The 72089-nt window shown below is 33.4% G+C and overlaps 1 protein-coding gene and 1 long non-coding RNA gene across 2 annotated transcripts; one reads left to right on the forward strand and one right to left on the reverse strand.

Moving 5' to 3' along the window:
• Positions 1 to 11131: 11131 nt before the first annotated feature.
• LOC124356204 lies at positions 11132 to 15751 on the forward strand. The gene is made up of 3 exons (XR_006921829.1): positions 11132 to 11279; positions 12509 to 12510; positions 15457 to 15751. It is a non-coding gene; the product is annotated as an uncharacterized LOC124356204 (long non-coding RNA).
• A 32716-nt stretch (positions 15752 to 48467) lies between these two features.
• On the reverse strand, positions 48468 to 50021 carry LOC124355538 (cell wall protein IFF6-like). The gene has a single exon (XM_046806701.1). The coding sequence runs from the start codon at positions 50019 to 50021 to the stop codon at positions 48468 to 48470; it is 1554 nt and encodes a 517-aa protein (XP_046662657.1).
• Between the last annotated feature and the right edge of the window lie 22068 nt (positions 50022 to 72089).

Below are 72089 nucleotides of genomic sequence, written 5' to 3' on the forward strand. Positions count from 1 at the left end.
AATACTATCCACTTGAAGAATGAGCGGTTGCATTCTAGAAACGTCATGAAAATATCTTAATTATCAAATCACATCTGTAGCACATATAAAAATAAAATACATAGAAATAAATATTTGTATGTATAAGAATAACTTATGTGATAGATAGATGTGCTGATAAATAGGTCACATTAGTGTGTTATCTAATGGGTGGTATATTTATAGTTCGGAGTTATCACATTGAATGGGATAGTGGCAATACAATAGGTCATTCACAGCGCAAAAGTTCACACAATGTTGAAATGTTTGGAAAAGATATAAATAGCCAGTGATAGACGTCAATGGCCTTGAATATTTGTGACGTACAATAATTTAGAACTGTACTTTAAACCAGTAATTATGTAGTAAGCAGAAAACATTCGTAGATCATTGTTTTAGTTTAATTTATGTGCATTTTTAATTCGCTAACCACTTAGATACCATGATCAGCTGGTATAAAGCATAAAGTATATTCTTTCGCATCTTTGGAAAATAAAAGTAGTCTATATGTTCGATTTCCAAAATTAAATTATTTTATTTAGTACATAAATATAAATTGTAGCAACTCTGAAAAATTTAGTTCTCTCATTTCATTCTCAATTATCAATAACAATCAGGTGAACTTTAGAACTTCTATAAACAGGAAATACACGTAATTTCCTCAATCATTTTTCCACTTAAAAGTCGGCGGTAACAAATGACCTTGAGTCCCCCCATAAAACGATGTTAAACCTCTTGCAGTTTTACACTTTTATTATTCGTGGAATTATGGGATATCTCTGTTTAAAGATAAAATTAGTGTACAATCAAAAGCCTTTTAGTTTTCTCGACATTTTTATCAGTTATTCTGAAAAAATCTAATTTTGTTGCACTTCATCGTTTAAATATTCAAAAAGTATGTACTCTAAAAAGAGTTTTGATACGTATTTATATGTTTAGAATCTCCCATAATTCTACGATCAAAAAATAAGGGCGGAGAACTCCATGTGATTGATCATTGTTCTTAAGTGGTAAAACTCAAGGTGAAGTATTAAGTTGACATCAAACCCCTCACTAGAGCCTCCGTCATTATTATTTAGTCATTATTATCACTTTTCATGGTAATAGACTAGTCATTAATCTACGACCAACCACATGAACAATATTAAACATTTAAGTTTTATTTTCTGATGTATTAAAACACTGTTGTTATCAGATTGTGATATTTTAGCAAACAGGATTTGATCTTTATTCTTTCCAATTCCAAATAATGTACCGACAAGCACTTGAAGTTACACTCGTCTTCCATTGGAATTAATATCTAAATTTAATTATAACCCTATTTACAATTGTATAGAGTCTGTCTAATTTAATTATATTATTCTTTTAATGCATTCCACTGTAGTTGAAACTGTATCATTCTTATAAGGCAGCTTATAATTCAACAGTTTAATCAATTTACTTTTAAATATGTTCTATAACTTTGTATTAGATACATTTTAAATATCATAAAATGTTATGTTCTTCACCATATTAATCCAACCACGTAAGCTATAAAAGCTTCGCACGATGTTTTCCATTTTGAAACATTTACTTTATACAAGCTGTTAAAAATATATTCTTACTTTATAGGCTCTCTTTTCTTATCGTAAATACTTTGTGTTTTAGTAATGAAAAACAAAAACAAAAAAATAATTCTGTAGGTTTTATTTTGAAACCTTCTGTTTATAAAGAAATAATCATAATTTATGTGGGTTTTAATGGTGGTTTCTTTGAAAGCGGAAGCCCTCAGAAGTGAAATCTACATAAATTATTAAATTGTTTTATTTACAATAAAAAATACGCCTATATCTACTGTATTGCTTTGACAACGTTCTCTAATTATGATATCAACGTATGGAACATCCAACTGTGCAAAATATTCATAATCTACCTTGTATGCAATATAATTTCATACTAACCAAAGAAGCATTTTATGATGGGTATAGTATAATTTTGCTAATTATTTTATTAAGGATCAGCAGGTCCTTTTTTCAAATCCTGTAGTTGCCCGCCTTTCTGTTTATGCGATAACTCTAGATAGAAAGGACCTTTAAGGAACCTAATTAGTACTTAGGTTCTTTTTGCTCCAAGGATAATTTCTATTGTTTTTGGAAGCAAAAGGTGAAAGTGCAGGAATGCTACAAACCAATTTTGTTAATGATCCACAACTACAACTACAACTACCACTGTTAGTCATCCTAATAACTGTATGATATCTCTATAGGCATAACCTGAAACTTTCCACAACTAAATAAGCGTAAGAAACATTTATACCTAGCAATCGTTAATTTTCACTAATCCGGGAAAAAAAGTTCGAGACAGTTCAGACCGTTTTGTCGGATTATTAAATACTCGTTGTATTGGATTATTTTTGCAGATTTCTATGGTATTCATAATTAATTGCGTATAACAAAAAATAGGAAATTCTGCCTGATTAATTGATCACGTAGGTCAAAATTACGACCATTCCAAGTATCTCGGTTCAACACGAGGCCCCGCTAATGATCTCGCCGCGGTTATCTCCGACTTTTATCTCTGGTTTGGCATGAGTGGAAATACGAGTAATTTAATTAATGAAAACTAATCACTCCTATATCAATTTATTGTTCTTATTCTAACGTATAAACTGAATTAAAATATGATTCAATACTTTTCCAAATTATTTTGTAGTTATTTTTGTTAGATGGAGTTTGAATAGAGACGACCTCCTGTGAGAATGTCCTTTTTTGGTGGTTGCCAACGCAGTGTAGCGGGTACAGCGGTTATCGAGAGATAACCGAATCAAGCAATGTCGGGTCAAAATCAAGCTCCTGCTTGGATGGGTGACCGCTGAGCGATCCTGTCCTTGCAAGCAGCCCGCCTGCCCGGCCATTGGTGGTGGTTCGGAAGTCACCTTCAAGCTGTTAGTCCCCATGTTAAGTGTTAGAGAGGGCTTCTTAGCCCTAACTTTGCCTGATAAAATAAGAATTTCTGTACTTTTTATATTCGGCCATACTTAAATCTTCGACTTACAAAACGTAACAGTGTTTACAACGGAGAAGCAAACACTAATAAGTAAAAGATGGATTGATTCTACGTACAAGATCCTAAAATATACGTACTGAATGGGTTGATTTATTGACCAACCTTAGGAAAGTTTCCAGTACAGAACTTATCCCTATTTCCTACACGTTTTCATAGCATAGTTTAGCAACATCTATTAGAAGGTTCTCAAAACTTTTGCTCTATATTTCAATTTTTTGTATCTTGTTATGTACAAGGTGATGATTTTAACTCATTTGTGCCCAACGTATACCCTTGGGAACCATCAGGTCGACTAGATAGCACTCTGCGCTGTCCAGATGTAGTAAGAACTTTGGCTTTTATTATTTTTGTGTTTAAAAGTTGCTGAGTACATTTTATTTGCCATCTCATCAAGTCTACAGGAACGGTTTCGGAAGAATTTGAACTGAACCTATTGTTCGTAGAAGGGTATGTTTATTTTAATTACAACTGATTAACAAGGACCTAACAGGTCCTTATTAAAACTGTGGCGTTATCAGCCCGTTCGACGGTAGACAGTTGGTAGATGTGCTCTAGAGACTTTACATTTGGTGCATGGATTCCTCTTGCTCCAAAGAAAAGCTCTATTGATTTTACGCTCAAAAAGTAAAAGGGCAGTATGTATATTTGTCTGTTCTTATGTGCGCTGCCTCTTTCATTCCGTTTATTAAATACAACATTATTAAATCCATAGTTACACTTTAACTAAAGTAATGTACAGCTGCTATGTACGAATTTTCTTCTGACTTAACATTTCACACTCTCTGCCCTTAATTTATATTTATTTATATGAGATGTTACACAAACACGAAAAAAACGAGCGTGGAAAAACTGTCACGATTTTTAGTCGAGGTAACGTTTTCGCTTGAAGTTTGTTATTGACGATGGAAGGTTTAAAGGATAACAGGATTTTTGACATATGCCATCATAATAGGATATAAAGGGTGTAACATGACGTTTCGAGGATTGGAATCTATCCTCTTCGTCAGGTAGGGGTGTATTAAAATATACAAATAAAGAACATGTGTTCCTTATTTTCTCAATATTCTTATGTCTTTATTATCTAATCTTTATTTTTTGTATGTATTAATACCTCCCCCACCTGATGAAGAGGATGGATTCCAATCCTCGAAACGTTGTGTTGTGCCTTTAATAACCTACAACGAGGTAACTTAAAATAAAATGTATTTGAAATATAATAAAATGTACAGACTACATGTGTTGCGCCACGTGAAGACTTTTCGTATGTTCCAATCTGTTTCCCATTAATATACAATATTAGCTTTCAAAAAGTGTTGAAGGAGAGTGGTAAAGAAGAAACTGAGAAACCTAAGAAGTTAACATTTTTTCGCAATACAGAACAAAAGTTAAAGATATCCACTTGTCCGATTGACGTAGTCTTTCATCAATATTTAAAAACTATCCATATGTTGTTTTGTGTATATGTGTTATCAATTTGGAGTACAAGCCAAAAGCCCCATGCCTCAGTATCCTTCTTTGGCAGAAACAGATTAAACTTTATTTGAGTCCGTTGTACCTAGAAACACCCCAGGTGGTTTATTACATTTGCGACTCAGAAACTACCCTCGAAATTCCAATACACAAATTTTTCCATTGATCCCCTTTATTCTATTAATTGGATTTTATCGTTTAGTATACACACCTAATATAAATTAAATTTAAAGAAACTCTGTGTTTCAATATTGAAATACATATCGTATACATTCATTATATATCCGAAATTTCACTCCAAAGTTATTTTTTATGAGGCTAGTGACTAACAAAATCCAATTAGGAGAATGGTGTTTTGGTGTAAAATACTAAGACAATACTAAAATAAGATGCTAACTTTGGGAAATAGTCATGTATTTTAAAATATAAAAAACTGTTATTGCATATCTTAAATGATCAGTTTTCTGACAATATGTCTGCGATGTTTACGTGAAAGTGTTTTTTATAAATAACCGCAAAAGGCGTAGATTGAAAATTATGAACATAAGCCATACTTATCAATATTTATTACTGAAAAAATTATTTGTTGAGAAGTACAAAATGGTAGCTTGTTAAATACTTTAATATTATATGTTATTAAAATCCACCTCTCTAAGATTTTAGAAGAAAATAACACTGCATAACAAAATTAAATGATATTTAATCTATTACGCACGAAAAAGAAAAATACTTTGAAATTTTAACAAGCCAGTCTAGGCCTACAAACGAAATTATGAGCAATCATACTTTATTAAGTTAATCATTAGTTAATATGAATTAGGTCGCAAAACTTCCCAAAAAGCATAAGCCTGCTAAAAAACGATATTATGTAAATTCACATGTTAACGTAAGCACTTTTTTGAATTCGCATAAGCTTCTAAGTATGTTTTACAAAAAAAAAAAAAAATAAAATAAATGCTAAACAGTTTCTGTCTTTATAAACCGTAATCAAGTTCATCGCCTTTTAATTATAATATTCTAATTTTTGTGCATTAATAAACTTATTTTTTCGATTTTTCACACATGAAGAAGAAGATAGATTTGATTTCTCGAAACGTTGTGTTCTATCTATGAAACAAATAACGGTGAGCAACCCCCGAAAACCTGTTATCTTTTCATGCCTCTGTTGTTCCAATATTTTGCCTTGCATAATAAGCAATCTAGTTGGCAAGGTGTTCTAGAATGTATTGTACAGAAGACCGTGTGTTACAGCTAGTACTTACGTAGACACAGGCGGCGGGGGACAGAGGATACTACAGCGTCTAAGTGTGCGCTGCTCCTCTACATTGCGTTGGGCAACGCTATTGTTCTATACATAGCCAAAGGTCGATTATCATAAGTCATAGTTCCGCATCGTCTATGTAGCAATACGTTATCTCTGCCACATTTCCACACCACGGCACGTGTCGATCCCGTTACGTTAGACAGCTCGGCGGCACCCGAGTCTTGTATACTACACATACTTCATACAGTTAACTTACATAGTACCAGAAAGTTCAATGAAATGTGGATAGGTTGAATAATTTTATGAAATCATTTAACTCAAACTCAAGGGACGTAAACAGTTTTGCCCTTCCTAAACTCATGATTTGTAACATTATATTTGTTCTTCCAGTTTAATTAGAGTGGTATGTAGCAACAGGCAGGCATATCACTGTAAACGTGGGTTGAGTTGGTGGTTGTAAGGGGATAAGTAAGGTGGTGACATTTTTGGGCGTCATGTTTGTAGGGAGCAAAACACTGACGTTGTTCGACTTGGGTTTGTCGGTTGTAAGGAACAAAACAGTGACGTTGTTGGGCTTGGTTTTGTCAGTTGTAAGGAACAAAACAGTGACGTTGTTGGGCTTAGGTTTGTCGGTTGTAGGGAACAAAACAGTGACGTTGTTGGGCTTGGGTTTGTCAGTTGTAAGGAACAAAACAGTGACGTTGTTGGGCTTAGATTTGTCGGTTGTAGGGAACAAAACAGTGACGTTGTTGGGCTTGGGTTTGTCAGTTGTAGGGAACAAAACAGAGATGTTGTTGGGCTTGGGTATGTCAGTTATAGAAACAAAACAGTGACGTTGTTGGGCTTGGGTTTGTCAGTTGTAAGGAACAAAACAGTGACGTTGTTGGGCTTGGGTTTGTCAGTTGTAAGGAACAAAACAGTGACGTTGTTGGGCTTGGGTTTGTCAGTTGTACGGAACAAAACAGTGATGTTGTTGGGCTTGGGTATGTCAGTTATAGGGAATGAAACAGTGACGTGGTTAGGATTGGGGTTATTTCGGTTGTTAGGATCAAAAGAGTAACGTTGTTGGGCGTATGTGTGAAGTATGTTAGGAATAAGGCAGTGACGGTTTTGGGTGTGGGTTTGTCGATTTTATGATAAAACAGTGACGTTGTTTAGCTTGGGTTTATCGGTTGTAGGGAAAAAACAGTGAAGAAACAGTTTAGAATTATGATTTGTACAAAAGAAATAATATCCTAGATTTTTAAAAATAATACCTGGTTTATCGTTATTTGTCATTTCAGTAGAAGATGGCACTGGCTTATTTTATCTTTATATTTCAACGAAAATTAATTATATTACAATATTAACATAAAACACGTGTACAGTTTAGAGTACACGAAATTGATAGAATTTTAGAATTTTCTAATTTAATTTAAATTAGAAAATGTGAATATTTAAAATAATTTATTTCAGGTACCTATAAAAATCAAATAATGGAGTTTGAATTACAAACATTTTAAAGTAAATGAACGATCATGCATATTAAATATGTCATTTTAAAAGGATTATTCATTGTAATATATTATTAAACTGTTGAAAAATAATTTCTCTGGTGTCCGTTTGAGATATTTAAAAATGCGAAATGTGACATTTAAATCACTAAAACTAATAAATAGATAATTATTGTCCTGTAGGAGTGAAAACTGCGGTCTTAATAAAACAATCTTGGGATCTCGAGTCATAGAGTGAACTTTCTTGCCACTGCTACATTGATAGATAACGGCTATCATTCATCCAGATTACTATGGATTACTAGATTATAACAACAAATAATCTTGGTATCTCGAATCATAGAGTGAACTTTCTTGCCACTGCTACATTGATAGATAACGGCTATCATTCATCCAGATTACTATGGATTACTAGATTATAACAACAAATAATCTTGGTATCTCGAATCATAGAGTGAACTTTCTTGCCACTGCTACATTGATAGATAACGGCTATCATTCATCCAGATTACTATGGATTACTAGATTATAACAACAAATAATCTTTTTTTATTAATACATGTACACTCTATGAATGAATGGCTTACTTACAAGAATTCGCTCCAAGTTCATACAATTACCAATCTGTTTTGGTACCAACACTACAACAACGAATGTTGAAATGGGTATCTGACACGCATTTTTCTAGGTTAAAATAATAAAAAAATACATATCAATAATAATAAATGTACACTTAATGATCTAGTAGTATAGGTTAAAACAATAGTTAGTCTCTTTTAGAAGTAATAAATATACTTACACTTCATAATCCAGTGAATTGAATACACACATTTCTTTAATATATACTTAATTTCACTAATAATATTAATTATCAAATTGAATAAGACAAGAAACTCTCTCGACTGCCCAATTACAGCGATAGAGATCATATATTATTTAGAGACAACTTGTGGTCAAACTGTCACTATAATTCAATGCTGCATATCCAATGTTTTACGAGCAATTCAATTAGGAACCATGGACTAATAGACTGTCACAGCAGACTTAATTATTTTTGTAACATGTATCTTTCAGTGTTTACTTTTACATTTTCAGTGTAAAACATGTTTGAATGATGAAGTACGTACAATGCCTTTCAATTCTGAGCTTGATTTGAATTTTCGTATAAACAGTAAAAGATATGGAAATCTTTACTAGATACAGGAGTACGCTCTATGTATCACTGAGTAAGCCTACAAAGAACTTTTCCCATTTTTATGAGGTTTTGTAAAGGACTTTCCACTATTAAGGCTCCAATTACAGAAACATCGTTTTTGTCCTAGGCCTTTGCGACAAAAATGTTCGATATTAATTTTGGGTTAGGCTTATGATACCAATGCCAAATTTTCAAATATAATAACATAAAATATATTACTGTCAGAACATTACAAAACACCCCACGTCGAAAACCTAATAAACGTGCATCAACCCAACTGATACCTCATCCATCCTTGGTAATTTACACAGTTTTAGTACCGATTGCCCAGTCGTAAGCGATAATTTCGTCAGCACTATAAATTGCTTGGGATATGAAAATCGTTCAAAACTAGGTTTTAACACCTTGGATGTTGGAGAACTTTTAATCGATTGTGGCAACTTGTTTATGACTCGAACTCCTGACTGCGAGGGCAAATATTCGTAAACACTATGACTAAGCTCTATGACTTCCAGTTCGATAAATATCTCTGCCTCTTGTCTCATACATGCCTGAGCCTATGCTGGGAGTGATGATGGCCGAGCGGTCTAAGTCGTTGGACTTTGGATCTGAGTTAGAGATAGCGCAGGTTCAAATCCTGTCTGTGACCGTTGCAATTTTTATCAGTACCATCGACCTTGCACTGTATCGACTCTTCTCCTTATTCTGTTTGATAAGATCCTCGCACAGGCCAGTAGCCCATGAGGACGGACAGAATAAAGCTTAAAAGGGGATCGGTCTCTCTTTTTTTTAAAGGTAGAAAGGCATGTCTCGACCACTTGTCATGGCAAATTTATACATGCAAGTTTTTCTTAAAATGTAGAGACTCGGAAGAGTCCACAGTTGCAGTTCTTTAAAAGGTTTACTAAACCATTCTCTGAACTACAAATTTATGATTGAGTGCATTGCTTGGTTTTTGTGTTTTGGATGCTCTGAAGAACTGGCAGTTTTCAGTAATTATCCACAACCTCAGACCGTAGGTAAGGTGTAAGGGGGGGGGGGGTAGATCAGGATATGTAATACGCCAGTATAAAAAAATGTAGGGTTGTATTTGGCTAAGGACCTCAAAGCAAAAATGCCCGAGGACAGTTTAGAGTAACCATGATCAATGAGTATTACAGCTCAATCTCACAAAAACAAAATTCTACAGGGTCTGACCAGAAATTCTGAGAGAGGTATCAAATATTATAATTTCATTTGCAAAGATCTTGTACGGAAAACGCTGGAGTTCGAAATCCGATTGTCCAATTCAAATTTTAAACTGATAGCGCCGTAACATAAATTCTCAGTAGTCAGTATTAGTTTAGTATAATTTTAGAAATTGGTTTTAGTGTTAAACAGCTGCATTGAGATGCGGTAAAATAACAGATTTTGACCCTACAACGCATAGTTAAGGACAAGAGTTAGAACAGGATTCGGTGCCAGTTGTGACATACAGTACGTAAGCTATATTAGCAGTCGGCTTTCTCCTAACCTACAATCGTACATTCTGCCATCATAATGATCAGACAGTCTGCAAATCTCGGATTGCAGATTTTAATTGAGGTTTGCCCACTTTCCCCACAGTTTTAGCCCCCGATCTATTCCCATACTGTGACCTGGATAATCGCTCCGCACGAACTCGAGTCGAGGCGGTAGAAAGTCTTCGAGCGCAGCGCTGCCGCCGCATCGTGCAGATGTTACCGCGCAGGCGGGTTATCTCACACATTGTTATCTCCTGCGAGAAACCCAAAAAATATTAAAAACGTAAATCATCTGAATGCGTCTTTGTGAAGTCCTCATTTCACTATGAACTTCAAGTAAATACACAATAATAGACCTTTTAACACTTTTTCATAAAATGTACAAAACAACTATATTGGACAACCCGGCCGATCCTTCAAAATTAGATTTAATGAATATATAATATAAAAGCATTGAAGACATCATCAAATTCAAAATATTCTGACCATTTAAATTACATCGGCCATACATACACAAATATAGAAAACAATGTTGAAATTTTATACACATGCAAAAAAACGTCATCTATTGTTAACTTTGGAACATTTTGAAATTTACAAAGTGCCATAATTAATCGTAATGTATTATTAAATGGCGATTTTCTAACAAAGGATGTATTAGTCAATAGAGTTTTAAATATATAAATTAATTACATACAACATTAAATGCAAAAACTGTTTTAAATTCAGAAACTAAGGTAGTTAAAAGCATATGACAATTTGGTTTCAATTATTTATTTACTTTATTACCTTAACCTACAAGTACCTGATCATGGATTCGTTAAATTCGAAATGTACATTGTACAAAATAAAATCTATCAAAAAGTGTTAAAATGTCTATAATTGTATATTTATAGCAAACAATTTTCTAGGCTACATCTTTAATAATAACTTCAAGTAATAACAGTTAATGTTAGTTCGGGATAATAATCATCTGGTCATGTGAAAAAACATCCGTAGCCAACTACGATGATTTTAAGACTTTGGAATGTGGGCTTTGAAAATTTCATCGTCCAAGGTCGGGAAGCAACAATGAAATAAAATAGGTTTTTTGCAATCTCCAATATATGTTGCATAGCAACTACAATTTATTTACATCTAAATTTTACACTCATCTCTCATCAAGGCCACATTGAAATGTTCACACCCTTATTCAGCTTTGGAGTTTCCTCCTTGCGGGTCTCCCAGTCAAATGCCAGAAACTCGTCAACAGCGTTTGAAGATAAGCGGAGTTTAAAGCCTTGGGCCTTCAGGTATTTTTAGATGAATTTGGCAATATGTTTATAAAATGGACGCCTGCCAGTGAAGGCATGATACTATCTCTGCCTCTTGTCTCACATTCATGTATTTCGTCCTCGGATTAAGGCACATTTAGACTAACAAAACAATGCAGTTTCTAAAATGTAGAGCAATGGAAAAGTCAAAAGTTGATCATTTTTGAAAACTGTCCGCACGACTCTGAAGTTGTATGTATTGATTGACATTGTGCTTTTCTCTCTAGTTTCAAAACAATCAAAAATTATGTTTACACAAGCTCCCCACAATGCGATTGTATACAAAAGGTGGGGGATACAACAAGCCATAATAAAAGATAGTGGATGTCATCATCGCTCAATTCAGAGACGATGCATGATTTTTTCGTGTATTTTCCACAATAAATAAGGACAAGACCTTGCGAAGCTAAATTTTGGAACCGTATTTGTGAGTATTTTTCCCCTTAATTGAGTCTCTACAACCTCTGATAAGAGTTACTGGATGGAGAGATGACACGATTTTAAGAAGGTCCTGTCGATTCCTTAAAGAGGAATACATATTACTCGCTAAATTGGAGGTTTACGACTGAAGCCTTGTACATCTAAATGCTTTACAATTTCATATGTACATCGTATTTGAAATTATTTTCATTATTTTTGACTAAAATTACATTCAGGATAAAGTTCACTAAATCGAAAAAGAACTAGTCTATGCACATTAGAGACCCAGACGATGATTCTCAGAGCAGCCGACTTTCAAGGCTGTAAGTGCACTTGGGTGAACTCTTGAAGTCGGTGAGGGTCCGAAATAAAAGTAAAGTAAAAGATGAATTAATTTATAAGGTAAAGTTAGGGCTAAGAATAACTCTCTAACCTGGTAACCAACGGCTAAAGGTGACTTCCGAACCACCACCAATGGCCGGGCAGGCGGGCTGCTTGCAAGGACAGGATCGCTCAGCAGTCACCCATCCAAACAGCAGCCACGCTCGACGTTGCTTGATTCGGTTATCTTGCGATAACCGCTGTACCCGCTACACTGCGCCATTGGCACAATACTTAAGAGCCGATGGATCTGTCGACAGAGTACATGTGTGAGGGCGAGAACTAATATTTGTATTTATCTATATACAAATACTTACCGATAGATCTGTCGTACTCATGGCTTGTGTAAGTGCGCAGGCTGACTAATTACTACACGTTGCAGCATAACAGGCTCTCGTGTCTTTGAGACGTCTGGTAATTAATGGTCTCTGTAACGACGAGATACAATATTGTGTGTATTGAGGCGGATATACACTTAGAAAAAGCCTTGCGGAGGTATTTCCTTTTCAAAAGAATAAATAAACTCACTATACTAGATTCAATGAAGACTATAAGTGGACTCGTATAATACCTCCTCCGTATATAATGGCCGTCTTTCAGTCAGCAATTTCAATACAAGTAACCTTGCTTTTGAAAAGATTGTTAGATAAGTATAAAATGTGTAATAAATTACTCGTAAAATAAAAATTACCTATCCACCTATGTCAATAATTATCTGATATATATAAAAATCTTGAGTCACGATGTATGTTGCCAATAAACTCCAAAACGACTGAACCAATTTCAATCAAATTTCACATGTATCCGTAATTTAGTCTAACTTAGAAGATAGGATAGTTATTATCTGAATTATTCGCTTATGTCGTGAATATAAACGAATAAAATGAAGAAAAGTTTTCAAAGCGCCTGCACATTATAACCTGCAATTACGAGATAGATACGTATATTAAACAGTGAAACACTATTTGAAGGCGCTAAGTTATGATGTATAATTGTCTAAACTAAATTTTTGGTTGAACTTAAAGGTTTGAGTGGTAGACCACTTTGTAATAAAATACATTATGCATGTACAATACATTTTTGACATATTTTCTTGATCGTGACATCAAGGTAAAATCTACATCGGGGTTGGAAATATAATTTACTTCAACCAGAAATGCTCATACGCGGGCAAAACTTACGAAAAGCGTGCGAAGCCGCGGGAAACAGCTAGTATTTTTTATATAGAACTACTTAGTTACATCAAGCAACAGAATTATGGAAGTAATTATGTAAGATCGTTCCCTCTTAGGAAGATTCAAATTAAAAGGATCCTTTTATTCTATAAAATTCTTGTGGATTGTAATGAAGTTACCAGTAGTAACTGAGAAGTTCATCAATAGATAGTTTTTGGGACTTAAACCGGGTGAAGATACTGTAAAATTAGAAGATTGGGTGTGAACACGACTTAAAAACTTCACTCCCTTCTCGGGCCTTAATTCCGGAAAGTTATACTCGTATTTTATTGTAGCGGGAACAGTTGAGTGGGTAAGGGATGAAGAAATAAGGGTACCAGTTGTCACTCTTATTATTCTGTTTAGTAGTGCAGCAACTTTTGTCAAAAGGAAATTGGAGATTGTTTAATCAGGCCGAAGCACAAAAACCTTTACTCAATGGAGACTAGGTACAGAGCGTAAATATATATTAATTTAAATAAAAATTGAATCTCAAAAAATACTTGCTCTTACGGAATGATATATGCCGTAACCCTTAGAATTTACCTTTCCTGATGTCTTTTCTGGATGTCTCTTGAAAGAGAGAGATAGGTACTCTGTACCTAATGTTCTGTGGATGCTTTTATTGTTTAAGCGATTAAACCAGATGTTATGATGCAGTTGGCTAATATGTTGTTGAGATGGAAACAGCCTACTTAGGTTTTGAAAAAGAATAAGGAATCAGATTCCAGTTTGAAAAATAATCGACTGAGGAGATCAAAATTGAATGTAATTTATTCCGACACGGGACATCTCCTTAATCAAATTCAGTAAAAGACATTTTCTCTCTACTGTGTTTGTAACCTCCTGAGCAATCCACTGAGGCAGCTATGTTTCGAGTTTCTTTTCAATCCTAAATGAAAAAGGTTAAGGCTACGACCTGATCACAGCAATTGAGACCTGTACTAAAACCAGGTTGGTCTAGCAAAACAAATACATCAAGGGTGGGCGTTAATGGGGGTGTAGTCTGTAATGTAAGTGATGAATTCAATAAATCTTTACTAGTGCGAACATCGTGAATAGAAAAATGGCGAAGGGGGTAAGGAAAGTAAAGGAAGAGGAGGTTTGAAAGACACCGATAGTCATAATACTGGCACTTTTTATTTTACCAACTGTCTCAAACGCGTGATACATTGATAGCCTACATGTTTCACAAATATTCACTACTCTAGTGGCAATTGCTTTCACAAATAACAACTCATATAGCTGCTTCATTAACACTAGTGGTGACTACACAAAGCTGCCAAGACCTGATTTCAATTTATCATGAAATAAGTGATCTAAAACGACAAAATTCTGCGTCGGATGGTCGTGCAAAGATTAGAAGATGGCCATTGTAATTGACTCAATATTTTGACAGAACCAATATCAATGACAGTTTAACTTTATACTTTGCCTGCAGAAAAACCACTAAAGACCAAGAAATCTACCTGGTTATCAATCGCCTACAGGTTATTGCCTATTTCTTATTGCTATGACTATATACGTCCCTAGCCAACTCTTTTCCATATAGTATCGGACTTAAAATAGAAACATAACAGTGTCAAACAATTTGCTTTGCCCAACAGGCCTAACAGTATCTGTTAATTCCCTTTTAACACACTTATTCTTGTTGGCTGGAAGTTTATTAGAACCGGGAAACCACAAATTTACTCAATGTTTCCCAACTTTGCAAGGTATAAAACTGTGATAAAGTCGAGGACAGAAAAGTTAGCACAAAAGTTTTAAGCACTGCTGAGGCAATGCTATCTAAACAAGATAAAAGTAAAAAAATCCATATTCCAACCCATCTCTTCCCGTCTCGACGAGGAGCCCACTACGATCCCACCACCTACCTCATCAACCTGAGTAAGACTGTCTTAACTGAAGATCCCTCTTCGGTTCCGCAAACAAAAGAGGGAGGATGAGAAAGAAATTTTTGGAATGGTGCTGTATTCGTAATGTGTATATGCTGTTAATAGGCAGTTGTAGAAATGGCCAAATTCTTGAAATATTTATTGTATTTAATCAGCTCCAGTTTTTTTGTTATTATGCCAGTTTTAGCTTATATTATAATGAATTGCATTAAACGTTTTATTTCCTCAAATACACATTTCGAACAGAAAGAGTTTCACTGCACTCTAGACAATGATCATGGACATGGATATACCCGATAGATCAACTGACAATGTTCCATGGCCACCCACGGGTACGAGTGGGCTAGGAGTCTATTGTACAGTGTAATCCACTCCTCTCATCAGTTGTTGACCCTTTCCCCCCTCCCCCCTCCGGACAGACCGTATTCCCTCCCATACATCGAGGAATAGAAACACCAATAGTGACAGCCAGGTATAATGGTAGACTTGGAGTCTATTGTACGATGGAATCCATTCCTTCCAGCAGTTCGGTTAACCTCTCCTCCATTTCCTCTTATATGACTCTTGGAAATATAATAGATTACTCGCTACCTTTGCGTGTTCAATAAATACTATAGATGATATATAAAGTGCTGTTGGTTTGTCTGGGTGAAATGTTAGAAACTTATTGTTAATTAATTTTTTTGTTTTTATACACCAATATATTGTTTTAAATGTTATCCTGTTTTAAATTTTTAAATTTAAAAACACGTTTAACCGACTTAAAAAGGAGGAGGTTATACAGTTCGCCCTCTTACTTTTATGTATGTCTCCAATTAAAAAAAAAACAAGATTTTTCTGGATAAGACAAGTATCTGCCCAGGAAATCAATCTGGAAGTTGACGTATAAAACCGTATGAAGGTGGCAGACAAAAGAAAATTGCGGAGATGCGGGTTCCTTACAATTACTAAAACTTTCCTCAAAACTACTAGGAAGCAACGAAGTTGTTTTGTTGCAGAATGACGTCCCTATCGGAGGAGATGTATAAAAATCGCCCTGAAGTAAAGTTTTGAAATATGAAAATTTAAATTTCTAGTTCGAAATTTTCAAAACCACTATTTTCAAGTTACTTCTCAGTTATTGCAGGGGGTTTCCTAATATACTTCAGGGTTCCAGATAACATACCTATAGGAGTACTTTGAAATAGGAAATAGAGCAACGAGACGTCAAATTCACACTTCTAGATCCTTTTTGTACTAGATGTACTGGAGTACAATAGTGGGAAATCTATAAAACTGGTTTTATTGGTTTTGAATCTCGCATTACTTATCTAAAAACACGCTGGTGAGTACATTATAGTTTTCTAATATTTCCGAAACGTAAGTTAGTTATGATTACTTTGTTTCTTGAGTATGTGGAATAGTCGAACATACAAGAATACCGATAACGATTGTAGATTAACAGTACTTCTATTGCAGTTCTGTTCTTCTTCCGTTTTTAGTATATTTTAAATCGTGTTCAAATTATTTATATCAATACAATTTTAATAGACGAAAAGTGTCGTTAGTATAGTACTATAGAATATGTCTGTTTCTGATAACGTACCGCGATACCACAGGAAATGCCGTCATTGCTTCACCTTCGTTACTTCGCTCTTCGCTTCTGTACAGTGACATCACTTGGGTTCATTCCCTCCAGTCTAGACTTCATGTGATTTGTCAGTTATCACTTAATTATTTTAACTTTGAGTGCCAGTCCATTGCCAAATATTTTAATTCTCTAATGTCTGATGGCATTGTTCACACCCTAAGAAGAAGGTAGATCCTTGAAACGTAGTGTTATCTTTTTTTGGTAACATATACCAAATGTTCGAAATTCTATTATCCTTTTAAATTATCCCTCGTCAATAACAAACTTTAAATAAAGAATAATATATAAGTTTACGAAATACATATAAGTAGTGTTTTAGTCTCTAAATGAAATAAGTTAATGTAAACATTTTGCTACTAAGCTTCAACAAAGCATTAAATGGAAGCAAACTACTCAAGAAAATTAATTTAGTCAAGGTAACTATGAACTCTAGCGCAAGTCTTGGCAACAGGTGGTGGCCTCTCATTTTCTTCTCTGCTGTAGCACGAAAATATTTAATTATGTCAAAATACAAAACTGCTTTTTCATGTACCGAATTAATTAGAATGTAAAATAAAACAAAATTTATGATTAATGATCACTCAAAGCAGTGGTGCATTGTGGGTTAAATGTGGCGTAATTATTTTTAAATCACGTTTTTATTTGGGAGTTTCTACATATGACTGGACCATATATATCAATTTTACAAACTGGTATTTATATAGTAATAAAACAATTGAATATTATTTCCAGTGTACACAATCTGATAAAATAAATAATGAAGGTCCAAGTGGATTTTGAAGTCTTATTTTCCTTCTTCCAGAAATTATATGTTATTAAATTTGGAAAAAAGGTTATTTACAAAATAGCAGCGGAAATGATGAGTCAGAAAAATATGGAGTTATTGACGTTCAGTTTGATCTCAATGATGGAGACATTATTTTAGGAGCTCCAATTCATTTGGAGCATAATAGAAGAATTAATAATTTTCAGATTGACTCCGTAATTATCTTTAAAATTTTAGCATGACATTTTACATAATAAAGGATACGGTATAGTCGTAACAATTGTGATGGCCCTGGCTAAAGTTCCTTATTGTCTCACCGAATGTTCTAATCGAACAAACATTACTGATATCTTCCAATGACTTAAACATTAACTTTGGTTGTACCATAAGATAAAACAGGTGATATGTTTAAATTTAAACGTATTAGTTCATTATGCTTAGTTATTGAAAATAGCTGTTAAAATCAGTAATTTCATGACATAAAGCAGAATAGTGTTTAAAATGGGTTAAAACAATTAAAAGAAAGTTTTATGGTTTGCAGAGCACGATTTAGCTCCAATACTAAAAAATGTGTTTTACCTAACGAAAAGATAAGGATGATATTCCGTGTTGAAAATGAGGTCATATTCAGATATTGTTACGAGAATGTGGGGGAATGTTCCAGGTAAACCTCTTATACATGGGAATGTAACCGAACAATCGAGACCCCTGACCATAACAAAAGTGATATTAGATGAATACTACTACTGCTATTGCTCTGAGAAATTAAAAAGCCAGATCAAAAAGTCTCTGAATTAATGATAGCATTTTAAGGAAAATTAAGTTAAAAAACAAACTACACAAAATTAAAATTTGAAGATCTCATGACCTTTAAAACTACTTTAATATGTTTGCTGAAAACCTAAGTAACCTAATTGATATAACTAAGTAGATTTATTATGGTAATTTAATAAAAGACTGTAATGGGAATACCCAAAAGCAGTGGAAAATTATAAAAATAGTCTCACAGGGGGTAAGAATAGAACAAAAAAATTTAAACTTTAATTTTAGATGATATACTGAAATACAATAGATCTAAAGAAATTGCGGATGAAATGTACAATTACATGATTAACGTTCACAAACAGCTGATCAACATCAGTGGCTCGCCAGAGTCGATGGGGGGGGGGGGGGCACCATGTGTACAGAACTTCAACGCCGGTACACAAGGTAACAGTTCTTTCTTCATTTATGGGACTGATTACGAAGAAATCACTAAAACAATGAACACACTAAAGACCAAGAAATCTAGTGGTTTTAATAAAGTGATTGTTCAGTTGATTAATAATACTGTTCCGAAATTGTTTCATTAGCACTAGACACGCATAATAAATATTAGATTTTCCACTGGATGCTTTCAAAAATTACTTAAGGGCACTGTGAAATGGAAAATATGAATTTTTTGACATTTTTTAGATTTTTATTGATTCTTATTCCTTGAAATATTACCTTTAAAATGGTATACAATACATATAGGTTAGCTGTTTTATTTCATTTTGAAAAATTTGATTATATATGGTGATGTACGCTATTATGGAAACAAAAAATCTAGTTCTCACACGACATCATAAGTTTTCATCACTATACACAATGCTCTACTTATTTCTGACATATATTTTACTTTCCAGGTTGGCTATTCTGTCTATTACAAGCTGTTGTTTTTATTAGTGAACTCAGCTGTCTGCTCTAACCAATATTATTGCCTTCATTTCTTTGCATTTAGTGAAAAGTGAAGTACAACAAGTATAGATACAACAAGTATAACTGTTTCATGTGAAGTGTTATATTATAATATATCTTATTAGCCATTATAATGGGTAATAATACAAAGGTGGGATCTTTTAGAAGTTGTTACAAGAAGAGGAAAAACGTTGGAAAGCCTAAACCTAAAGAAAGCTCAGTTGTTGAGAATAATGAACAAAGTAGCCTAGGCTTCCACCTATTTCTTCGTCTAGGTTGAAGCTAGGTAAGAACTTTGAATATTATCGGAAGAATACTGATAAATTGGAGTATGAAATAGTGGACATAAATTGAACTATCTGATGCCCCTGCTTTGGCAGTATGTAGATTTTGCCACCATAGCCTAAAAATAACCAAAACAAACATAGTAGAGCTAGCCACCAAATTTAGATTATTTTGTACAAATTGTAAACAATCTGACACATCTTTTTACTAATAGTAAGAAGATTTCAGTAGTAAGTAGGCCTAAGTCAGGTGATACACCTAAGCCTATAACATTTTATGATATTAACTTGCGCCTGGTTTACGGCTTGCGAATAATCGGTAAAGGTTTACATGGCGGCACAGAGCCTTTGTGGAATTCTAAATCTTCCCCCTCCGCCCACACTGTTTACTTCACATCAGAATGCTATTGGAGAAGCATGTACAACTTTATGTGAAGAGTCAATGGCTTGTTCAGTTGAAGAAGCTGTTGAAGTAAATCAGAATCGAGATCTGTGTGTCGCCCTAGATGGGACGTGGCAAAAAGAGAGGGTTTACGTCGTTGAATGGTGTTTATGACTCTCACATCCGTCGACACAGGTAAAGTACTGGACTTTCATTTCATGTTATGTCAAAATACTGCCAGTGTTCTTTGAGAAATGAAAAATGAACACCTTGATACATGTTCTGCAAATTATATAGGGAACCAAGTGGGGGTATGGAAGTTGACGGTGTCATTACCTTGTTCCATCGTTCCATCCAAAAGTACAAACGTTCGATACACAGATTACCTGGGTGATGGTGATTCTGCTGCTTATAAGTCAGTAGTTGATAGCAAACCTTATGAGAATTGTGACATAAATAAACTTGAATGCATTGGTCACATTCAAAAACGCATGGGAACTAGGTTACGGAAACTGAAATCATCGAATAAAGGAAAACTGTCAGATGGGAACCATTATCCGGAAAAAAACCGTCTCACTGACCTGGCAATTCAAAAAGATTCAATTGTTTTATGGATTAGCAATAAGAAGGAATACAACAAAGTGAGAAAGACATGCAGAAAAGCTGTATGGGCTACCTTCTACCATATAATGTCTAACAACAACAAACCAACGCACGAACTCTGCCCATCCGGAGACGACACTTGGTGCAAGTACAAGAAAGCTATGGTTTTGGGTCTCACATATGATCATTCAAAACATTTTCACCTACCTGAAACAATAATGCTTGAAATAAAGCCTATATTCAAGGTCTTTGTCTGATCCTGTTCTTCTAAAAAAATGTTTTGAAAGGGAAGTCGCAGAACCCAAATGAATCACTCAATAATTTGATATTGGTCACGAATTCCGAAAAGAACATTTGTAGGACTGTCCACTTTGAAATTTTGGAGTGTCAGAAGCTGTATTAACTTTCAATAATGGATATGTCTCCAAGGCAAAGGTGTTTTGAACATCTAGGTCTTCAAGCTGGGAAAACATTTTGTGAAAACAATGGAATTCTTCGATCGAAAGCGAGTCAACGAAGCAGACAAGGCGATGAATGAACTCGAGAAGAAAATAAGAATCAAGAGAACAATGGCTAAAAGAAACTTGGAAGACCAATATGCAGAGCTAGAAACCCCAGACAACCCCTCATACAGTGCTGGTGGCCATTAAATAGGTATTATTGTACATTAAAACTGTTATAAAACTTATTTTGTTTAATTACCAAAAGTTACCTTTTTTTTAACTTTCACTACACATATCTCAGAAACGACTCAATATATCTTGTTGAAATTTTTACTGTAGTTTTATAACTGCTAAATAAAGTTTCTAAACACAAGGAAATATAAATATGATTTATACGTACCAAATAAAAAAATATTTTTAATCAATTTTTTTGAAAATTTTAAAGACTAATAAGGTAAATTTAATAAAAAAATTCCCATGAACTTGTAAAAAAATAATCTTGTGTTTATAAACTATATAAAAAGTTATTCTTTAAAAACAAAACAAAAATTAAAACAATATCTCAAGTAGAAAAAAAGTTATGTGCATTATAGCTAACATTGAGTTTAAATGGAGTTCGGAGTGCCCTTAAAAAGGTATAGTTGTTGTCTTCCCAAACAAATCATCTGGAAAAAAACTCGATAGTTTGAGACCTCTTAGTTTGCTTTCTGTTTACTGAGCTATAAATCTAGACTCATACATTATTTAAATAGTATAAATTTATCTAGCAAAAATCGAGTCGGATGTAGAAAAGGAATAATTACAGAGGATGCCTTGACGGTTTTTACTGAGAATATATACTATACAACAATTTAAATAAGAACAACAAATGTTCAGCTTTATTTATTGATTTCCGTCAAGCTTTTGACTTCGTAGACCATGAAATTTTGCTAGTAAAATTCGAAAGACTAAGAATACGGGGGCTAGCTTTTCAGTGGTATGAACAGTTTTTAACAGATAGAACTCAAATAGTTACAATAGGGTCCAGCTTTAGTGAAGCGGGGAAAATTGAAACAGGGGTTCCACAAGGCTCTGTCCTCTCGGCAACACTTTTCCTTGTTTTTATAAACGACCAAATTATACAAAGAGTTTGGACGAACGGAGACGGCTTTTGCCGATGATGTGGCTTTTGTATTTGCAATAAAATGCACGCGACAATTGCATAATGATATCGGAAATGCACTAAATATATTGAGACAATGGTGAAGTGATAACAAAATTATTGATAATATTTCTAAAAAAAAGTTAATAAATTTCAATTATAGTAGTTTCAATCGATTAGGAGAATTAAAATATCGTTCGTTAAATTATCTACGAAATTCAAATTGTAAGTGTGTAGTAATAAATAGAGTAAATGTTTCAGATATCTTGGGGTAACAGTTGATGACATACTTTCATAGAAAGAGCATGTTAAAGGGTCATTAAAAAGTTTAAGAACTAGCATCAGAGCGTTCTATCATTTAAGAAGAATATGCGATATAAATCTACTTCGAAGTTTTTACTACTCGTTAATCAATTTAGAATTGCAGTACAGTATGCATTTTTAGGCAGGAACTTACATAAAAATAATATTATAATTAAGATTATTCAAAACCATTACATCAGAATTATACTTTACAAAAGTAAAAGAGAGTCACTACATCCATTGCATGTGCAATTAAATGTATTGCCAGTACACCCCCTTTACATTTTTAAAATTATAACATTCTTTCACAAGAAGTGGTAATACTGAAACAGAACAAGTACGTCATAGATACATTACATTAACTAGGTATTTTGTTTTCATTGGGCCAAAAGTATATAACAAATTGTCTGGGTAGATCAGAAAAGGTAAAAGTATACACGAAAAAGGGTTTTAAAAACAGAAAACATAATACATATTCTAAATTAGGAAAGCAATGAGTTTAAAGAATTATAAGGAAAACGATGACAAAAACACAAAATAAATTTACTTTTTTCACTTATAAACACCAGTTTACAACCCACTCATGCTTTAATTAAATTTATACTTTTTGTTTTACATGCCTTCTTTGTAACTACACTTATTATTGTTATTTACTAAGTTATTTTCATTCTTGATTATCACTAAGGTTTCCCCTATTTTCCTTGTACTTGTAGAAGAAAATTGAGAGTGTGTTTTGTTTATTATTAAGTCGTAGGTAAATAATTAGCTGATTTAAATAAAAAATAATTTCTGAGAAGTCTAAAATTATTTAAAAAAATATAGTATGGGTATACATATAAATGTTATTTTAGGTTTTTTTGTGGTTTACAGCTCCAATATACTACCATGGATTAGCTGTAATGGATGTACAATATTGTAAAAGTAAAGTAAAGTAAAGATGTCTTATTTTATCAGGCGAAGTTAGGGCTAAGAAGTCCTCTCTAACACTTAACCTGGGGACCAACGGCTTAAAGGTGACTTCCGGACCACCACCAATGGCCGGGCAGGCGAGCTGCTTGCAAGGACAGGATCGCTCAGCGGTCACCCATCCAAGCAGCAGTCACGCTCGGCGTTGCTTGATCCGGTTATCTCGCAATAACCGTTGTAGCCGCTATGTTATTGTGTATTGATATATTCAATGCAAGATTTTTGATGCTGGTCAGTAGCAATGTAATATGTTGTAAAATTATGCTAAAATTGCGTTGATATTTTTCTAATTAACTGTAGGATTAACTAGTACATGGTGTGTAGGGCAGGATCGCTCAGCGGTCACCCATCCAAGCAGCAGTCACGCTCGACGTTGCTAGATTCGGTTATATCGCAATAACCGTTGTAGCCGCTATGGTATTTTGTATTGCTACATTCCATGCAAGATTTTTGATACTGGTCAGTAGGAATGTAATATGTTGTAAAATTATGCTAAAATTGGTTGATATTTTTCTAATTACCTGTAGTATTTTTATAATTAGACTTTACGCTGTGTTAATATGTGAACCAATGATAATTATTAGTAACTTTTTAATTGGAGACCGAATACTGTACATGTTTCCTGAAATAAATTTTGAATTTTAAGAACTTAAAGGAAGACAACTGAACCAATGCTTAAGCGAGCTATAGACTCTCGTGTTCGTTCACTTAAACTTATCCTCTCCTAGAATACAGTGAGCGGAATACAGTCACTTGTGTTGTAGAGCAGAGAGAAATAAAACTCTTGTTGAGATGCAATATATCTGGACAGGAATCGCATTTCATGGGTCGAGGAGTCTTTTAAACTGTTTTCTATTTTGGTGAAAATAAAATTTCGATATTATGAAGAATCCTATTGCAATTTCTCTCGGTAGTAGGTTTAAACTGATTTGAAATTTATCTATCACATGGTAATAAAAAAAATTGTTTTATGATGTCCTATTCGAGATTAGGAGTAATTGTTCAATATAAATTATTTATACAAGAATAGCTGTTTTAGTTATAGAAGCAAGTATTATATTTGGCAAAATATTTTAGAGGCTTTATTTGCAAGAGAAAATTCGACATGTTTTTACCCTATTATATTTCTAAAATCTATTATATTTGCTATTTTTATGCTTAACTTATTGTTTATTTTTCAACACACAATTCGCATGAATTCGTAAAACAAAACTACAAATCAATTATAATTTTTTAGATATTTAAATATTGGAATATATTTGAATTGATTTGTGTTTTTTGTTTTAAAGCATGTTTTTACAGTTGATCACTGATTTGGACCTATTATACATTAAATTTTATTTCTGTATGTATATGTCCTACGAGATTTTATACTTAGTTTAAAGGTGATAATAGAATTAAAGAATTGTTGTATAGTTTTAAGTTACGATAAACTAAAACAAGACATTTTAAGAACTGGTAAATTCCTTCTTATTTAGGTGTAAAACTGTAAAACCCAATGTTAAAAATGAAAGAAAGATTAGAAATAAAACAACATGGTGACCAACTCGCCCATAAAACCTAATAATACAAAGTTATATGTTAGAAACATAAATGTGAAACTTAAAACCATGGAGTGAAAAAGAAAACAATAGAAATCTCGAAATTACAACATGCACACAACACAATAAAACACAATTAAACTGTTTTCTGTATTAGAACTACAGCTCACATTTCACTTTGAGACGTTCAATTCTTCTTACAAAATGTCTCATATGGGCAAAAATACCGTGCAACCAATTTTTCTATTAATAGATTATATTGTATTCCAATATCCAGTCAATACTATATTACTTATGCAATGCAACTCTGTCTCTTACTGCCGAAGTCAGAGACATTTCCGACGGTTCAGAGAAAAGTTTAGGACTGTTCAGAACCAATTAGAAAGTTCGCTGCGCAATTCGCGAGCACTTTAACAAGTTTAAGAGTTGCCGGAAACCTCGAGGGTCCCACCGTCCGCTTAACGGAGAGCGCTATTTTAATTTTTCACGATCAAACAGTGTCCAGTGTTCTTGAACGATTAGTAATGTATGTGCTGATATATACAGGGTGATCATGTGTAGTCGGGTTATATATGAACATATTTTCTTATCTTAAGGAAATATAGTTTAAGGAAACTCTTGTTAACTAGCTCGTGCAACATCACATATAGTTTATTTTGTTATATATATATATATATATATTTTTTTTTTTGACGTGACAACGTCTTAAATTAGGTTGCGGCTCGGAGTCACTCATGAAAAAGTGTAACGCCCGGTAACGTTACGATGCCCGTCCAGTGGGTCCGCCGCACGGGATCCGCACGGGATAAAGCAGATAACTATGTTTATTCGTGAAAATGTGGAGTGCTTAGATTCGTCATTTACAACAACTACAACAATAAAGTTAAATAATTGTATACTGATATTTCATTATCGTAAACTATGATTGATTGATTAATTGTTAGATTGACACAAAAGTTGAGAAACTGAGTTTATAGGTTATGTCATACTATTGACAAATGTTGATAGTGTTAAGTAAATTATTAGTTTAAATCACTCTGCAATCAATCGTAATTCAGTCGATTGAGAAGAAACAGCGCGTATTGCTAGTCAAACATTTAAAATAACAAATTATAACCTCTAACCTGTCATAACAGTGCGACCAAACAAACGAACTAAACCGACCAATCACCACGCGCGGAGTTAGAATTTAACTGTGTTTAGCAAGAATTTCAAATTCCAATTTTAGTAAATGTTTTATTCAACTTTACCATTTACAATAACAAATTTTAATTAATTTCAAATTATGTACAATGTTTTAGTAAACAAAATATATTTCTATAGTTAAAATTTGTGCAATTCTTATTTTCATTCAATTCCTTGTTCCTATTGTGCAATTTAATAATATTCATATCAATAAATATTCTACCGAGAAAAAGACGATGTCACGTAAAATCTTCGCCCGTAAAACCGACTTTACAGGCAACCATAATTTTTTTAATGAATGTTTGTCTGTATGTCCTTTATAGACTCAGAAAATATTACACTAATCATTATGAAAATTTGTTTGTATATGTATTTATCCACGTAGAAGGTTTATATGCTATGCCCATTGATGTAGCTTACCACCATGCGGCGCTATAAAATACAATAAAACTTATCATAGCGCCTGCACATTATAAACTGCAATTACGAGACAGTTACGTATATTAAATAGCCAAACACTATTTGAAGGCACGAAATTTTTTATGTATGTTTGTCAAATTTAATATAAATTTCTGTTTGAACTAAAGCCTGTGTGTATGACCTTTATAATAAAGTGTATGTACATAAACATACACTTTTGACAGATCTTTTTGATCGTGACAACAAGGTAAACTCTATATCGGCGTTGGAAATATAATTCACTTGAGCCAGAAGTGCTCATACACGGGCAAAGCTTACGAAATGCGTGCGAAGCGGCGAGAAACAGCTAGTAATTTATAGTTTTCACAATTTAATTAAACTTAATGTAATTTTACTACACCGTTGTAAAATAGACTCCAAGAAACATAACATATTTGTATAACATAGCTGTTGCTTTATGGTGGTGTAATCGACTTTTAGGTGGTCAAATATTTTTAAACTTTAAACTGTTTACTATAGTTTATTTGTTAGTGATTGTTATGGTTGTTTATTACTGTTAAAAATGTTGTTTTGTTATCTTGATATACTGTTAAGAAGGTCGAGTATTGTTACTACCTCAGTACCATACATTCTGTATCTTGTTGCTCACTTTTCACACTGCTAGCTAATTGTAAACACGAATTTCTTAGCTTTGATTTATTTCTGTTGAATTGTTGCACTAGTGATTATATCGACATATTTTTTAAAATTTTCTATAATTATAGTTATTTTTGTTGTTAAGTAGTATGGTCCTATTATGCTTATACATTGAATGCATTCGTATATATGCAAATGTGTTGTGCATGCAATATCCTGGTGTCTTGATTTTGAAGCCAATTATTATAAACTTTCTTGATATTTGTAATTTCTCTTTTAGAACTTGATGTAATCTTTGCTACGATTGTAAAAATGGATTTAATATAAAATAAAGTAAATGAATAAATACATAGTTTTTTATAACTTCCCTGACGACGGAAAAAGTATAAAAATGTACTTACTCTACGGGGAATTAGAGGGAATTGAGTTACAACGTTTAGGAAATTTTATATTAGGCCTAAATACAACTATTGAAAATTACACTTTTATATTTTGCACACGAAGGTCACAGTCCAGGATCTGAGAGCAATCTGCACTACACAAACACCACCTAGTTTTTCATGAAATCGATTGAAACCTTTCATACGAGAGAAAACGAATGTCCGTTGCGTTAATTTTGGTGGTGGTCAAAACAGGGGGGTATCGAAAGGTTTAAAATACGGAAAGGTAATCTTTTCTCAGACTACAAAGTTTTTAGTGTGATACACTTAAAATCGACACTTGAATAATGATATATCACCATCAGAGAATTAGATAAAGAGGTCCACCACTGTAAGAGTCTGTACTCGTATTTGGTTAGCTGACGATGACGTAACATTATTTACGAGTATGATGGTTGAGTTAAAATTTGTCAAGCTAAGACAGATATGATCTGAGATAAAATGTGCGTATGACATATTTTTAACCCTTTTGATACTGGTAAATTGCGACATTCACCATCTCCACAATATCCAGTGAGGCACTTTATTTCTTAGGTGAAATTTATGTATCGACTTTACGGAAAACCAGGTTTAAGCTTATACCCTATATAGTGCATATTAGTTCTCAGCTCTGGACCATTGAATTTTCAGAGAGTGGGTTGTTTTTAATACGTGAGAACGTTACACCGGGTGTCCCACTAAGAGGTTTAAACGTTTGATTTTACATTACTTGCCTCTTTATACACCGAAAATTTCAAACTCTACACCATTCATTTAATAGGTTATAATGTTATTCTGTGTAAATTGCAGCTCAATTGCTAGCAAGTTTTGAAACAATATGGTGGCATTAAAAAAAACTATACCTTAAAAACAGTATTTTTGATTTTGTAAAATTATTTATTGTCATATTCTAGAGAAATAAAGCATTTCAATTAGAAAATTAGAACATAGCCTATTAAGTATAGTCCACAATTATTCGAACCGTAATCCATCCACAGCGACACACTGATAACAACACTTAACAAATGAATCGTAAACTCTTAAAAAGAAATTCTGCGGTATCCGGAGAAGTTCCTCTTCAATTGGTTATTTTAATTCCTCATTATTATTGAAGCTACGAGAATAAACTTGTCCGTTTAAGTAACCCCATAGGAAGAAATCACACACAGTTAAATCTGGGGATCGGAGTGCAATCTAATCCCTTCCACGGCCATGAAGGTTGTCATTTAGTAATCGCTAGACAGGATTTACGAAATGAGGAGGACCACCATCTTGTTTGAAGATTGCTTGATCCATTTCTGGAACCGTAAAATTAGGTAAGACTTGTTCATTTAAAACCTGTTCATACCTATTCCCAGCCAATTTTACTGTCTGAAATGTTGCAAGATAGCATCCCATTACAACTGACAGCTGCCCAAACAGTAATTCATTTTGATTTGAGTAGAGTCTGTTTAAGAATGTGCGGATTACCGGTGTTATTATAATTACAATTATGCCTATTTACAGCACCATTGCGGTAGAAAGTAGACCCGTCTAAAAAAAAAAAAAAAAAAAAAAAAAAAAAAAAAAAACAATTTGAGTATGCCAATTAGGGTCTAGCTCATGAAACTCAATGATATGAAAACAAAGTTCCACTCTCCTGTTAGGATCATCTTCAAGAAGATTATAGACTAGGTGACTTTTGTAAAATTTAATTTAGTTTTTCTTAATTATTCACTGTACTGAAGACTTTGGAACACCAGTTTCAAGTTCAACCTCCCTTAGTGATTTCGGTTTACCTGGAGAGTGGAGCATTGATGCACATACTAGTACTTCTCTTTCCTTATTTGATCCTCTAGAGTACTTTTTTACGACACTTCCAGTTTCAAACAAAAGATTTTTCCATTTAATTATTGTTGGATTGCTAGGTGGTTCAACTCCCGGGTAGGCAACCTGAAATTGTCTAATCGTTTCTGTAATGTTGCCAAAAGCAATAGCCCACGCACAACACTTCACTTTTTGTTCAACATTAGCCATTTCTCGAACTTCAAAACCAATAAAACTGTTATGGAGGAGGTTATGTTATGTTTTTGTTATGCACAAGTAAAATATTCTTCAAAATTATGGTTGCCTGTAAAGTCGGTTTTACGGGCGAAGATTTTACGTGACAACGTCTTTTTCTCGGTAGAATATTTATTGATATGAATATTATTAAATTGCACAATAGGAACAAGGAATTGAATGAAAATAAGAATTGCACAAATTTTAACTATAGAAGTATATTTTGTTTACTAAAACATTGTACATAATTTAAAATTAATTAAAATTTGTTATTGCAAATGGTAAAGTTGAATAAAACATTTACTAAAATTGGAATTTGAAATTCTTGCTAAACACAGTTAAATTCTAACTCCGCGCGTGGTGATTGGTCGGTTTAGTTCGTTTGTTTGGTCGCACTGTTATGACAGGTTAGAGGTTATAATTTGTTATTTTAAATGTTTGACTAGCAATACGCGCTGTTTCTTCTCAATCGACTGAATTACGATTGATTGCAGAGTGATTTAAGCTAATAATTTACTTAACACTATCAACATTTGTCAATAGTATGACATAACCTATAAATTCAGTTTCTCAACTTTTGTGTCAATCTAACAATTAATCAATCAATCATAGTTTACGATAATGAAATATCAGTGTACAATTATTTACCTTTATTGTTGTAGTTGTTGTAAATGACGAATCTAACCACTCCACATTTTCACGAATAAACATAGTTATCTGCTTTATCCCGTGCTGCGGACCCACAGTTATCTGCTTTATCCCGTGCGGATCCCGTGCGGCGGACTCATTGGACGGGCATCGTAACGTTACCGGGCGTTACACTTTTTCATGAGTGACTCCGAGCCGCAACCTAATTTAAGACGTTGTCACGTCAAAAATATCAAACGGCTGTTTTCAACAATGAGCGTTATTAAACAGCTGTTCTTTAAAACTGTAACGCAGTAATCAAATCAGGTAAATCACGAAATGGATTTTTATACGAATAAAAAGGGTAACACTTTTAATATGTTACTATTTTGTTTCTACAATATTGTCAGGGAGCTTTAATTTTCACAGAATATTTTTAAACCACGTTTTATTAATTGTGTAGAGTTTGAAAATATTCGGTGCATATAAATGGGCAAGTAACATAAAATCAAATGTTTAAACCTCTTTGTGGGACACTGTATTATTTTATATTTTTCAGTATGAAATACAGGGTGGCCCATAAGTCAGTTGTCACTTGCAATTTTTTGAGACGATGTTTTGACTAGCGCAATTGCAGTCTGTTGTGAACTTGACTGCAGTTGTTAACCCGGCAGCAGTTACGCTAAGTTACTTTACAATAGCAGTTTGAGGTTATGTTGTTGTATGTTATTTAGTCAACGATGAATATGAAGTTAAGTACAGAACAGCGTGTATTTGTGTTAAAATCATGGTGGAAATATGATCGTAATTAGATTGATGTGTGCGATTCGTTTGTGGAACGTTTTCCAAACGTTAGACCTCCATCTCGACAAGGTATTCGGAAATTAAATGCAAGGTTCGAAGAAACTGGGTCAGTGGTGGAGCTTTCTCGTTCAGGTAGGCCAGTGTCTGTAACTACAGAAGAGAATCTTAATGTTGTTGTGCTATTTGAAAATGTCCAGCCGGTTAAGGAAAGGTTGATATGGCAACAAGATGGCGCTCCCCCTCATTATGGAGTTATTGTCAGAGACTTTCTCAATGAAAACTTCAATGAATGGATTGGCAGACGGAGCACTATTGGATGGCCTCCAAGATCCCCAGATATTACGCCCATGGATTTTTCAGTCTGGGGTATTCTCAAAAATGAGGTTTATTCCGTCAAGATTCGTGACGTTGTTCATTTGAAGGAACGTATAGAATCAGAATTTGAAAACCTACAGTCCCTGAACATTTGCGAACGGATTTGTAAATCAGTGTTGAACAGATGCAATGTTTGTATAGAACAACGTGGAAGCCACTTTGAGCACCTATTGTAGGTTAGATACTCTTTAAAATAATAATTAAAAATAAATAATAATAATTACATTAATAATACTGTACTTTGTACAAATAAAGTATTTGTACTTGTTTGGTAACTTTGTATTTTCATTTCTGACAACTGACTTATAGGCCACCCTGTATATTTAAGAACATTGCACGTTTCCAATACATTCAAGGAAGTTAATTTCTTATAAATAAAACCCTACCCTTTCCTCTAGCCATCATCAATGTATATAATCTAAAACGTCTATATCCTTATCGTAAACGGCTTTTTACTGGGTAGTCTTATGGATGTCCTAAAACTCTGCCTAAGATTCCTACTACTCCTTTCCAAATAAAACAGATATTTTTATATTTTCCTGTTTTTTAGAAATTGCATTTTAACCGTATGTGACTGTAATTATTGTTCTTACTTACTCAAATTTCTTTCAGTTAAAGTTCGAGTTGATCTGATAAAAATATTAGACACACTTTGAAAACAAACTCCTTGAAATAAAGTATGTGATGGAAACATTTCAAATAATATAATAATATTTTTGGTTTTAATAATTAACATTCATTCAGCCGAAGGCATTAAATCCGCATTTCATTATTATTTGAAAGACAACAATGAAAATCAAACATTTTCAATGTCTTCCACAACAGTAAGTAATACATACAAATTACACCAGAAAACAATTCATTCTAAAATATTATTAATTTTATTCCTGGAGATAATTATTTAAACTAATTGATATTCATTGAGAATCGGTGTTTGTTGATTATTGATGCATTAGTGTTTTAATTGTTTATTTAACGATTCGCAGAAGCAAACGTTCGATTTGTAACGAAATATTTATTTCTGAAACACTAATAAAATATCGCCGTGGGTCGTTTTTTATGAAGTATCAAATTCCTTGTTAATTTAGAAGTATCATCAATATTACTGTAAAATTAGCAGCTATCAGTAAGACATTAGTGTCAACGGGTCGCCCCTTCTCTATTTCGTTACTAAATAACGGACATTACAGTGTAGCGGGTCGCAGCGTCACGTTTGCAGGCGCACAGGTTACTTCTCACACTATCGTGCATTATATTGGCGCACTGAACTGTGGATGTATAAAATAATTATTATAATATTTAATTCAACATTACAATTATTAAGTTGTAACTTCGTAAATTTTATAATGAACATTTGTAATAATTAAAAATTCTTTACGAGTTGTAAACGAATGCATAATTTAGTAGAATTATAATTTTGTAATAGTACTTATGCTGAGGTAACACAGCTATTGGCAATATTGTATGTGCATTTTAGTAGAAGTTTATTATTTAAAATCATTGCAGAGGAGACTTTAATAAGCGGCCTACATTCGTTATTCAATTACTATTATCGAACAAATCAATATAGAATAGAATAGAATAGAATACAAGAATAGAATATATTATGCAACTTAGATGTATGTAAAATTCGTACACAATAAGGTTATTAAATAAATTACCGTAGGATGAAAATTCTCGTTTATTACACTTTAAAATACATAAGTTTTACAATAAGATTACAAAACAACAAAATCAAATATGCCCTAGACTTAGATATCAAAGAAACCTTACAGTATTTATAACTTGCCCAGCTTGATATCAATAAGTATCCGCTTTGTGAAATGGAGGAAATAATTCTCCCCATGTGTTACCAGGAGCCAAACCCACATGTTACCATTTGCATCCACTTAAACAAATCTCGTCACTTGTGAGAAATATCTTACACATTTTCCTCAAATTCATCGCCATTTTCAAAGAAATATTAGTTATTTCTTGTTGTTTGTTGTTTACAATAAAATTAATATAACTAATAAGTTGAAATCATATGCTAAGTTAAATCAATTGTAATATCGAATTATCCTACGGATAAAAACATCGAACCATTCGATAATAGCAATCGAATAACGAGTGTAGGCCGCTTATTAAAGACTTTCCACATTCGATAGATCATATTTATGATAAATTATATTTACTTTGTGTGTACAACTAATGCTTAATCTGAAAGTTTCTTAAACCTAAAAGGTTTCAAACTTTATGTATTAAATAAGGTCTTTTAATATAATGCAGTTAAGATCAATCATAGTTTAAATTCATAACTGTACAGAAGAAATGTTTTGTTCCGCGAAACACGTTAGCTATTTAATTCTTGGGAATAAAGACAAATGTAGTTTGCTAAGAAAACGATAGCCACAGTTAATTAATTCTCAGTATTAATGTTGCCATGTAAACGAAGAGAATATTTATCTGTGGTGCTTTGATACCAAAGGCTTATCCCATTTATACCAAACTGTGGTTTGTCAAAATGTTTACGTGATCGTGATTTCTGTTTGTTGTGATCTGCACAATTTATAAGCAGTAACACGGTTCTACTAGTAATTATTACTTAAAACCGATCCTACCTAATTAGCAAGCCAGCCATATTTTTGTATTTTAATTTGTTCTGCATCCTTATAATCTTTTAATTTTACTGTTAAGTTTTTAGGGAATGTGATACTACCATTACTTATACGGCAAACATTTGGTAGCAAAAACACAGAAACAGCTATGGAAAATCACGCTTCAATTAGATTCGTACATACTGTAGATATTGAGTAAAAAACAGGCAGATAGTAAAGTAAGCATTTCCTACTCGCGTGTATAAGAAGTGTATTTGCCTTTGCTAATTTAGGTCAGCCGGAAGTTCACATAAATGTCGCATATCATGTTTGTAACATGGAGTGATGAAGTGTACTCAGCTAGTAAGTGGTGGCATGCTACATCAAACATATCCTGATGTTGACAGGGAAAACGTCAACTAAATATGAAGTTTAAGTAGATGGATTATACGGACATGTAACTTCTCAGGTTAGTTCGGTCCCGTTAGAGGTAAGGTAGCTTGGTTATAATTAAATACCTGCTGTTAAATATTTACACTAGTAATATCTGTACCAAATATCCAGGGATTTCTACACTGTACAGTACAACTCTACCACACATCCGTGGATGTTTTAACCCTACGATACTACATATCGCAGGGCATTTAGACTGTATATACTTGTCTAGGGATGGTTAGACTGTATAGTACAGCTTTACAACATGTCCAGTGATATTTACACTATCTAGCACTTCTCTACATTATGTTCGGGGATTGTTACACTGTACAGTACAACTCTACCACACATCCGTGGATGTTCTAACCCCACGATACTACATATCGCAGGGCATTTAGACTGTATATACTTGTCTAGGGATGGTTACACTGTACAGTACATCTTTACAACATGTCCAGTGATATTTACACTATCTAGCACTTCTCTACATTATGTTCGGGGATTGTTACACTGTACAGTACAGCTTTACAACATGTCCAGTAATATTTACACTATCTAGCACTTCTCTACATTATGTTCGGGGATTGTTACACTGTACAGTACAGCTTTACAACATGTCCAGTAATATTTACACTATCTAGCACTTCTCTACATTATGTTCGGGGATTGTTACACTGTACAGTACAGCTTTACAACATGTCCAGTGATATTTACACTATCTAGCACTTCTCTACATTATGTTCGGGGATTGTTACACTGTACAGTACAGCTTTACAACATGTCCAGTGATATTTACACTATCTAGCACTTCTCTACATTATGTTCGGGGATTGTTACACTGTACAGTACAGCTTTACAACATGTCCAGTAATATTTACACTATCTAGCACTTCTCTACATTATGTTCGGGGATTGTTACACTGTACAGTACATCTTTACAACATGTCCAGTAATATTTACACTATCTAGCACTTCTCTACATTATGTTCGGGGATTGTTACACTGTACAGTACAGCTTTACAACATGTCCAGTGATATTTACACTATCTAGCACTTCTCTACATTATGTTCGGGGATTGTTACACTGTACAGTACAGCTTTACAACATGTCCAGTAATATTTACACTATCTAGCACTTCTCTACATTATGTTCGGGGATTGTTACACTGTACAGTACAGCTTTACAACATGTCCAGTAATATTTACACTATCTAGCACTTCTCTACATTATGTTCGGGGATTGTTACACTGTACAGTACATCTTTACAACATGTCCAGTAATATTTACACTATCTAGCACTTCTCTACATTATGTTCGGGGATTGTTACACTGTACAGTACATCTTTACAACATGTCCAGTGATATTTACACTATCTAGCACTTCTTTACATCATATTCGGGGATGGTTACATTGCAAAGTACATCTTTCCAACATGTTTTTGGATGGTTGCACAATATAGTACATATTAACAACGTGTATGTGGTTGGTTGCACTATATAGTACATCTTTCCAACATGTCCACGGATGGTTACACTGTATAGTACATATTTACATGTCCAGGAATATTTACACTATCTAGCACTTCTTTACAACATGTCCAGGAATGGTTTAAGATATCTAGTACTTCTTTACAGCATGTTCATGAATGGTTTACACTATCTAGCATTTCTTTACATGTTTACTAATATTTACACTATCTAGCACTTCTTTACAACATTTCCAGGAATGGTTTACACATCACGGCAGTTGTATTTGTATTTTGTCTCCACAATTAAAACTGTCTATTAACTATACAATTATATTTTCTCTTTTCATTATTCTAATTAAACGCTTGCCTCTTAGAGAAGGATAATTAGATATTTTGACATTTAAACGATATGTGAAACTTAGAATAAATTGTAAAATAAAATTGTACAGTTTCTCTGTAATACGTGGAATTTCTGGAATACTTTTATAAAGAACATTGAATACGAAGGTTTCAAAAAGGCTAAGCATAATATTAATACGAGATGTTGAAATATTCAACAAAGCCGACTCTTTGTCTGCTTGCTAACGTGATGTTTGGTGGAGAGCTGGCGCTTTTGCTGTCAAAGAAATCGCAGTTCCGTTTGTGTTGAAATGTCTGAGATGCCTCTCTGTGGATGCTCTCTCAACCAGGGAAAACCAAATACAAATATTGCTGGCCAGGCGTGCTAACCCTCACACCTTTGTCTCTTTTTACTTTTATCAAGGCATTATTGCATATTTCACTTACGTGTGTAAACCATCAGGGAATTACCAAAATTAAACATACATTTTGTAAATTATTACAGTAGAATATTACAAATAGATTTCTTTTTCAATACTCGTTTGTGAACAAATGTGTGACTTTTTAGTAATCTAACTCCCTGAAGAGTACTTGTGGCTGAGTTCACTTCTTGGGAACCATCAAAAACAAAAAATCCCACTCTTGTGTAGTTGATTGCTGAAGATAACGTTTCACGTGGTTGGCACCTGGGTGCTGTAGCCTTAACCTGGAAAACAGAACACACACTTATCAGTAATATCACCTCTTACTGTATCCATCTACAAATCTTAAAATTGAATGATTTGAGAAGCATTTGAATTTCGAATGTGTTATATTACATTCTTAAAAGTGTGTTTCCACAATAGTTTGTTAACAATTTCAAATTAATTTGACAATGGAAACGAATGAAATACCCTCCCGGGATCGACAATGCTGCGGATTGCATGTAATAGAACAGCTATATTTAATAAATCCTTCATTTTTACTGCATGCAGAGCTTAGAATTGTCTCCCAGGCGTCATCAAAGAACTGGAGAGCCAGCCACGGTACAATTCAGCTTTGAAGAACTACTTGAATCGAACGACCGCGGCTGCCGACACAGATAACGTGGACGTGGGTGTGACCAGACAGAATGAATGACTGAGTCTATGGTTCTTTGTTTTAAGTTTGTTTTAACGATGGATGGATTGTGAAGGAAACAGGATTTTCCGGACATTTGCCATAGTTCAGTAGACAAAAAAATCAGTAACACTAAATTTCGAGATCTGCAATCTGATCTCTTCATCAGGTAAAATGAGTCTATGGATTAAATAATACATTTTTGTTTTTTATATAACATATTTTATTTTTCAAAAGAATGATTTAGTTTTAATTTTAATTTAAAATGATTTAAAAGCAGTAAACAGATTCAAATCAAATGTATTATTTTGACTAGAGTCATGTGCTTAGTAGTTGGTGTTTTGTAGGTTAGATGTAGGAAAAGGCCATGTGACCCTAATGTATTCATGTTCAAATGAAGAAATTATTCTTTTATTAACTCATTCCCCTGTATACTTCACATGTTAAAAATTAGAAAAGTGCCAACCTTGTCTTCTTCAGAAGAGCCTGAGGTCGAGATTACCTCATACCGTTACATAGGTATTTCCTAACCGGACTTTTAAAGCTGCGCAAAGAAATTTACAGCTTATTATTGTTCAGTACATAAAGATAAATGGGGTTAGGACGAAATTCAGTGAAGTGGAGTGATGATGGTTACCAAAATAAATAATTAGAATTGTTTTTTAATTAGAAAATATTAATAAAAATGTTGGTTACATAAACGTACTAAAGGATAATAGAATATTGGACATTTATCATTGTTATATGGTATAAAGTCAGCATCGTATAACGCTGTTTCGAGGATTAAAATATTCCTTCTTCTTCAGTTGTTAAAACTCACAATACTCGTACATAAACATAGACACAACACTTAAAAAAAACACACACACACAAAATAAACAGTGCAGTAATGGAGTTATTACTAAAAGATTTTGCAAAACCAACGTAATGTTTGAGTGACAGTCCATTGCCAGACCTTTTTTAGTGTTTTTGGCATGTTTATGTATCTTTAATATTAGAAACGTAGTGTTATGCTTTTTGTAACTTAAAATGATGACGGATAGTCATAAATTACCGTGCGCACAGTGCATCGACCAATGGGAAAAAATAAAAAAAACATATTTTTTGAATGTGTTTTACGCTTAATAATTGTTGATTGTACACTACATTTTAGAGCCTCATTACGTATTTTATCTTTTTGGAATAGCAACAGTTGGCGCCCCTGCTTATCTTATCTCGTATATCCAGTCGAGATAAACCGTTCTGGACTGGTTCTTTCTTTCTTGACCTTTCCTTCATTTTCATGTTAGGTTACCTTGCTTTCAAAACTATATTTTTATACATTCAATAGTGTTAAAACATTTTGCATTGGTTTTAAGATTTCCAATTAATTTACAATCCTTTCTACACGAAGGACCAAGCTGTTGAAGGTAAGCACTTACTTTGTAATAAAAGCAACTTTAACAGTGATTTTCTCCAAAAAGCTAAAACCGTCTCTCAGTCAATAGCACTACGTCATTTCTTGAACACTTTTGAACAATTTTGCTTGCCGAAATTCTGCCCCTATCTGTGTTATACATTTTGTAACATAAAACGATGACAGATAGAGTGATACATTACCATATGTCATATAAAATTGTCATTTTTAAAGTAAAAATTATATTAATAGTTTTATGGTTACTATATACAATTATCAAATTAGTTTTTCTAATTTGGATAAATTAAAGTAAGATAGTTGTTTTTCACTAACTATGAAATTGTTCATTATAATAATTGAACCTAGAACATTATACCGATATCCTCTTTCCTGTAGTAATAAAAGTATATCGTGCTACACAGTCTGAGGTACGGTAAAGAAATTACTGGCGAGTAATTGAGAAGGTAAAGAGACAACAGATAACTGCAACGAGTTTGTACTTTCTGCCATTGGAATACTAAATGGTCTAGCTCTAGTTTCTTGGTAAACTTTTGTTGTAATAGTTTCTTCTAAGGTTGTAATCCACCAAACTGTAACTCAGAGTAAAATATAATGAACTAAAATAATGACATAAGGCCTTAAATTGGTCATCGTATGTATAACCTCTGTGTTAAACTCTATGATTTATAACTAATGAAGCCATTAAAGACTCTGCTTACTATGTTTTCTTATTAGTATATTATATATATATATATATATATATATATATATATTTATATATATACATTCATTAAATTTGTATAAAGTGGCAATAGCCGAATTTAATTTATTTAAATAAATATTGAATCACAAAAAGTACTTGCTCCGCCGGGAGTCGAACCCGGATCTCTCACTTGCCGGGTGAATGTGCTACCATTACACCACAGAGCGCTTACTTTTTCCGATTCAATTATTTTGTATTTGGCCGTATCTGTCACATATGCGTTTAAATAAGCAAACTAACATATGATCGGAAGACCAAATACCTGTCAAACGACTTTTATTTACATTAAATTGTATAAAATGGCAATAGCCTTATTTAATTTCAATAAATATTGAATCACAATATATATATATATATATTTATATATATATATATATATATATATATATATATATATAAATGTTCGTGGTGTGTGTGTACTATTAAATAAAATTCCCCCTCTCACTCTCTCCCCCCTCCCCTTCCCCTTCCCTCTCTCGTCCCCTCTCACCCCTTCCCTCTCTCTCTCCCACTCTCACTCTGTCCCACTCAGTGTTGATCCTCTCAACAATGCAAATTCAACGTTAGCGTCGGACATAAAATTCACTCGAACCAGAAGTGCTCATACACGTGCAAAGCCTACAAGATTTATGCGACGCCGTGGGTAACTACTAGTAGCATATAAATACATGTAACCAAATCTAGATAGGGTGATACCTAATTCAACGTTCCGGTATCTATCTATTGATATATGTTTGTTTCCTGTACACAGGAGTTATTATCTTCCGGCCAATTTCCTTGTTGTGATTACGTCTAAAACGGCAAACGCGTATTGTATTCACTTCTCTTGTTAACTATAATGTAATATACACGCTCTAGCGAATGTAATGCAACTGTAATTGGCCCAGCTTTAGCAAAGCTGTCATTCGTGAGGCTGGAGTAATTTCCTTTCTGTATATTTGTAGATCTGTTCTTCTGTCTGCACGCTATGTCGAAAACGAAGTGGCCTGTAAACTTAAAATTGAACAGTACACTAGGAACATTGAATTCGAATATGGTGAATGTCGCTCCTTTGGATTTGGCTGAGCGGCAGCGAATATTTTTATAATGGTCTTATAGGCAACCATAATGGCAACGAGGATACTTTTATAATAAATTAAATTTTTAAACAAACAGAAAACTTTTAACATGTGGCATGTTAACACATGTAGCCTAACTTAGCCTAATTACCTAATTCGTGTGTACGTATTATTTAAACGTATAAGTATTTAAATTTTATGATGTAAATACTGAAATGAAATTAACTTTAATGAACAAAAATGAGAATGTATCATGTGGCAAGATATCTCGAAATCGATATCATTTGTAGATTTGAAATTTTGCAGGAAACTATTTCTACATAGACAAGAATGAGGTCTATGCTATTGGATGTCCGATCAGGGATGTTGGCTGAGCTTCGGTGAAGCTTATCATTCAGGAGGCCGACACATTTTCTCTTTCTTGTCGGGGATGTTATTTATTTCCCGTATGATTGCCGGCCGTTCTGTATGTTAACAATAAAATAGGCTACTGAGTTGAAATTTAGCATTGAACCTCAGCGAAGCAAGTTACACTATATGTGGTTTAGCGTCCTCCTATTTTTTTTAATGGCATTAGAATAAGATTTGATTAGAATCTGAATCGAAAGTTACAGTATACATTCTAGTAATATTGTTCTGTATTCGCCAAAGAAGAGGAGTATGCACCAAACAGACAGATGTTGAAACAAAAGATCATTTCTGTTACAACATTGTATGCTTTACAAGTAATGAAATTAGCCCTGGGCAGAGAAGCAATCAGTTCTTGAGTAAACGTCCGCTAGAAAGTTCCCCCAGAAAGCTTCCCCTTCCCTACTCAGCACCAAATAAAACACCCCAGGACACCAGTTGGCTCATCTCATGGCTTTAATTGGTTATTGCTATAAACCGTGCAATCCTATGAATTGCAACAATTCACGCGTCTATTTAAATTATTTCAACTTCAAACTTCAAACTGGACATATTTATTATACATCGTTACTCTCGCATACAGTATAGAAGGTACAGATAATGAGTACACAATGTTATATATCCAGTTACAATACCACATACTGTAGTACCATTAGAGTATCTCGTGAAGCAGCTGGTATAGTTTATCAGTTTAATAGAGTGTTATTATATCACCAGGCACAGTTATATGTTTATCACTTTACCACATTATATATTTAATGGAATATGGACTTATGGATTTAATGGATAATGGAATAATGGAAATGGAAATATTAAAACAGTTTAATTGATTTTATTATTATAGATCAAATTATCTTTGTTATCTGTCAGGGCTTTTCACGTTTTACGAGACATATAGACGTAAAAGGCCAATCTAAGAATATTAAATTTGCCTATTTCATTAGGATATAGAGCGTGATCCAAACTGTTTCTTGCTTATAATTTTTATACAACAGCGTAAGGGGATGGTCTGAAAAACTTGCAATCTCAACATGAAGATGGCTTTACTCGTAAATAAAAGATATTGAGTTTTGTTGATGATCTGTTGACAGTTATTCAACAAAGTTTCAGCCATTTTGGACACGCAGTTTTTATGTAACAGTCGTTTGAGTATTTCTTGTGAAGATGGGAGAAATCGAATATCGTGCTGTCATTAACTAATTATTTTTTGAAGCCAATACGCCTTCGCAAATAAAAATTGAGTTGGATTCTGTGTATGGGGACTATTCACCATCATTTACCTCAGTGAAATTTTGGGCTGTTGAATTTAAACGTGGCCGTAAGAGCTTGGAAAATGATGATCGTTTGGGCCGTCCCAAAACTGCAACTATCGATTAAACATCGCCAAATTTCACCAAATGGTGCTAGACAACCGCCGAATTAAGGTGAGAGAGAGATAGCAGAGGTTATGAACATGTCAAAAGATCGTGTTTGTCACATAACAAATCAACATTTAGGCATGAGAAAGCTGTCCGCGCGTTGGGTATCGCTTTGCTCTCGTTAGACTAAAAAGGTTTCGATTGAACCTCTTAAAGATTTAGTAAGAAAAAGTTACATTACGAGTATGTGCAACACAGATCAAATTTAAATACTAAACTTCGTGCTTACTGATTTTCTAAGGTTATATAGTCACGTAACTTTCCAGATTGCTGACAACTAACTAGACGTACAAACAAAGTACTGGGATACGTATACTTTACTAATTTCACCAGAATGGGCTTGGGTATGGAACTGTAATAAAGTAGTAAGGAAGTTTACAGTAGAACATGAAACTCTGCTGAAGGAGCTTCACTCGCTGTTCAGTCTTTGGCTTCTTCAAACTAATGGTTAGTGGACCATTTAATTACAGTTAGTGGACTATTTAATTAAAGTTAGGGGACCATTTAATTACAGTTAGTGGACCATTTAATTACAGTTAGTGGACCATTTAATTAAAGTTAGTGGACCACTTAATTAAAGTTAGTGGACCATTTAATTAAAGTTAGTGGACCATTTAATTACAGTTAGTGGATCATTTAATTACAGTTAGTGGACCATTTAATTAAAGTTAGTGGACCATTTAATTACAGTTAGTGGACCATTTAATTAAAGTTAGTGGACCATTTATTTACAGTTGTGTTTTTTTTAGAGTCAATCTTTTCAGTTTCATAAAGATTTACAAGGAAACTAAAACATTAAGGTTGATTTTAATGACATTTTTTTAAAGTATCGATGCTGAAAGTTGGCATCTTTTGTTTTATATCATCGAATAATGTAGTATTAAAATAGGTGTTAGACTCCAAGCTTATCTCACTTGAAAATGGAGTCGGCATATATTTTAAAATAAATTATATGGACTCTCTTATCCTTTTTTGTTATGGAGAGATAGATATTCAGTATTTGTAAAAGATTTTATCATTAATGATTATATTTTTTCTGAATTGGCTAGATAGAATTTAGTGCATGAAATGTATACAACTCAAAGAATTATTTAACCCTCCAACTGTTGTTTATCAAAATTTTGATAAACATAACCCTTAGCGGATTGTTGTTCGTCAAAATTTTGATAAACAAACATTCCCTTGCATAATCACTCATAACAGTATATTCCGGCAACGTATCGATTCGATTCATGCACCATTGGATTCGGGGAAAAAAAGCCTAAGGAATACTATAGTTTTATTCCTCTTTATATTGTAGTTGCAACGTACCAAGTTTGTAGTTTGGAACGTAAAAGATGTGACCGCCATGTTGTCGATGCCGTCTGAGTTGTTGATGTGACGAGTCGTGTTTATTAGTAAGTTTTAGTAGGTTTATTTGTGTTTTAGTGTTGTGTTTAGTGTGTGGTGAATTGTTAAATATTGCAGTAGTGCAAATAAATATATTTTAGAATAAATAAATTTCTCGAAAATTTTTCGCAAAATTTTTGAGTAATGACAAAATGAAACTTTTTTCGACTCTTCAAAAAAAAAGTTATGGAATTTATTTTACTACTGCTGTATAGTTTACTTCATTCTGAGTAATAAAATATGCAATATAATATGTATAGAAGTAAAACTGTATTAGTAAAAACTTTTATTAGCAAACTCTTACATATACACCCTATTTTCACAATTTATGCGCATCGCTGCTTTTTGTTATATAGTGTTATTATAGTTTCATAAATTTGTATAATGCTTATGTGTTTCTGAAACTAGAATAAATTTGACACACAATGGTGCTCTCACTTTTATAGTTTTCTTACTATAACTTGGTTTGCTAGGTATGGTCCCCCCCCAAATAAAAAAAAAAAATGTAAATTTTGAATTTCATGGAAAAAAAATTTTAGTAAACATTTTTTTAAGGCCAAATTTAAATACTAATATTATTATATGTTTAATTCTGAACACAAAAATATATACTTCTATATATATTACTTTTAATTTATATTTTTAATAATTTTTTTTTAAAACCCTTGCACGAGGCTCGAAAACATGCCGCCACTACAGGAAAAAATGACTGCCAGTTGGAGGGTTAATACATAAATATGAGTCATAACTGCCGTTATTTTGTTTTTGTTTTCTTGTAATAATAAAAGTATAAAGTTTAATATCGTTAAAGTGAGTATTCTTTCTAAATTTAAAGAAATGATACTGTATTTACATACTGTGAACAAATTAAACTTAATCTATTTTAGTAACAATAAGCGCCGCTTGTTGTCTAGTGTTCTTAATGTATTGTTGTTAGCTGAGCGTAAGCGAAGTCTAAAAATCATGGGGTTGAAAAAATGTATTTATATCTATATGTTTTTCTTTTTTGTTGCCGGCATACAGTATTATAAAAGAAAATTGAAAAATACAAAATATTCGCTGAGAACCTCAGTGTGGCCATGTCTTGTCACAGTAAATCTGCTATTAGTTATTTATTGCTAGATTCAGATAAATTTGGTTTCATTAGATTTCTAATAAAATTGACCAAAAATGTTTTTCTTACAGTTATTTTGTGTTGGTCTTTAAGAAATTCAAAGTAAAAATCTTTGAACGGCTGACTTTAATAATAATTAAACATTTTTGTCGCAACTGGCCTTTTTACCATAAACAGTTAACCAAAATATGTTAAGTTTTAATTTATTTAGTAACGTATTGGTCATCCGATCCTATGTTAGTTTGGTTATTTAAACACATATATTACAGCAACTACCAAATTCTAAATAATTGAATCGTAAGGGCAATGTGATGTAGTGGTAGCACACTCACCCGGCAAGGGAGAGATCCAGGTTCGAGCCCTGGCGGAGCAAGTACTTTTTGTGGTTAAATCATTATTTTAATTATAAATGTCAGTGAGCGCGCTCGTGTGTAAATTGTTTCAAACAATGACAAGTTGGAAAATGTTTTCTCAGCTCGTTAGTTCCGAGAAGCAGGTTGTAGGTTAACACCGAGACCTCACATATGTTTCTTATGTCTCAGATTGACGCCGTCTTCGGGTAACAGCAACATCGACCTTGTAACGGGTCTTTGATTGCTTTGAGTAATTTTGTTCAATTTGCTTTTATTTAAAAACAACACTTATAGTTTTATACATAACTATTACAGATTGAAAGCTTGAAAAAAAGTTATATTCTTCTTATAAATATTAAATATATAATATATTTTCAGATATTCTTTTTCTAGACAGGGTGTAGATTAAGTCCTGATGCCCTTTAGGTATATTTAAACGGATTGAGATATCAATGTACAACCTTCACCATACTTATTAAATTACTTTCTTGGATTTGTTTGAGGATAAAATAATTTTACCCTTCCCCCCTCTTTTCAAAGGTGGGTATAGGGGGGAAAATTAAAATTTTCAAATAGCAACCCCTATCTTGTGACATGTCTTATTAAATATTTTTTTAATAGAAACGCAATGACACTAAGAAAACACCTCTACGTCGTTTCTAGAAAAAGTTTTGGGCGAATAACACAAAAAAATAATAATCCGTAGGAACAATGCCAATGTCTTGCGCATATTAACACAATGCATGCGTGATACCTTTTAAGGGATTTTTGAGGGGCCCGACCTTCCCTTTACGTAGTATCTAATGTTTCTGGTGTGCATAGTTTTGGTAAGAGGGTTCTTTTTCCATGTGGCATTACAATGTAAGGTATTATTTACACCCTTAGATGTAAGGGGTTGTATGCCCATAATATTTCCTACAATCGTCGTAGAGATGTTTTGTTAATCCATTGCGCTTCTTTTGAATTTACTTTTAAAATGACATATCACAAGATTGGGTTGCAATGTGAAAACTTAAAGTGACACTTCTCTACACTTCGTTTGAAAAAAGGGGGAAATATTTGTATCACTTAAAAAAGTGGAAACGTGTTTTTAACAACAGGCATGGTTAAGATTGTACATCGATATCCCAATCCGTTTGGAATATATCCATAACTTAATTTACAGTCTGTATATTGAACTCCACTTGGATGGCGGTTGCACACTTTTCCTCCTACATTTTAAAGTTTCGTCTATGTTTGTATTTATCAACAACATAAAAATAAAATAATTACACTATAATTGTGTTAATGATTTGTATTTAGTATATACATTTTTGTTTTGGAGGATATAGAGTGCTGTTGGAAATGTTTCAAAATGGGAAAAGGAGTAAAGTTTTAAATCATAAAATTACAATAAAATTATCAAAAGTGGACAAGATTCTTAATTCTGGTATACTTTAACCCATACTCAAATTCCAACAGTTACCTTCACAAAGCATTTATTTTCATAATTAGTTTTTGTCTTGTTTTAAATAAATAAAAATATACATATTTCCAACAAATTAGATTATTAAACCAGAAAATGTATATAGTATATTACCGAAATATTTTTCCAAGTTATGAAGTATTATTTAAAATTAAAATCTACAAATATAAAAATCCATTATGCCTTTTTTAAAGCCTATTTTACATATTAATGCTAACTAATACAATGTAATAAACTAGCAAAAATTAAATTATATACGAATTATATTGCCTTTATCGCAGTCATTTTATCACGTATGACAAACAAGGCTGGAGAGCGCTCATGTTATACGCGCCATCTATTAAGTGTTAAGATGACCTTACGCCACGTTAAATGCTCATCTATCATTCAGGGATCTGCAGCAGTTCCCTCAACCTTTTACCTCATAAACCTCGAGTGCAAAAGATTGTTTCAACAGAGTCTCTAGCATGTTATAAATGTGTAATACCACACGATATTACTCATTTACCAAGAAATGTTTTTAAATCATACATTTTCAAATAATTATATTTTAAATGTCTAGAATTATGTATGTTTTAATACATCTACTAAATCTACAACTTATGTACTTTTAGTAAAAAAACATTGACTAAAATTAATTTTCTACCACTCTAATTGTAATAAATTTAATTAGCTGAGTAATTTCTTAATTACTAGCCTCGAAATATCATTGGATATATGAATTATTTACCAACTTGTCCTCAATTTATTAGCCTGTTAGCTCTTTCCAAAATGTATTGATTACCAAAAAAATACCTTCATAGGTAATTAGCCTTCAGATTACAAGTAAGTTTTTGATCTTTTTAGAATTAAATTCTTTGTCTTGGTGGTTAAATGAATCAACGAAACGTAAATTCAAATTTTGTTTTCTAACCGTATGTGACTTTTGGGACAAACCTTCATTACGTGAACGGTTTGAGACATATAATTTAAGATTTTTTTAGCAGTTAAATTAGTTTGACAACTAAATTGCTAGAGATATAAATATCAATTGAAATTAAATGGATTAGGATTATAAAACATTACGTAAATGATACGATGGTTCTGACACAGACAAGAGCAAATAGCTAACACTGTCAGAATATGTTGGCTCTGGCCCAAACTGAGTCTTGACTGAATAATTCTGCGAACCTAATAATAACTTTCATTCATCCGGAAAGTTCGGGTTTACTTTGATAATATGCGTTTAATTTAGCATTAAAACATTCTTGTAATATTATTTCGTTTTTTAATTGTATATGTTATCAACCATTTGAAAAAAATGTTGTACTAAATGAGAATACACGCATTCTGTCCGTAGCAGACAGAAAGAACACGTAGGCACAAATAATATGGCAATAGTAAATATACAACCCACATCAAACATCGGTTGCTCTTCATAATAATGCAATAGGCAATAGTCTGTATTTCAGTAAGTCTAACACATCATCAACAACAAGTAGTAACTAAAAGCTTTGATTATATTGTATTAGTTACACAGGAGAAAATCATTCATAAGGACTAAGTCCAGAGGATTATTTCAGTTAGTTCTGAGGACTGCCGCTAGGGCTGCACCAAGTAACTCTGATTGTTGCCGTTCAATTATTTACTGCCTGAGCTAGTTAGCCGCTCACTCTACAGATGGCAGTCCAAGCGCTTACTAATTCCGTGAGTTAATTTGTAGCACTAGATGACTTATCTGTAGCACTAGATGACTTATCTGTAGCACTAGATGACTTATCTGTAGCACTAGATGACGTATCTGTAGCACTAGATGACTTATCTGTAGCTCTAGATGACTTATCTGTAGCACTAGATGACGTATCTGTAGCACTAGATGACTTATCTGTAGCACTAGATGACTTATCTGTAGCACTAGATGACTTATCTGTAACACTAGATGACGTATCTGTAGCACTAGATGACTTATCTGTAGCACTAGATGACGTATCTGTAGCACTAGATGACTTATCTGTAGCACTAGATGACGTATCTGTAGCACTAGATGACTTATCTGCAGCACTAGATGACGTATATGTAGCACTAGATGACTTATCTGTAGCACTAGATGACGTATCTGTAGCACTAGATGACGTATCTGTAGCACTAGATGACGTATCTGTAGCACTAGATGACGTATCTGTAACACTAGATGACGTATCTGTAGCACTAGATGACGTATCTGCAGCACTAGATGACGTATCTGTAGCACTAGATGACGTATCTGTAGCACTAGATGACGTATCTGTAGCACTAGATGACGTATCTGTAGCACTAGATGACGTATATGTAGCACTAGATGACGTATCTGTAGCACTAGATGACTTATCTGTAGCACTAGATGACTTATCTGTAGCACTAGATGACTTATCTGTAGCTCTAGATGACTTATCTGTAGCACTAGATGACGTATATGTAGCACTAGATGACTTATCTGTAGCACTAGATGACGTATCTGTAGCACTAGATGACTTATCTGTAGCACTAGATGACTTATCTGTAGCACTAGATGACGTATCTGTAGCACTAGATGACGTATCTGTAGCACTAGATGACGTATCTGTAGCACTAGATGACTTATCTGTAGCACTAGATGACGTATCTGTAGCACTAGATGACTTATCTGTAGCACTAGATGACGTATCTGCAGCACTAGATGACGTATCTGTAGCACTAGATGACTTATCTGTAGCACTAGATGACGTATCTGTAGCACTAGATGACTTATCTGCAGCACTAGATGACTTATCTGAAGCACTAGATGACGTATCTGTAGCACTAGATGACTTATCTGCAGCACTAGATGACTTATCTGTAGCACTAGATGACGTATCTGTAGCACTAGATGACTTATCTGTAGCACTAGATGACGTATCTGTAGCACTAGATGACTTATCTGTAGCACTAGATGACGTATCTGTAGCACTAGATGACTTATCTGTAGCACTAGATGACGTATCTGTAGAACTAGATGACTTATCTGCAGCACTAGATGACTTATCTGTAGCACTAGATGACTTATCTGCAGCACTAGATGACGTATCTGTAGCACTAGATGACGTATCTGTAGCACTAGATGACTTATCTGTAGCACTAGATGACTTATCTGTAGCACTAGATGACTTATCTGTAGCACTAAATGACTTATCTGTAGCACTAGATGACTTATCTGTAGCACTAAATGACTTATCTCTTGTATAATTAATACAATCAAAGGTACAAGTCATTTTTTAATCACGTGGTTTACTTAAAACTACTGAAATTCTATTTACTGCAGCTTTGTTTACATCTATGTGTCAGTATTGAACGGGTAGATTATTTTTAAGTACTCTACGGTTTTATATATATATATATATATATATATATATATATATATATATATATATATAAATATATATGTATATATAAATTCATACTTTATATATATATATATATATATATATATATATATATATATATATAAAGTATGAATTTTAAATATCTGAACAATTCAATTACTTAAGGAACTCGTAGTAATTGTGGACTGTTTCTACACAAGTTCTAAAATATCATTCTGTCTGCAATATCAACGACATCGTTGCATTGCAGGTTGTTGTTCGTTACTGCAATACAAATCACTCCCATTAAAAAACGATACGCTTCGTTAGTTTACAAATATGACCGCGATTTGAAAAAAAAACTGCACCAGTGCTCTGTGTATTGATCACGCTGACTTAATTTGTCAAATAAAAAACTCAAATAAATTTATTTTTTAAATACTTCCAACAATTTTACCTGTTAAAGGTGTGAAAATTGACAGCACATAGGGCAACGTCTGTGCGTACTGTCCAGTTCTAATCTAGGTCTGTACAAAGTAATTACAATAATAGTAAAATAAGAGATGCTGTGTATAAATGAAAAGTAAATAAGAAATAAAAACAGAATATCTAAAAAAATTGAAATCGTGAAGTTTACTCTGTGACAGTGTCAGATTTTAGACGCTGCACTACACAGAAGGTGAAATGAATGGTGACTTAAAGTAAATTTTTGGTTAAATATTAGATATTATATGTTAGTTAAATCATACAATTACATCATGATTTAAGTGACCATTATACTTAAACTTACATTATCTACCTTCACTTCACACAATAGTTTTTAATTGGCTGAGCGTTAGTGAAGCATATCATTGAAGAGGCTGTTATATCTAAGTTGAATGTATGTTTGAATGCACACAGTTACATGTATATGGTTTTAAGGCATGATTGATAGTTTTTATACTAAACACGGAGTTAAACTATCGGCCTTATCTTTAACTGAGAAATATTTAATGCTACATTTGTGGTGAGATAGAGTATTAAGATAAAAGATGACAGGTTATATTTAGAGGCTATATATTATCACAAGCACTCATAAATTTGGTAATGCTTGATTTAAGATATCATAACAGATCGTGTAAGACAGGAAACCCAGAATTGCCATATTTGGCGCAGTACCAGAACAAACACCAGTTTTGGCAAAGATACTTTGTAAAATACCTACCAAACCGGAAATATGTTGTAGTAATATTATAACGCTTTGTTACCGTTTAAACAGTAATCAATTTTTCATATAATATACAATATTGTCATTCGAATTTCAATTTTGTAAGTTTAAATCCAGTTGTTGTGCAGCCGATGCTCTTTGGCTGTTGCAATTAAAAACGTTTCCATTAACAAACGATACGCTTCGTTAGTCTGCAAATATAGCAGGTCTTGGATAACACTGCACAGTATTTCTGTTTGTTGATTGCGCAACTCGTGAAACAACGTAACATTATTTCTTTAATTTTTTATGGTATTTTAATCTATCCTATTATGTTACGGCTTTATTATAATATTAATAAAATGTTTAGTAGCTTATTCCGCGTCATTGTTGGATCCATCAGTTATTATTCTTGACTCTTTGTACCCGGAATTGTTAAGGGAGTCAAATGTGCTGAATATTTTTCCAGATACCCAAGTTCCAAGAATAACGTACTTGCTATCGCCTCTATGAAAACATTAAGAATTACAATCAGCTGTGGAGTCAGTACGAGGTCGGCGTGATAGTTCTTTACCGTAATTGGTGTTACACAACATACAGGTAAATAAGGTCAAAATGAAGATCAAACATTCGATTTACCATGTTTATGTTTGGTACCAAATTATACCAGAGCGTTGTGACACGCCTGAGTCTGGAATCACAACCACCATGTTGTGTGTCAACTTCACTAACTCTAAAACATGCACTTAATAATAGAGTCAGTGACAGTATAAATAAACGCGCTATGTTCATGGACAGGAATTTTACAGTAAGTAAAAGTAATTATATATTAGTCATTACTAATTACTTTGAAATACATTATGTTTTTAAGATACAAACACAAAATTATTTTTAATTAATTATTAGTCTACTAAAAAATGATTTTATCAAACTAGTGCTTCAGCTTTACTTTTATACAGCCATCGAATTAAATGCTGTAGTGGGCAGCCACTCAAAGAACAACAGCTGCTACCGATGATTCTCTGCGTGAGATAATTTCGTAATAATTTACAATTATTTTATTTTCCATGCCCCTGATCTTATTATGCTGATACGTTCTGTGTAATATTTAATTCCACAGTTCAATTTAAAATTATATAACAGAAAGTAAAACGTACATATCTAAAAAAGGCATTCCGCAATCGTACTACCTTTTACAACTAAAACTGCAATTTAAATCCTGTAGGAAAGTATTCGAGATACAATTAAAAATTAATATAGGGTAACGGAAACCATAATACTGACTAGTAATAGAAAATATGCGAAGAAAATATGCTCATAATATTAATATAACACCTATTAATCAACGTACACACAATTGTGTTGGAGCAACAAGCAAACCACCAGATAGCCGTATCGCAATTATGTCATCCAACTAATCTGCTGGTTTACATCGAGCTAGTGTAACACCTACTACTCAACATTAGATAATCACACAATTGTGTTGGAGCAACAAGCAAACCACCAGATAGCCGTATCGCAATTATGTCATCCAACTAATCTGCTGGTTTACATCGAGCTAGTGTAACACCTACTACTCAACATTAGATAATCACACAATTGTGTTGGAGCAACAAGCAAACCACCAGATAGCCGTATCGCAATTATGTCATCCAACTAATCTGCTGGTTTACATCGAGCTAGTGTAACACCTACTATTCAACATTAGATAATCACACAATTGTGTTGGAGCAACAAGCAAACCACCAGATAGCCGTATCGCAATTATGTCATCCAACTAATCTGCTGGTTTACATCGAGCTAGTGTAACACCTACTATTCAACATTAGATAATCACACAATTGTGTTGGAGCAACAAGCAAACCACCAGATAGCCGTATCGCAATTATGTCATCCAACTAATCTGCTGGTTTACATCGAGCTAGTGTAACACCTACTATTCAACATTAGATAATCACACAATTGTGTTGGAGCAACAAGCAAACCGCCAGATAGCCGTATCGCAATTATGTCATCCAACTAATCTGCTGGTTTACATCGAGCTAGTGTAACACCTACTATTCAACATTAGATAATCACACAATTGTGTTGGAGCAACAAGCAAACCACCAGATAGCCGTATCGCAATTATGTCATCCAACTAATCTGCTGGTTTACATCGAGCTAGTGTAACACCTACTATTCAACGTTAGATAATCACACAATTGTGTTGGAGCAACAAGCAAACCACCAGATAGCCGTATCGCAATTATGTCATCCAACTAATCTGCTGGTTTACATCGAGCTAGTGTAACACCTACTATTCAACATTAGATAATCACACAATTGTGTTGGAGCAACAAGCAAACCACCAGATAGCCGTATCGCAATTATGTCATCCAACTAATCTGCTGGTTTACATCGAGCTAGTGTAACACCTACTATTCAACATTAGATAATCACACAATTGTGTTGGAGCAACAAGCAAACCACCAGATAGCCGTATCGCAATTATGTCATCCAATTAATCAGCTGCTTCGCACCGAGTTTAAATGGATTATTACGTCAGTCTAACTGAAAATTCTGGATGTAGTAGAGAGCATCTACCTTCCTACATGTACACCTTTATATAATAACAAATTGTACCGAATAGACGAAAAATATGGGGTTGGATACTGCTGAGGTCGTAGTAATGTATACTCGATTTGCAAGGTTTACTTACATGTTTATTTGTGGGAAATAAACATAAAGCACAGCTTCTAGATGTTAAAAATAAAATAATGTATTACCACGTTGCTGCCAAATAGAGTGTTAATGAACTAAATTATGTCATGGGGTGGGCCTAATGGTTCCAATGTTCCATGGGAAGTTAAAAAAACGAACTTAGTAATTATTAAATCTCTAAAATTGACTTCCCTTCACGCTGATGTCGACTCACAAGCGCGGACGTCAGCATCTTGGATCAACATTGCAGCTGTAGTCGGAAAAAGTGAAGATTAGTAGACTAGAAGTCTAAAACGTGAATGCTGCCAGCACTCGAAGTTGTACTCATAGTTAAAATCATACTCAGAAACTCGAAGTTAAAATCAAAGAGACGAAGTTGAACTCGCCTAAAACAAAATCACGACAGCCATTTATCGAGGAACTTAAGATTCATGACAACGTGGTCTCGTCAGAAGGTTATCACCATACTATTATCAATATTAATCTACCAAATAAAACATCAACCAAGGTAAGTTACTTTCCTATTAGCAAAAATCTATAATATGATACGTTACTAGAGTGGATATCTTCCCAATATGAGTCCCAGGTTGAAATGTGTTGTGTCCTATATAAACCCATTCTAATGTATCTCAGCAATGTCGCTTACACTTAACCTTCTTGCAGAAAATCTATAATATGATACCACAATCTGCAACACAACCTTGTTACAGAAAATCTATAGTATGTACATTACCAGAGGGGATATCTTACCCTTATGAGTCCCAGGTGGAAATGTGTTGTGTCCTATATAAACACCTTCTAATGTACCTCAGCAATGTCGCTTACACTTAACCTTCTTGCAGAAAATCTATAATATGATACCACAATCTGCAACACAACCTTGTTACAGAAAATCTATGGTATGATACATTACCAGAGGGGATATCTTACCCCTATGAGTCCCAGGCGGAAATGTGTTGTGTCCTATATAAACAATTTCTAATGTATCTCAGCATTGTCGCCTCGGGTATAAATGTATTGTACTTCAATAATATAAATACATATAGCATTGTTAATTTTTTAAATAATCATGCAATTTCATACTACTACATGCAGTGTCTCCTTCGCCTCCATAAACCTTAAAGAGTTTGGTCAAATTCACTACTATGTGTAGATGCTATAACTTTCACTATATTAAATTATTTGTAGAGTGAAATTCCTTGTTAATCAGGTATTGGGTTAAGATACTCAATTTATTAAGTTTGTACATCCTACTAACAGTAGTCTTTATGTTTAATCTCATTTTCAGTATTTCCTATTCAGGTATCCCTCTGTAATGTATAGAATCCATTCGAGAATTAACAAAACTATTGTAGGTTATTTCGTAGAGCTGAGCTGTACTTTATTATTGAAAAAAGGGAAAGTGTTTATGGTACCTTGCATATTAAGTTGACATAGTGTACATTTGTTACGAAGTCTATCATCGGGGGCTTGAGGTTTCCATTTCTGTCTGTCTGTCTGTCTGTCCACATGACATCTGGAGAACAAACTGATAGAATCTGTAGACTTACAGAAAGTTTGCATGAAGCTCGATTTATATAGAGGCAGCATCGAGTTACGTGGTGGAGCATGTCACTGCATGGACTTAGGCTACGCATTATTATATTTTTAAATTGGTCTTGGCAGCCACATTTTCACAAGGAATTTCAATCTACAAATAATTTAATATAGTTAACAATAATTGTTAACAAACTGAATACATCCATTTATACAGGAGTGTTACATTTCACATGTTAAATATAATAGTAAATCACATAGAAAACAATTTGTACAAACAAATTTAATATAATATAATTTAGGTACTTGTTTAGTTTGACGTATTGCAGTATAAGTTTAAGTAAGGTTATAAATGTAACAAGGAGCCATGTAGCTCTAATTTCCCATATGTACAGATGTACGAATGAAAAAAACACACGTAGCCTAACTGCCAGAATGAAATAATGTATACACTTTAAATTTTGCATGCAACCTCAGCAAAGCCAAGTACGCAATGTGTGATTTAGCAAACTTCCCCGTTTTGAGTTTAGACTTAAAACATTACCGGAATCTTGGATTGTCTCTATTACACAGCTTTCAAAGGGATCTGATTCGGTTGAGGTAAAGAAGTTGCAAAATATTATAAAAAGAGTTGGGAGGATAATAAAATAGTTCCTACCATTAAAATGATCGGGTAAAAATTAGAGAATAAAATCCTCTTCCACACCATCCCTCTCGGCTGACGAGTGCTACTCCATCATTCAGCACTTCATTACTGGTAATGTTTTGTCCTCACAGTTTCTCCAATTACCATCTCAGTTGTGTTTCTCTACAGCAGTTATTACACTGCTCTCCACATCATCTACCTCTCAGCTGACGAGTGCTAATCCATCATTCAGCACTTCATTACTGTTAATGTTTTGTCCTCACAGTTTCTCCAATTACCATCTCAGTTGTGTTTCTCTACAGCAGTTATTACACTGCTCTCTACATCATCTCCCTCTCGGCTGACGAGTACTACTCTATCATTCAGCACTTCATTAATGGTAATGTTTTGTCCTCAAAGTTTCTCCAATTACCATCTCAGTTGTGTTTCTTTACAGCAGTTATTACACTGCTCTCTACATCATCTCCCTCTCGGCTGACGAGTACTACTCTATCATTCAGCACCTCATTACTGGTAATGTTTTGTCCTCACAGTTTCTCCAATTACCATCTTAGTTGTGTTTCTCTACAGCAGTTATTACACTGCTCTCTACATCATCTCCCTCTCAGCTGACGAGTGCTACTCTATCATTCAGCACTTCATTACTGGTAATGTTTTGTCCTCAAAGGTTCTCCAATTACCATGTCAGTTGTGTTTCTCTACAGCAGTTATTACACTGCTCTCTACATCATCTATCTCTCAGCTAACGAGTGCTACTCCATCATTCAGCACTTCATTACTGGTAATGTTTTGTCCTCACAATTTCTAAAAATTACCATCTCAGTTGTGTTTCTCTATAGCAGTTATTACACTGCTCTCTCTACATCATTTCCCTCTCAGCTGACGAGGGCTACTCCATCATTCAGCACTTCATTACTGGTAATGGTTTGTCCTTACAGTTTCTCCAATTACCATCCCAGTTGTGTTTCTGCATAGCAGTTATTACACTGCTCTTTACATCATCACCCTCTCGGCTAACGAGTGCTAATCCATCATTCATCTCTTCATTACTGGTAATGTTTTGTCCTCAAAGTTTCTCCAATTACCATCTCAGTTGTGTTTCTTTACAGCAGTTATTACACTGCTCTCTACATCATTTCCCTCTCAGCTGACGAGTGCTACTCCATCATTCAGCACTTCATTACTGGTAATGTTTTGTCCTCACAGTTTCTCCAATTACCATCTTAGTTGTGTTTCTCTACAGCAGTTATTACACTACTCTCTACATCATCTACCTCTCAGCTGACGAGTGCTACTCCATCATTCAGCACTTCATTACTGGTAATGTTTTGTCCTCACAACTTCTCAAATTACCATCTCAGTTGTGTTTCTCTACAGCAGTTATTACACTGCTCTCTACATCATCTCCCTCTCGGCTAATGAGTGCTAATCCATCATTCAGCACTTCATTACTGGTAATGTTTTGTCCTTACAGTTTCTCCAATTACCATCCCAGTTGTGTTTCTCTATAGCAGTTATTACACTGCTCTCTACATCATCTCCCTCTCAGCTGACGAGTGCTACTCCATCATTCAGCACTTCATTACTGGTAATGTTTTGTCCTTACAGTTTCTCCAATTACCATCCCAGTTGTGTTTCTCTATAGCAGTTATTACACTGCTCTCTACATCATCTCCCTCTCAGCTGACGAGTGCTACTCCATCATTCAGCACTTCATTACTGGTAATGTTTTGTCCTTACAGTTTCTCCAATTACCATCCCAGTTGTGTTTCTCTATAGCAGTTATTACACTGCTCTCTACATCATCTCCCTCTCAGCTGACGAGTGCTACTCCATCATTCAGCACTTCATTACTGGTAATGTTTTGTCCTTACAGTTTCTCCAATTACCATCCCAGTTGTGTTTCTCTATAGCAGTTATTACACTGCTCTCTACATCATCTCCCTCTCAGCTGACGAGTGCTACTCCATCATTCAGCACTTCATTACTGGTAATGGTTTGTCCTTACAGATTTTTCTAATTACCATCCCAATTGTGTTTCTCTATAGCAGTTATTACACTGCTCTCTACATCATCTCCCTCTCAGCTGACGAGTGGTACTCCATAATTCAGCTCTTCATTACTGGTAATGTTTTGTCCTTACAGTTTCTCCAATTACCATCCCAGTTGTGTTTCTGTATAGCAGTTATTACACTGCTCTCTACATCATCTCCCTGTCGGCTAACGAGTGCTAATCCATCATTCAGCACTTCATTACTGGTAATGTTTTGTCCTTACAGTTTCTCCAATTAACATCCCAGTTGTGTTTCTGTATAGCAGTTATTACACTGCTCTCTACATCATCTCCCTGTCGGCTAACGAGTGCTAATCCATCATTCAGCACTTCATTACTGGTAATGTTTTGTCCTTACAGTTTCTCCAATTACCATCCCAGTTGTGTTTCTGTATAGCAGTTATTACACTGCTCTCTACATCATCTCCCTGTCGGCTAACGAGTGCTAATCCATCATTCAGCACTTCATTACTGGTAATGTTTTGTCCTTACAGTTTCTCCAATTAACATCCCAGTTGTGTTTCTCTATAGCAGTTATTACACTGCTCTCTACATCATCTCCCTCTCAGCTGACGAGTGGTACTCCATAATTCAGCTCTTCATTACTGGTAATGTTTTGTCCTTACAGTTTCTCCAATTACCACCCCAGTTGTGTTTCTGCATAGCAGTTATTACACTGCTCTTTACATCATCACCCTCTCGGCTAACGAGTGCTAATCCATCATTCATCTCTTCATTACGGGTAATGTTTTGTCCTCACAGTTTCTCCAATTACCATCTCATTTGTGTTTCTCTACAGCAGTTATTACACTGCTCTCTACATCATCTCCCTCTCGGCTAACGAGTGCTAATCCATCATTCAGCTCTTCATTACTGGTAATGTTTTGTCCTCACAATTTCTCCAATTACCATCTCATTTGTGTTTCTCTACAGCAGTTATTACACTGCTCTCTACATCATCTCCCTCTCGGCTAATGAGTGCTAATCCATTATTCAGCACTTCATTACTGGTAATGTTTTGTCCTTACAGTTTCTCCAATTAACATCCCAGTTGTGTTTCTCTATAGCAGTTATTACACTGCTCTCTACATCATCTCCCTCTCGGCTAATGAGTGCTAATCCATCATTCAGCACTTCATTACTGGTAATGTTTTGTCCTTACAGTTTCTCCAATTACCATCCCAGTTGTGTTTCTCTATAGCAGTTATTACACTGCTCTCTACATCATCTCCCTCTCAGCTGACGAGTGCTACTCCATCATTCAGCACTTCATTACTGGTAATGTTTTGTCCTCACAGTTTCTCCAATTACCATCTCAGTTGTGTTTCTCTATAGCAGTTATTACACTGCTCTCTACATCATCTCCCTCTCAGCTGACGAGTGCTACTCCATCATTCAGCACTTCATTACTGGTAATGGTTTGTCCTTACAGTTTCTCCAATTAACATCCCAGTTGTGTTTCTCTATAGCAGTTATTACACTGCTCTCTACATCATCTCCCTCTCAGCTGACGAGTGCTACTCCATCATTCAGCACTTCATTACTGGTAATGTTTTGTCCTTACAGTTTCTCCAATTACCATCCCAGTTGTGTTTCTCTATAGCAGTTATTACACTGCTCTCTACATCATCTCCCTCTCAGCTGACGAGTGCTACTCCATCATTCAGCACTTCATTACTGGTAATGTTTTGTCCTTACAGTTTCTCCAATTACCATCCCAGTTGTGTTTCTCTATAGCAGTTATTACACTGCTCTCTACATCATCTCCCTCTCAGCTGACGAGTGCTACTCCATCATTCAGCACTTCATTACTGGTAATGTTTTGTCCTTACAGTTTCTCACATTACCATCCCAGTTGTGTTTCTCTATAGCAGTTATTACACTGCTCTCTTCGTGATAATTACTTCGTACTTTTATTATTAATGACGAGTTTATAATTCCACATAAACACTCAACGTTCTCTGTAATTTGCTCATCATAATTTCTACTTTGTTACAGACAAAACAAAGCATAATATATTCATAATGATATCGCCATTATAAAAGTGTGTATTTTATCTATCTATTTAGTTTTACTTCTCAATTATTTTGTCTTTTATTTATATTTTAATTGCATACAATATGGAAAGATCACTAAGATGTTTCTATTGTAATTTTATGTTAACATCAATTGATTCGGGATAGTATTATTTGTGTAAATATTCTTCAGGACCTTTTATTGACTTTCTAACCCCATAAAATTGGGCTTCTTGGCTATTATCATGTACCGGATAGACAATTGTCTGACCGGTAAAAAAGGAAACTGCTAGAGCTTCTTTAACCTTCTGCATGTCTAAGAGTTTTATTCCCAAACGCAGAATAACATTTTTCAGTATATCACAAGTAAAACAATAGCAAAATGTTAGCAAACTCAGTTTCTAACCATGAAAAAATACCATCGTCACAATAAATTTCGTCTGGTAGTTCCTAAAACTGTACTTGGTCTTCTCTGAGTAATTTGGGTTTAAAGACTAAACCGAGATGATTTTTGAAGTTTTTAGATGGACGATACATAGAAACAACAGTTTTTAATGAAAAATTTTGTTAATTAACGTTTATCACATTAAACGCTTTACGGACTAATATTAGCCTTACAACTATACCTAATTTTAAAAGTAAACGATGTTATATATTATGCTTGGGAGTTATATTTTCAATTACGCGGAATATTTTTAATATTTACATTTAAATGCGTTATTAGCAGCAATCAAAAGCTAATTACAAACCTAGGTCACGTGACTATATTTTTCTGAGGGCTTATCTCTGCCGTAATGATAATTTATTCGGTCGTGAATATGATCAATAATTCTAATAATGACATTCTATTGTAATAATACTAATATGTTCTTGTTTTATCTATAGTTTAATCTGGAAATTGCAAATAATGGATGAAGAACCGTTATTACTTTTATGTTGTGTTTCTTGAGAATAAGCTTTAATTCCATTGTCTCTCGTTTTAGGTAAGTTACACTTAGTAAATGCAAACCATATAATTAATTAATTATTACTATACCGTCATTTCCATCTTTATAAAAGGTAATTTTGTCCATTCTTATATGAGTGAATAAACTGTATCGTAACCATTCAAACAATCACAACTTGTCTTTTAAAGAGTGATTTAATTTTAAAACTGAATCAGCAAACCACAGAATGCAGTATTGCATCTTATTGAAATACCTGTTCTCAAACTTGGACACATATACAAACACTAAAGGATGAAATAATTTACTTCTGGTAAAAAAAAGTTCCAGCGTTACCAGAGTGCTTGATAACCGCGCAGTGTAGCGGGTACGGCGGTTATCGCGAGATAACCGTATCAAGCAACGTCGAGCGAGGCTGCTACCTCAGGGCTCTAGCCACAACCTCAGGAATTGATTACTAGAATCCACGAGTTAAACTACTTATGTTTACATATATCCACGTACCTATTAGTTCTATAGAAGCTGTTGCATTTCATATATACAAGGTATTCTCCATTTCTGTCTACGCACACAATAGTATAGTTCACATTAAAGAAATAATAGAGTTAGTGCTTTCTTAAAAGAAAGAATAAATGGTATGAAACTGTCTCTCAAGATGTTGCTATGTTGATAAAAGGTTAACTACAATGTTTGCCTTTATAAATAGTTTTAAAAGTTAAAAGTCTTGATGTGAAAAATATATATTTTACATATTTTTCCTTGTATAATTAAAAAAAATAAAATGTATACTAGATAGAAAATGTTTTGCACAAAGGAGCTATTAAGATCTTCCTCCCCTTTGATCTTCTTCTTGATCTAAGAAAGGACGTTATTTATTTTTGGATAAAGATGTGAGAGTGATCTCTGTTAAGACGCCTATAACTCTCGATAGAAAGGTCCTAGAGAGTTGATACTTGCTCCTCTTAGGAGAGTTGTAGATTAATTTTGGTTCAAGGAAGAATCCTATTGATTTCTAAATCAAAAGTTTAAAGGTCAGGCTTGTTTTGTTCCACTTATCTGTCTGAAAATTTGTGACATGATGGTGCTAGACTTGACAAATTTTTCATAGGTTCCACTCAGACCAAAGAATTGGTTTTATTAATCGTTTTTACTAAACTGGTAGACCGCTCATCTGTGCTACTTTTTTTGTAATGTCCTGTCGATTCCTTCGATATTGTGTTGTATCGGTTCATTCGACTACTTTTCCGATGTAAACCTACCTGAAATATACTATTCCTAGACTTTAGATTCACAAAAAGTTCGATTTATTGACTCGATCAGAAAACTAATTCATTGTTAAGATATTTCTAATATACAGAATAATGATTTAAATATCAGACACTATATTATAAAAGTTAAGTATCGATATTTGAGTTGTAAAATATTTGGTCAATCAAACAAAATATATTCCACCTTAAATCAAACAAATGAGAAATGACACAATGTGATCAATCGCTAGAGACATTCTCAAGTCTCATAAGATTTCCTTAATACTAAATGCCTCACAATAAGGTATTGAATCTGAAAAGCTTTAGCCTGAAGCAAAGATGGGAATATCTTATCTATAAGTATTTTACAAGGCGAATTTAAGGCTAAAAACCCACTATAACGCAACCTGGAGATCAATGGCTTATACAGGTGACATTTGAACCACCACCAATGGCCGGAAGGCGGGTTGGTTACAAGGACAGGATCGCTCAGCGGTCACCCATCCAAGCAGCAGCCACGCTCGACGTTGCTTCATTCCGTTGTCTCACAATAACCACATCCGATACACTACACCGTTGGATAAAACACTCTGTTGACTTTGGGAAATCAACAAATGCAGTTGCCTGAAACTGCATTATTTCATTCTTCATTTAGTTGAAATTTCCTACTACAAACATTCTTCGATTCGCGGTTACATCGTGCAGTCATTAAACATTAGATTATACAGTTGACACTTTAGTTTAGATATTATGTTTTACATACAGTATAGTGTTCTAGATTAAAATTAATATTCTAACTATTTTTAATATTGATTGCTGTGCCATTGTAATTTAATTTGTAATAAAAAACAATCTTATACGTTAAAACACTAAAAGTGAAATATTAAACATAGGGTGAATTAGAATTTACAGACGGATAAATTATACGCAGAACATAGCAGAAGAACCACGCGCACTTTTACACCAGGAGACAATACTGGATTAAAAACTAATTAGCCATAAAATCTCAGCTTCCACCACTTAAAGCTCTTTGATGGTTCAATAAGCACTCGGGTTTACCCTTGAAATCATGTCAACCTCTTTACAAAATCATATTGTATATTGCTCTTTTCATAGATATATTGCTCTTGTAGTCCATCCTGTATGACTGCAATGAAATGGTCTGATAAAATATTAAGAATGTAGTGAAGAAGGATTTCCACTGGCAATCGTTATCGATGCATTATTTCAGAACAAAAGGACATGCATTCATCCTGTATAAAAGCGAGATTTCAACATGATGACATTTGATATTAGATGTTTATTATCGTATCGCAGCATAGCAAATATAGAATATTACAGAGATCCATAATGTCAATTAAATCTGTATACCTCTGTCACATTTTTTGCGTCGTCAATTTTAAATATATAGTACTATATTTCCTTTTAAATATCTTGCAAAAACTTAAAATTTTACTTAGAGTTGCGTTATTCTCTGGTCTGCGTTTTATATATATATATATATATATATATATATATATATAAACACGTTACCATGGAAAACAACACAATAATAGAACACATATTTCATCAAACCTTTAAACAAAAAAACACACTTTATAACGTTTGGAACTGAATTATTTTGAAATAATGATGTCTAAGGAGCTTCTCTACAAAATATTGTTACATATTTCAGTAAGGATAATGGCGGCGGTACCCTAGTACCACGACAATAGAGCCTGTAATCGGATTAAATTCTAATTTTTCCACTGAACCTTTACAAAGAAGATATTTGATAACCTTATGGACTTTGAATTACCTTTTGAACAATAGTATTGTGTAACAGGATTTCGGACATTTGCCATTGTTATGGTTACAGAAGGTACAACCCAACGTTTCGAGGAATTGGAATCTCTCCTCTTCATCAGGTGGGGGAGGTATTAGTACATCCCGAGCACAAGTCCCTGCAGTGCATTCTCTGCACTTCTCCAGTGTATTCTCTAGTCTAGTGCACTTGCATTCTCTGAAGTGACAACGCCTGGACTAGACTCCAAGCAGCTTTTGCGTATGTTTGAACCCTTTTTCTTTCCTTCTTTTCTTCTTTCTGTTCTCTATTTTTATATGTAATAATATCTCTCCCATCTGACGAACAGGATAGATTCCAAGGATAGGGTTCGATAAGCGGACCCGGTATTTTATATTGAAATTGGCAAACGATATTACTTAATCATAACCATCGAAATAATCAAATTGAACAATTAACTTAATCTATGTCAACAGCTGTAAACACTTTCAAATACTACTCGTAATGTAATATTTTAATTTTATATAAGTAACATTTGATTATTAAAAATGGCAGTCAATTTTCGAAAACCACACGACATTGCTTTGAAAGATTATAATACGTTTTTCGTGACTTCAACATGTTGGACTTGTACTGAAAACCCCATTATGTGAAATTTGTGGGAAAGAAACAACTGTAACTGTGAGAGGAGCAAATATCGTCTTCAGTTTTCCCAATTGGTTATAATAATTAGTTTGATCAATGTAAATATTAAATTCATTTTAATTTAAAACATATGATTGTTATTGAGGACTATAGATACTGTACATCGATTAATAGTCTAGGATTTGAGATGCGAATATTAGGTATCGATGATTACATTCTTCGATATAAAAACCGGGTCCGCTTATCGTACCCTACCCGATTCCAATCCTAGAAACGATGTTTTATACATTTTGTAACCATAACGATGGCAGACGTTCGAAATATTGTTATCCTGTCAAACCTTTTATCGTCAGTATCAAATTTTAAACAAATTATTGTGTAAATAAACTTTAGCAGTGTAAATTAATATAAACATATATCATTGACCATAACGACTTTACAGGGAAAATACATCAATGCAGGCTGTATCCGAGCCTAATTTTTCCACGGAACTCCACAAAGGAGAGCTTGGACACTTTTAATTACCTTTGGGACTGAAGTGCTTTGTATGAAGTCATCGACAGTGAATTGTAAATTTGTTACACAAACCTATATACCATACTTATTTATTCACTTTGAACATTATGTTTTTAAAGAAACACCACAATTATAAACCCAATATTGTTCAATATGATTGCAGTAGTACTCTACATGCAACATTTTGATATGTTATTGTAGATTAGGATCTGGCGGCAAGCTGTATCTAAATACCATGTATATTTCTATTTAACGAAATTAGGAAAATTAAAATACACGTATAATTTAGGCAATAAATATGATTCTTTCTTTTATTTATGTGTATATAATATGTACTTACAGAAACACAAATAGTTCAGTTGATACTTCATCAGTTTTATATTGTCAATAATTTGTTTAGTTTTTTATACACCTCTAATTTTAGTTTAATGTTTACATATGTGCTTTGAGTTTAAAATTGTTTTAATTTTATTAAAAGGATCAGGTCCAGTTTTCAAATTCTAATACTTCAAGGTTATAAGATAACATTTAAAAAATATTTCAGAGTTTTCAAGGAATTAAAACTCACGAAGTTATAAAGAGCAGTTTTAGTTTATAAAAACTCTCCTATAACCAATCAACAAATATGTGATGAAAAATATGTAAAGGGGCAAATTTCAGACAATATTTTCTTATATTTTCAAATAAACTAAATTTAATTCATGCTTTTAGAGTTAATCAGGAACATGATTAGAATTTTGTTACATAGAAATTCCAATGAATTTACAAGAACGTTTTTAAATGTTTATCAAACCTTAAATTTTGAAATCTAGTACTTTATAAATATTTATAGACCTTTATTTATCGCTATCAATTAATACGAAAGTCTCATTTGGAAATTATGTTTTATCGCAATTCTACAAATGATGCTTGTGAAACTTCTTTCAATTTTCTAAAATTGAAGACTGAGGAGGGTTATGTTATGTTATGTGAGGTGGGTTAAGGGGGTTTGTGTTTACACGTGTAGCACACATGTAGGCCATATTTATAGACTATCAGTTTTACGTGCTTTTTATAAAAGAATTCGTAATTCACTTTGATGAAACGTACATTTAGTATTATCCTATTAATAAAATAATATAATAAGGTGTACAAACTCTGTATATTACTAAATTTATGTTTAATTACATGTGTCATTTGAAAATATTGCCTATTTTATAAAAGGCAGCTTTGGTAAATTAATCCTTCTAATATCTCAATAAACATTTCCACCTTAACAGCACTCGCACACTAATATTTGAAATTTCATACAAATCCCAGGATTTTCTAAGTCTGAAGGCTTGAACACAAATTAGAGTAGCTTTATGAAAGGGTTCTCAGAAAAAAGAATAAAGCTTTGTAACCAACTTGATGCTAGCTTCCCAGCTTATTGAAGCAGTTGGAGCTTTGCTTCAAAGGAACGACAGTTTTCAATTCTTAACTTATAGAATTTAGTTTTTAATATCTTAGTAATCGTTTTCAGGAATGGGAATACTTCATAACATTATAATTAAAAATAAAGTTTCAAAACACCGTCTGTAGGGCTTTATGCTAAAACTTAATTGAAACTTCAAATCTTTGTATATTTATTTGGTAGCGAACAGTATTCGAAAAGTTTGTAAATTTCTTGAAAAAGAAATAAGAAAGTAGAAGCACTGTTTTAACTGAGGTAAACAAGAAGGACATTATTCTGACATAATGTTCTTCATAATCATGTCCATATACATTTGTAAATCATTTTCCAGTTTTCATAAAATATTATTTGTAAATATGTTATAGTTTACTATAAACCATCAGACAAAAGGATAGCTGGAACGCGACCAATACTGGCGTTATCTCAATGGCGAGTCTCTATCTAAAAGGTCTCATAAGGGAAACTCAATGTCTATAGTCACTACGCGCACTTCCTTCCAAGTAAAGTGGTCCAAGGTGAATTTCAATTTTATTACATCGACCTTTTTTTAAAATAGCCTTCATATATTTCAGTTTAAAGATTGTGAGTGATAAAACTAAAGTACTCAAGTCATAAAGGTTATTTATGCCGTATAAAACTGCGATGAACGTTAAAAATATTCCAAATTGTCGGTTAATTCTATGGAAATTTCTAAAGTCGAGGTGATAAAATATTTACCCTTCAGATAAGCGGAACAGTGAATACATGACCCATTATTCAATCTCCATATTTTAAGCCATATTTTCAAATGCAGATACTCTTCACCCTTCCCAAATTAAAATTGGTAAAAAGGTTATGTAATCACTGCGGTAGCCTATAACTCAACGAACTGGTATAGGGAGTTGAAATGAAAAACGCTTCGGTGTTCTTGTATATGTTTATTTATGGAAACAGATTCCTGTGATGGAACTCGTTAAAAGTGTCAATATTTCAAGTGTACGTATTTTTTTTCTTAAAACATACTTAGACAAAAAATGTAACAAGTTATTGGACAAATTATGAAATACATTTCCTCACTTTTATACTGTTGAAATTACTTACGTTTAAATTTAAAAAACACAAAGTATCAACAATACAACTAAAGTAATAAGTTTTCAATATTTTTAAATCCAGTAGTATCTGATTAATTACCCACATATTAAAATAATAAAGTATGAGGTTATCGGCATAAAACTTTCCAACAACTGCTTCAAATAATTGTACTATTGTATTTAAATTTTAAATTGTATAAGTAAATGTAAGTAATAATTTGAACATATTCTTATAGAAATAGTTTCTTTCTGTTTGCATAATCATGGTTTATCAAACATAATCGAATAAAAATTCTCAAATTCTTGCCTTATTTTATAAACATTCTTACCATTCTATTGTAGAGAACAATATTTCATAAATATAACAAAATATATTGGTAGGCTACTATAGAATTTAAGTGATAAAAAAAATTTAAAATTAGTTGATTTGTTGATAATTTAGTAAAAGATATCTTAGATGTAATATAATAATACAATTATTATAATTTATTAAAATTTGGATATTGAAAAGTATAAGTAAGACGTATTTACAAAAACAATAAGATCCCAGGCATTTGCCTTCGTTATACGAGTACGTTAAAAATTTATAACCCCACGTTTCGAGGATTGAAATCTACCCTCTTCATCAGATGAGAAGACAATTAGTATATCTCACCTTTTAAGTGACAAGAAAATAGCTTTTGCGTACAAGTATTTTGTTCTCCCCTGACGAATAAAGTATACTTCAATCCTTTCAATCCTATACTTATATCCTCTTCATCAGATGAAAAGACAATTAGTATATCTCACCTTTTAAGTGATAAGAAAATAGCTTTTGCGTACAAGTATTTTGTTCTCCCCTGACGAATAAAGTATACTTCAATCCTTTCAATCCTATACTTATATCCTCTTCATCAGATGAAAAGACAATTAGTATATCTCACCTTTTAAGTGATAAGAAAATAGCTTTTGCGTACAAGTATTTTGTTCTCCCCTGACGAATAAAGTATACTTCAATCCTTTCAATCCTATACTTATATCCTCTTCATCAGATGAAAAGACAATTAGTATATCTCACCTTTTAAGTGATAAGAAAATAGCTTTTTGCGTTCAAGTATTTTGTTCTCCCCTGACGAATAAAGTATACTTCAATCCTTTCAATCCTATACTTATATCCTCTTCATCAGATGAAAAGACAATTAGTATATCTCACCTTTTAAGTGACAAGAAAATAGCTTTTGCGTACAAGTATTTTGTTCTCCCCTGACGAATAAAGTATACTTCAATCCTTTCAATCCTATACTTATATCCTCTTCATCAGATGAAAAGACAATTAGTATATCTCACCTTTTAAGTGACAAGAAAATAGCTTTTGGGTACAAGTATTTTGTTCACCCCTAACGAATAAAATATACTTCAATCCTAGAAACTTGTAGGGAGTTGTACATTATGTTACATACAATAATGGCTGGCAAATGTCAGAAATTCTGTTACTCTTTCATATCTCTATCGTAAATGGAAATAAATATACACAGAAGATGTATTAAAAAATGTATAGTATTTATTAGGATGAATTTTAAGTATTAATTCTTCTAAGGCTCTTATTGGGCCAGCATTTAAACAATGTTTAAGCGGACAAAAGATTAAAGGATGGTGGGTAAGGATAAACCAATTGGTATATATCATTTATCAGGACCAATGTACATCGTGTCGTAATGAGATAATTAAATACAAGCCACTAGAGCAATTTCCTTACCTAAGAGATTTGTAAACAAATATGCACAGTCAGTTTGCTTAGAGGGAGGTAATGATTTAATAGGCTAAGTTTTCCAGCTTATTGCACAAAAATGTAAAATGTCATAAGATTCTCAAAGATTTGAAGCTAATGGATTGATGGAAATTGTTGTCTAATCCTTACTATAATCACTATAAGTAATATCCTATAAATAATCTAATTCTTGCTATTAATTATTATAGTAATATCCTGCGAGTGCAAATACTCTAATTTTTACTATAACCACCATAAGTAATATTCTATAAATACTCTAAACCTTACTATACGTAATATTCTATAAATGCTATAATCCTTTCTATAATCAATATAAGTGATACCTATAAATAATCTTGTTGTTATAAATTTATGCTTATTTCATCAAAAGATGCCAGTGAAAGTTATGGCAGACTTTATATTGATTACATGAATCTCCACGGTTGGCTGAGGAGAGATGTTGATTGATGAAGAAGAGTAATGTTGAACATCACTGCTGCAATTACTCATCATTCGTATATGCCAATATTGTTATCTCAGTGTAATTCTCCCTTTATATCATAGTCTAATCCATGTTGTGTCGCGAAGCGTGAACTAAATTGATACGGTGGTAAACACATGACGATAATATACCCTTCCCCTTGATTAATCACATCTTATATTTATAAGATTCAACGAATAAGAGGATACTTAATTATATGTAATGCTAATATATTAAATAATATTCTCATGTTGCTCTGTTTTATAATAACAAAATATAATGTAATATAATTAGTTTATGAAATTATTTAGTTTCTTTAATAAGATATAAATTTTTTTTAATTTTATTTGTAATTCTTCGGAGAATAATTTTATAAATTTTGTATACGAAGATAACTAGGAAGCGTCTAGGAATAGGTACATTATGGTTCTAGTATGCACTTTATTGCTGTATTGATTTTGGATATGCAACAATATTTTTGATGTGTTTAATAAATATTTTATAATTCAATGTTTTAAATATAATACTATCATATTTACTGAAATTCAATATTTTACCAGTGGTTAAATTACCTTCTGCACTTCTAGTTACAAATGATAAATTATAATTATTAAATATAAATTATGGACAGAAATTATTGCACCATTACACCATGTAAATTAAAAATGGTGTTAATTTAGGTAGTAGGTGAATAAAACAGTCTGTCATCACGTTAAATTATAAAGGTTTAAAAATTTTGAAGTCTTATTTTGTAATGTTAACTTTTATATAGTGTGCTACACGATCACTTCAGTACACGAGGCATAAAAATTCAGATTAAGCACGGATATAATTGGTTCATTGCTTTAAAATTTTTGATAAAAAACATTGACCTCAGAAAAACACATACGATTCAAACTGCTATAATAAAAATTAAAGGAGTTGACACCTTGCAGAAATCGGAGAAAACTAAGGGCTTTTATAAAAAAATGAATCTAGTTCAATTTTACAATTTTTAATATTTAATGAAACGCAGTCATATAATAACATTCTCACTCTGGCCAAGTGTTGAATGAAGACTGCATTGAACTAAATTCGATGACATTTGAGAAGAATTGCACTCACCAGAATATGGAACTCCTAGAGAGCAGAGTCATAGTAGCCGGTGGAACTCAACGACCAAGGAAGTGATCCAAAGGGAAAAGGGTCACAATGAAGTTCCGCACCAATACCGTGTATCCAATACTGCCAGTAAAACCGCAGCATTCATTTGTATTATTTATAGGTATCTGCATGGAAAAAAACTTGACATAAAAATGTTTACAACAACAAAACAGTAATTATTCTTTCTATGGTAATGGAAATTAAAAATTCATTAAACAATTTAAAATTGAAGCGTCAACATTCTAAAACGTTTTGGTCCAATTTGACGAAATAATTAACTCCGGATGTGCCCCAACTATTTTAAATTTCCAGAAATGATGGTCTGCTCATACCTTATATTATAATATCGATCTGACTTACCAAATTTGATTGGGCCAAGAAGAAGGTGCTACCTTTGGTATATGATGGCCAGATTGTATGGTACCTCGCAAGAGAGTGCAGTAAAGATACATGGAGGATAAAGAATCTCTAGTATAACGCGCTGCTGGTCCCAAGCTCCCTGGATTACAGCAGTGAAGAAATTCTTAGTTTGAAAATTATCCTCCAGGATAACGCGCTGTTTGTTCTAAGCTCTCTGAATAACGGCAGTGGAGAAATTGGCCGTTAAAATATGGTTTGTTAATGAGACAGGCCCTTTCCAGAATAACCCAGCAATTTACGACATTTTTACCAATAATTTAAAATGCAGGCTGCAAAAAATGATTTATCTACGAGTCTCGAAGGATTTTTTCCTGACGGTGCCAGAGGACGACACCGAAGTCCACACTACTGGTCAGGGACACTATTGTGATCGGTACTTGTCGTGATCAGATCACGGGAAAGTCCGATCAC

Source organism: Homalodisca vitripennis, chromosome 2, assembly GCF_021130785.1.
Source record: "Homalodisca vitripennis isolate AUS2020 chromosome 2, UT_GWSS_2.1, whole genome shotgun sequence".
NCBI classification, from domain to species: Eukaryota; Metazoa; Arthropoda; class Insecta; order Hemiptera; family Cicadellidae; genus Homalodisca; species Homalodisca vitripennis.

Coding starts and splice junctions, on each gene's coding strand:
- LOC124355538 (XM_046806701.1), bottom strand. CDS start 50,021: ATGACTTGTACCTTTGATTGTATTAATTATACAAGAGATAAGTCATTT.